The sequence below is a fragment of the Leopardus geoffroyi genome, chromosome D2 (genome assembly GCF_018350155.1).
Source record: "Leopardus geoffroyi isolate Oge1 chromosome D2, O.geoffroyi_Oge1_pat1.0, whole genome shotgun sequence".
Taxonomy (NCBI): domain Eukaryota; kingdom Metazoa; phylum Chordata; class Mammalia; order Carnivora; family Felidae; genus Leopardus; species Leopardus geoffroyi.
In genome coordinates, this window is record NC_059334.1 from 25,732,269 (window position 1) to 25,804,357 (window position 72,089).

The 72,089-nt window shown below is 43.6% G+C and overlaps 1 long non-coding RNA gene across 1 annotated transcript; it reads left to right on the plus strand.

Annotated features, from left to right (window-relative positions):
* Positions 1 to 321: 321 nt before the first annotated feature.
* On the plus strand, positions 322 to 37,663 carry LOC123576577. Its single transcript, XR_006701494.1, has 4 exons — positions 322 to 611; positions 2,838 to 2,976; positions 32,552 to 32,674; positions 36,807 to 37,663. It is a non-coding gene; the product is annotated as an uncharacterized LOC123576577 (long non-coding RNA).
* The last annotated feature ends 34,426 nt before the right edge of the window (positions 37,664 to 72,089 follow it).

Below are 72,089 nucleotides of genomic sequence, written 5' to 3' on the forward strand. Positions count from 1 at the left end.
CTCCGAGCCTTGTTTTAATGCTTTTGAAGATAGAATTTTATTTTATTTATTTATTTTGAGAGAGAGAGCACATGAGCGAGCCGGGGTGGGGGGATGGGGGGAGGGGCAACCGAAGAAAGAATTCCAGGCAGGCCCCCCCACCATCATCATGGAGCTCGTGGCAGGGCTCCATTTCACGACTGTGAGCAGAAATTAAGAGTTGGAATATTTAGTCACCCAGGTGTCCCTGAAGATAGAATTTTAAATAAAGACCATGCCTTTGTGACCTGTCCAATTACATCATAAGCAATTTGAGGGCAAGGGACAGTAGCCTACATTTTTATGTCTAACATCGAGCATACCGTCTTGCACAAACAAAATCCTGGGAACATGTTTATTAAAGATCTAATTGAAAAATTGAATATAAGATTGGCCAAGCTGCAATATGAATAAGCTTTTAGAATATTTATATTCTTTTAAATGTTTCTATTTCTTTTTATTATTTAATAGTGAAGAAGATTTTAGAATCTACTTACCAGGGATTGCAAACTCAAATACCTACCAGGCGGGGCACCTGGGTGGCTCAGTCTGTTAAGCGTCCAACTTCAGCTCAGGTCATGATCTCACAGTTGGTAAGTTCGAGCCCCACTGCTGACAGCTCAGAGCCTGGAGCCTGCTTCTGATTCTGTGTCTCCCTCCCTCTCTGCCCCTCCCCCACCTGTGCTCTGTCTCTGTCTCTCTCTCTCTGAAATATAAATAAATATTAAAATAATAAACTTTCAAATGCCTACCAGGGATCAAGTAAATAATGAGAAATGATCCTGGCTGTGATGAGAGATAATAGTGGGGAGCTTGGAGAGCTGGAGATTATTGGAGAGCACTCTGAATGTCCTCTCTACAGGGGGCAGCTGACGTTCTGTCCTCGCCAACTGTTGGATGAGAGAGTGGCAGCAGTATTGGCAAAACTTCTGGATATATATGTGAAATTTGTATATGTTTATGGCTGGATTAGCCAGTTAGGGAATTCTGCTAGAAACAATATCCATTTTAGACTTCTCGAGGTTAATAATATTTATAGTTCCTAATAATGTATTTATTGAAGATGCTTTGGGAATTATCCTATGATTTTGAAGCTCTAATTTTCCTTGTCTTCCTTTCCAATTTTAACGGGAGTACTTTACCACTGCAACCTTCTGTTTTGCTCAGTTTAGTGGCAGAGATATCTAAAAGGCAGAAAAGACCGCTATTAACTATTGCTGAACTTTCACCTTCTACTGACAAAAGTGCTGACTAGTTATTTGCCTTTTCAGATTATTTGCCATGACAAACAATTTTTTAAAGACACGTGAAAGAGAACAGATTTTCAGTCAACCAATAAATAGATTATCTACAGATGTGCTTACAGAGAGACTACAAAGATTATGCATACTCTTCTATTTAGATGTGGTTTGCTCGGGTGCTGGCTTCGGCAGCACATATACTAAAATTAGATGTGGTCAGCTTGGGGACCTGGGTGGCTCAGTCAGTTAAGCGTCTGACTTCGGCTCAGGTCATGATCTCACAGCTTGTGAGTTCGAGCCCCGTGTCAGGCTCTGTGCTGACGGCTCAGAGCCTGGAGCCTGCTTCGGATTCTGTGTCTCCCTATCTCTCTGCCCCTTCCCCACCCATCCTCTGCGTCTCTCAAAAATGAATAAGTGTTAGGGGCGCCTGGGTGGCGCAGTCGGTTAAGCGTCCGACTTCAGCCAGGTCACGATCTCGCGGTCTGTGAGTTCGAGCCCCGCATCAGGCTCTGGGCTGATGGCTCAGAGCCTGGAGCCTGTTTCCGATTCTGTGTCTCCCTCTCTCTCTGCCCCTCCCCCGTTCATGCTCTGTCTCTCTCTGTCCCAAAAATAAATAAAAAAAACGTTGAAAAAAAAATTAAAAAAAAAAAAATGAATAAGTGTTAAAAAAAAAATTAGATGGGGTCAGCGCAGATCACTGCAATACACTGTTGATCAAACTAGTCTTCTGAGCGCTTGTGGCCAGACAACCGGTGAGTTTCATACACACAAATTGTCTGTGTACCAGAGAGTAATGGCTCAAGCAGAGCCACCTGAGTTTCATAAGACCTGTTCCAATTTGCAGTTGATTCAATGTTGAGGGGACCTAATAAAGGTAGTAAATGAGTCATTTTCCAACATGATATAACTAGAATTGGTTCTTGGCCCAGAAAGATGTGAGTCAGTTTAGTCCTGACTCAGTTCCCAGTCTGATGCACAGTGACTCACTTCCCTATGTGATGTCATGTTTGTTCCTTGTAAGATGTGACCTCCTCGTTGTTTTGTTGTATTGGGGTTGTTTTCTTTTTTTGAAATAGAAGAAGAAAATGAGAATATTGTAGAATAAGATGAAATACTCCAAGGAATACAGAATCAGACTAATAAAAAAAGGCCTTGATTTTCTCATAGTGAGCCTGGAGGAATAATTAAGCTTTAAATGCTTATATTGTTGTTCCCATCTATTAGGATGGTTAATTTCCAAACAGCCTAGCTATTAGCCAACATTTGATTGAAAACATTTTGCATGTAAAAGAAGAAAAATTGGTATAACAACAATCATTTGGTAGATATATTTACAAAAGGCAGCTGCATTTGGGAAAAAGTTAACAATAGATGGTCAGATTAAAGAGGACACATGGATTGATCTTTCTAGAAGGATACATTAATTTATATACAGAAAGTAAACCCAAAATGGAACATTTATTATGAAACCCATGAGCATTTCAGAATACGTATAATTTTAAAAAAATACTGCAAAGATGGCTTTTTATGCTTATGTCAATAACGTATGAAATTCAGCGTGCATGACTTGTATTGCAGGTCAACCGAGGCTGAGGAGAAAAGCAACGTTTGCATCTCAGACACTGTGTTGGTGAAATGGATTAACTTTGGTCTTCCCGGGCCGACCAAACACTCTCATCATCTGTGATGATGACTATACTGAGAAAGTCGAAACAATGTAAGTTAAGACCGTTTCAATGACAAGCAATAAAAGCCCCTTTTGGCTAATTTAAGCTAAAAGGGGGATATTTTAAGGATGGATGAATCAGAGTAGTTGCCAAATAACCAAGTCTCAGAGCACTTTGGGGGTCCTCAGATAAGGTACTTCTGGACCCAATAGGGTTCTATCAACTTGAGACTGCCCCAACAGTCTTCTATACCCATTTCTCCCTATTCGTGTTTCAAATACCTAGAAGAATGAGCCATTAATTGGCCCACCTTGGCAGGTATATCTCCCTTTGGGTGAATCATCCTCTCTGACAGAGGGGCTGACTGCACAGTTCCCATTGGGAGAACTGTCGTGGGCTGGTAGTCATCATGTCCTGTGTCTGCTACAGAGACCTTTTGCTTTGTTCTCCAACTTCTTTCCCTTACAGCCCCAATCATAACATTTTAATCTATCCTGTAAATGAGTGCTTCTCAGCATTTTATGTTCAAATAGATCACCTGGGGATCTTTTTTTTTTAACGTTTATTTTTGAGAGAGAGAGGGAGAGCGTGTGCGCAAGCGGGACAGGGGCACAGATTGGGGGACAGAGGATCCAAAGCAGACTCTGCACTGACAGCAGTGAGTCCAATGTAGGGCTTGAACTCGTGAACTGTGAGATCATGACCCAAGGCAAAGTCAGATGCTGAACTGAATGAACCACCCAGGTGTCCCCCTCCCCACCAGGGATCTTCTTAAAATGTAAATTCTGACCCAGCAGAACTCAGGTAGTACCTGAGATTGTGCCTTTATAACAAGCTCCTAACTGTTGTCAATAATGCCAATCCATTGACCACACTTTTACTTTGGTCACCTAATTAATATCCATTCTCTCCCCCCGACCTCCTAATAGCACAGCAAATTATCCAAGTATTTATTTCTACCCCTATACAATCTCTATGCTTTGGAGGAAATTGAACATACTCCCAGTTCTAGTGGTGGGTACCAACTGGCTTGACCCCATCTGTCATTCAATGTTATTTCAATGGCCCAGAATCTACAACAGTGGCTAACAAGTAGTAGACAACAGATATTTGTTAAATGAATACATGAATTGATGTGAGCACAGATACATGATATGAGCTTATCCAGTTTAGATGGATTTCAGGACACTGGCTTCGAATGCTGGTCTGGAAGCCCTCTTTGCCAATGGATATGAACATTCAAGATTTAATTTTGACTGGCAGCCTTCCTACAACTGTTAGGAAGTCAGCCATAGAATGAGGCTGACACTAGAGAAGGCAGTACGGAGAGACAGAGAGAAATGGGCCACTGATGACATCACTGAAACACTGGATGACCTATGTCCACCCAAAAGTTACAAGAACCAAAAATTGCCTTCAATTTTAAAGCCAGTTTTAGTTGGATTTTTGTTACAACATAGAGTCTTAACTGACAGTGGGAAATGTCTTACTCCATTCCTAGGACATCCCATTATGGTACAATATGGGTACCTTCAGAAGTCAACGTGGTCAGAAAGCATTCTACAACACTCTATGGCATGGATTTAGAAACAGACTTTACTGCGAAACTTACTAAGAAAGTGTTGGCAGGAATGGCACAAGTCTGTGATCTTAACCTCTCATCCATCTAAGGAAAGGCATACTGGAATACGGAAGGTGTATATTCCAGGCAAAGGACCCTATATCCTTGTTGCTTTCCATAAAGGGGAAGTGAGAGAACAACTCGTCCATGGGGGTACAAACAGATACTGGGGCAGGGTGTTTAATAGTGTTAAGTGTTCTCAGGATGTCCAGAAGAGCCAGTTTTGCAGCTTTGGAGATTTGAGGCCTGAGGGAGGAAGCCAACAGTCCTATATAGGAAGCTGAGTTGAGTTTGGAGGAGCCCATCCCACTAGGAGAAGGGGGAGGGCCCTGATCCAGCTGGCCTGTCCAGGCTGCCTAAAGTGACCTCCCAGAGTCATTTCTAGAAAATTTAGCTTGGCACCCACACTAACCTAAACTCTTTTCCTAGCCAGTTGCTTAAAACTGCCTTCACATGCTTCACCACTGCCTTCAGGAGAAAGTCCATAGAGTTTGTTTTCCAATATAGTCATCATCTGAATGAAGCTAACTCTTGAGTCTTTCTTGTGTTGCCCTGACATTGTACCATAAACTTCAGCTCTAGCAGATGATCTTCTGGGCTCCAAACATTTTGTATATCATCACCCCTCAGTGTCTGGAAGACTCGTGCACCATACTTCTTCCTGGAATGCGTCTCATGGAGCACTCTGCCCACTCAATTTCCTCATGATCAAAGCCCGTTGATCCTTTACGTTTCAGCTCAACTGTTACTCTCTCTGGGAAACAGTCCCAGAGCTTTAATCCCCACACCCAGCATAATTAATCATTACTGCCTTTCCGTTCCCATAGCACTTGGTTCACACTGCTAGCTCACACTTATCACCTTGTTAAGCAACATATCCATGGCCTCCCCTAGATTATGAGTTTCCCTAGCATAGAGATCTTGTCTTATTTGTCTTTATAGCTTAAGCCCCACTGGGCTGCTCTCCATGGGACTGATCCTGCTGGCCTCTCTGTAGGATCCTGACCTTAATTCTCATTAGGGAGCATGCCTTAAGGCCAAAGTTTACCAAGAAATTATATAGGGTTTTCCCTGATGAAAGAGAATCTAAAGATGGACTAGGTACAGCCTGTTAAAATGCTGGAATTTGTACCCAAGCTGGAGAGGGCCAAATGAGTTTGGAAGGGAACAAAATTAGGAAAAGAAGCTTGATCTTTTGGAACAAGTTCCCAGCGGGTCAGGAAACTTGGCTTTGGAGAATGGCCACCGATAAATGGAACAGTAGAATAGTTTTTAAAATAACGCCCCTCTCCTTTGGCCTTTTCTCAGTTTGATTGTATTGCTGTTAACTTTGTTACTAAAGCGGCGTGCTCAGGATACCAGGAAGCACGTCTAGAAACAGCTGTGTAGATGGCTGATCATTGATTTGCCCCCACCGTTAGGGCACATGAGGTAGGATTCCTCTTTCCACAGCCGTGGCTCGAGGGTTGCTCTTGTACTAATGACAGGCACCCAGATTAGCCCACATGGAGTTAAGGGAAATAGTTGATTCTTTCATTTTCTTTGGGCCAACACACTTCAGAGATTTGCAACTATACACTTTGACCTCTGCGGATTTTTAGAACAACAGGGTCCAGAGCAGAGCCAGCAGGTCACATGGCTTTTCTGAAAGTTTATTCAGTCACCTCCGGATATACCTGAAAGCAGGCTGATGCCAAAATACATGGGACCTTGGGCGTGAGCCTGCCGGAGAGCACAGCCCTGAAGGCCTAATGGAGCGGTTGGCACCGGTGACAGTCTGCAGGCCCAGTCTGGCCTCCACGGCAGCTGCACATGTTCCTGGGACCAGAGCCAGCTGGTGCTCATGGCAATGGTTTCTGGGTCCTGGCACTATCCCAAGATAGGCCCAAGCTCCTTAGCCCTGATCTGGCAGTGGCTTTGTTCTAGCTCTAAACTGAAGTTCAGCCCCCTGAAGTACAAGGTGAAGGTAGGCCCTCGAACCTTAACCTATGTGCTCCTCCCAGACTGACACGCCCTCTGCTCCAGGTGAGACTAAGGGCCCAGGGGCAGGGCCAGGGCTGGTCCTTTGGGTGTAATGCCCGAAGTTCCTAAACCTCCCACAAAAGACCACCAGAGTCGTGAGTCAAAGCCAAGCGGCAAGGGCGTTTATTGCAGGTTCGAACCTGGACCTCTGCGCACTCGTTGCTGGTGACGCTAAGAGGCCTCGATTAGGGTTGGTACAGCGTTTTTATAGACAGGGACAAACAGCATGGGTGAGGTTTCAAATTATGAGGGTCCTGATTGGTTGATTTTAAAGTAAGGCCATTTGTTGTTTTCTGACTGGACTGGGCGTCCTTTGTCTGTCCTTCGGCGGGAAGGCTCTGTCCGTTGATTGTGGCGGGAGAGAGAAGGGGGAAGGGGAGGAATGTGTTAAGCAAGCAAGATTACAGAAGCGAGAGACGCCAGTTGGTTTAAGTACAATTACTCATTTCATTACATATCAGACTACATTTAGGAAGGTTTACAACCCATTCTACTACACAGCGGGTTACATTCAGGAAAGGTCTCACAATGCTCATAGCAAACAGCAAGCAAAACAGACTTCTCAGCAATTGTATTCCTTATCAAAGATCCATAATAAGCAGAAAAGAGAACCTAGCTTTAAACTAAGACAGGGCTGTCATTTGGATTGCTCCTTTCATTCCCCCCTTTTTCTTGTGCCTAAAGAGCCAATCTTGGATCTTCAGTTTTCTATTTGTAATGTCTCGAGTGGTTGGTACTGAGTTCGTAAGACCATTAATTGTATAGCATTGAACCTGTCTTGGACAAAATTAATAATTTTGTTTATGATGCAGGGTCCGAATGTGAGAGCGAGAAGTAGGATGGCCAAAGGCCCGAGTAAGGCGGAGAGCAGGGTAGTTAACCATGGGGACGCCCTGAACCAGGATTCAAACCATCCAGCCTCCTGTTCTCTTTCCTTTTTTCATTTATTTAGCCCTTCTCGGACCTTGGCCATAGAATCTCTTACTATTCCTGTGTGGTCAGCATAGAAACAACATTCTTCTCCTAGTGCTGCACAGAGACCACCTTGCTGTAGGAACAGCAGGTCTAATCCTCTCCTGTTTTGTAAAACTACTTCCGAGAGGGAGGTTAGGGATTTTTCAAGCGAAGTGATAGCAGTTTCTATTTTTTCTATATCTTTGTCAACCGCTTCTCTAAGGATACTAAATCCTTTGTTTTGTATAGTTAAGGCCGAAATCCCTGTCCCAGTTCCGATGGCCCCGAGTCCAAATATGGTGGCTAAAGTTAGAGTCCCTGCAGTAATGAGTTCTCGTTTAGTCACTTTTTTAGGTGCTATCCACATCTGGTCTACATATTCAGCTGTGTGGTATATGATTTTTGGGAACACAATTACCATTACACAGAATTCTGACTGATTGAACATATCTTTATAGAGGCAAGGGGTTAATCCCGCATGAGAACAAAGCCACCATGCGTTATTTGGTGGAATAATCCAGTTCCCTGAAGTATTGAATATATTTCTGTTACTTATGCATAAGTGGCTATATTTTGTTGGTACTGCTCCTATACATGTCCCGTTTCCCGTAAGCACTGGTAGTGTGAGGCCGGGTCTTTTCTGTCCCCAACTGCAAGCGTCTGAGTTGTTTGCAGTGCTATAATTTCCTATTATTGCTACCGACTCGTAAAATGGAGGTTTTGTGGAATAACACAGCCAACAAGCTTCTGTTTCATTGGGTTTAGTATGGTTTAAGGCCTTATAAGTGGTATTCATTATTACCCATAAGGGGTCATCTTTGAATGGGATTTGAATTTTCAGGGCCTTTTTTGGGGGGCTACTTGCCTGTGATGGTATGGGGCCTAGTAGTGGGTTTTGGAGATGGCTTGTTAGGGCCCTTTCCCATGGGGCTTGGTCCCACTAGTACTGGTGGGACTTTGGGCTGTGCCTTTAATTTTATCTGAATGAGGGTTCCATAGAGAGGATACTGATATAAATAGAGTCCCCAAGTCAGCCCGTGAACCCATCGAGGGTCCTTTTTTCCCTCTTCTGTGAACTGCACACGGATGAGATTACAATTTTCATTATACCTGGTGCGAGTACATGGTTGGACATAGGACATTTCAATGAATTGGGAGGTTACTTTCCACTTCCATTCCCCATCATTAGTTGTGACACAACTCCATGCGGCGCAATAGAGAGATTCTATCCCCCCACAGGTGCGTTTCATCTTTCCTGGTTCCCTAAATCCCGGACATGCATAAAATCCATTTCTACTGATTGACACCCTTCGCTGTTTCTTCCTCCACTCACCCCCTTCCATATCTTCTAACGGACTGACTTTTTCTAGATTAAAATATAAATCTGGCCACCAGGTATTCAGGGGGACATCTGTCTTAGTGGTGACATTATATATTTCATGGGTTTCTAGGTTAGTAATTTCCCAGGTTAAAGTATAGGGTGTATGGGGGTTACTTGCAATGCTTATCAGTCCGTAGGAGGTGAGCAGGAGTACGCTAATGAGGGTTCCTCCGATCATTGTAGGTCCGGAGCTGCTGCAACAGTCCTGGTATGGGACACCCAGGCCTTTGGTCTTAGCTGGTTTTCGGGGTCAGGTTTTCGACGCAGAGTCAATTTTAAAGGATGGGTCTTACTCTGGTCAACCGTCCAGGCGGTGTTGGCTTCCGGCACGAAGTCTTTTTGAACCGCAAAGGTATCAGCTGGTCGGGCGTGGGTGTAATGGATCCAGGTAGCAATTCCGTCGACTTTGAGAGCAGTGGGTGTGGTTAGGATCACAATGTAGGGTCCCTTCCACCGTGGTTGGAGGGTCTCTTGCTGGTGTCTCCGCACGTATACCCAATCTCCGGGTCGGTAGTGATGCGGCTCGGGAGGGGGCCCGTTCTCATAAATGGCTCTCAATCTGGGCCAAACTTCCTGGTGGGTGTGCTGGAGTTCCCTCAGGGAAATAAGAAGTTCATGATCATCAATTTCAGTTAACACATTAGACTGTAGGTTGGGAATTATAGGGGGGGGGCACTCCATACATGATTTCAAAGGGGGTTAATCCAAGTTTGTAAGGGGAATTCCGCACCCTGAACAGAGCGTAGGGGAGTAAGACTACCCAGTTAGCGCCAGTCTCCATGGTCAATTTGGTTAGGGTCTCTTTTAGGGTTCTATTCATTCTTTCTACCTGTCCTGAACTTTGGGGTCTATATGCACAATGTAGTTTCCAATCGGCCCCAATAAACTGCGCTATCCCTTGTATTACCTTTGAAATGAATGCTGGTCCGTTGTCTGATCCTATTAGGGTAGGGAATCCGTACCTGGGCATGATGTCTTCCAATATTTTCTTTGCTACTACCTGCGCAGTCTCATGCTTGGTGGGGAAGGCCTCTGTCCATCCTGAAAAGGTATCTATAAACACTAGCAGATATTTGTATCCATATTTTCCAGGCTTTACCTCGGTGAAGTCTACTTCCCAATAGGCTCCCGGCCTGGTTCCGCGAGTTCTGGAGCCAGGGTTTTTCCCGTGGTTGGTGGCGTTAGTTAGTTGGCAAGCTTTACAGCTAGTAACTATCTGTTCGATTTTTGTCCTAGAGTCTTTGATGGTGATCCTAGCATGTCTTATTAAGTCTTGCATTTTTCTCGTGCCCATATGAGTGGCTCGGTGCATCTTGGATAAGACTTTATTTCCCATTTCCTCTGGGAGGATTATGCTACAGTCCGCTGCTCTCCACCATCCGTTAAGGCACTGAGTCATAGGCAATTTTTGGATCCAGTCTAGGTCTTTTTTAGTGTAGGTGGGACTTTCTGGTAAACTAGCTGGACCGGGGTCTGGTAGGGTGGTCATTAAAACACAGTCCACCTGTAAGGCCACCTCTCGGGCCACCTGGTCAGCCAGATTATTTCCTCTGGCCACCGGTGTGATCGGTTTTTGGTGGCCTGGGCAATGTATGATGGCTAATCGTTTAGGCAGCCAGAGTGCCTTTAAAAGAGCCACTATTTCTTCTTTGTTTTTGATGGTTTTCCCCTCTGCAGTTAACAGTCCCCTCTCTCTGTATATAGCTCCATGTATGTGGGCCGTAGCAAAAGCATATCTGCTATCGGTGTACACATTTAGTCTCTTATCTTTTCCCAAAGTCAGTGCCTTGGTTAAGGCCACAAGTTCAGCTCGTTGGGCAGAGGTGCCAGCTGGCAAAGGCTCTGCCCAAACAGTCTCAGTTTCAGTTGTGACTGCTGCCCCCGCGTACCTTTGACCCTGATGTATAAAGCTGCTGCCGTCAGTGAACCAGGTAACTTCGGCGTCCGGCAGCGGATGATCCTGTAAATCTTCCCGAGTTCCATGAACCTGTGCCAATATCTCAGTGCAGTCATGGAGAGGGGTATCTAAGTCCGGGTCTGGTAACAGGGAGGCAGGGTTTAGTGTTCGGGTGGGAGCATAAATGATTCTGAGGGGATTTAATAATAGTCCCTGGTAGTGAACCAGTCGGGCGTTACTAATCCATCGGTCAGGAGGTTGTTTGAGGACTCCCTCGATGGCATGAGGGGTTGTGATATGTAACTCTTGTCCCATAGTTAACTTATCAGCATCCTTTACCATTAGAGCTGTAGCAGCGATCATACGGAGGCAAGGGGGCCAGCCAGCCGCTACTGGGTCCAGTCTTTTCGAAAGATAGGCAACGGGCCTGGGCCATGGGCCAAGGAGTTGCGTCAGCACTGCTTTGGCTACCCCTTTATTTTCATCTACGAAGAGATGAAAGGGTTTGGAGATATCGGGGAGCCCTAAGGCTGGTGCCGACAACAGGGCGAGTTTAATTTGCTGGAAAGCCCGCTCAGTTTCCTCTGTCCACTCAAAGGGCGCCTGTTCTCGGGTGACCAAGTAAAGAGGTTTAGCCATCTCGGCGAACCGAGGTATCCACAGGCGGCAGAACCCGGCTGATCCCAGAAACTCTCTTACCTGCCTTTGGGTTGTGGGTCGGGGGATGCGGAGAACGGTTTCCTTCCGTGCATCAGTGAGCCATCGTTGGCCTTCCCTTAACAGATAGCCCAAGTAGGTTACCTCGGATCTGCAAATTTGGGCTTTCTTTGCTGAAGCCCGGTACCCCAGGGCACCAAGTGTCCGGAGGAGATTTTTGGTGCCTTGCAAGCAAGCTTCGGCAGTCTCAGCGGCGATTAAAAGATCATCAACGTACTGTAAGAGAGTCACTTCGGGGTTTTGATTCCGGTACTCACCCAGATCCTCGTGGAGTGCCTCATCGAACAAGGTGGGTGAGTTTTTAAATCCTTGGGGGAGCCGGGTCCAGGTGAGTTGCCCATTTATGCCTCTCTCAGGGTCGGACCACTCGAAGGCGAAGAGCTCTTGGCTTTTGGGGGCCAGAGGCAGGCTGAAAAAAGCATCTTTTAAATCAAGGACCGTATACCATTGTTTTTCTGGGCTGAGGGCACTTAGGAGGGTATAGGGGTGGGTACTGTTGGGTGTATGTCCATGACTCGGCGGTTAACTTCTCTCAGGTCCTGTACCGGACGGTAGTCTGCACTGTTAGGTTTTCGTACGGGCAGTAGGGGGGTGTTCCAGGCTGAATGGCAGGGACGCAAGATGCCTAAGTCTAGGAGGCGACGGATATGTGGTGTGATGCCATTTTTGGCCTCCATTGACATCGGGTATTGTCGGACCCGAACTGGATCTGCCCCTGGCTTCAGCTCTATGAATAGAGCTGGGCGATGTTTAGCCAACCCCATACCCCCGGTTTCAGCCCATGCTTCTGGAAACCGCTGGAGCCAGGGCTCTATGTTTTGACTTTGCGAGGGTGGCCCCTGATGGAGTTGATATTCATCTTCTAATCTCAGAGTAAGTATGGTAATGGGTTGGTTGTGAGGGCCAGTCACTTGGGGGCCCCCTGACGTAAAATGAATCTGGGCCCCCATTTTAGTGAGTAAGTCTCTTCCTAATAATGGGCACGGGCTGTCAGGGATGACTAGGAAGGAATGGGTGACCTTTCCATTTCCTAGGTCCACAGTTCTCTGGGTGGTCCAGGGATATTTTCTTATTCCAGTAGCCCCTTGGACCCAGGAAGATTTTTCAGAAATTTTTCCATGGGGTCGGATCAAGACCGAATGTTGTGCCCCTGTGTCGACTAAGAATTGAACTGGGTTCCCCTCCACTTGTAGCGTTACCCTAGGTTCGGGGAGGGGATCCGAACCCCGTCCCCCCTATTCTGCATCTTGAGTGAAGAGGGCGGGTGTAGTTTTTGGTGCCACGGTTTTTGACCATGATGTGGCTTTTTCTTTTTAGGGCATTCTCGGGCCCAGTGGCCTTTTTCTTTGCAATAGGCACATTGGTCCTTATCTAGGGGCTTTTGGACAACAGTAGCCAGGACTTTGGTCATTTTTTCGGTGGCTTTAAGTTGCCTGTCCTCTGGAGTCTCTCTATTATTATAGACACGCTGGGCAATGCGGAGTAAGTCCTGAATCTGTTTTCCCTCCAGGTCCTCTAGCTTCTGGAGTTTCTTTTTAATATCAGTGGCTGCTTGATTTACAAAGGCCATTACAACAGCAGCTTGATTTTCGGGGGCCTCGGGGTTCATGGGGGTATACTGCCTAAAGGTTTCCATTAATCTTTCTAAATAAGAGGCAGGGCTCTCTGTCTTACCTTGTATTATTGAATACACTTTTGCCAAATTAGTGGGCTTGCGTGCAGCAGCCCGGAGACCCGCCATTAGAGTCTGGCGATAAATGCACAGCCGTCCCCTACCCTCTGCCGTGTTGTAGTCCCAGCCATCCTGTGGGGGTCGGGTCAAGGGAAAAGCTGCATTAATGAGATCAAGGTTAGCAGTGGGTTGGCCGTCATCTCCAGGAACCAGCTTTCTTGCCTCCAATTGAATTCGTTCTCAATCCTCGGTGGTGAACAGGATTCGGAGGAGCTGCTGACAATCGTCCCAGGTGGGTTGGTGAGTAAACATAACGCTGTCTAAGAGGCTTATTAAATCTTTAGGGTTGTCAGAAAATCGGGCATTCTGGGTTTTCCAGTTATATAGGTCACTAGTAGAGAAGGGCCAGTATTGAAGTCGGGGATTCCCCGTATCATCGGGAGGCCCTATTTCCCGTAAGGGTAAAGCTACGGTGGAGTCAGGAAGGCGGAGTCCTGGCTCACGTGGGGCCCGCCTACGGGTATGTCCAGCTGGCCCTTGAACTTCGCCCCCACTAGGCATGGGCGCGGGTTGAGCCTCCCTATTCTCCAGTTCTCCTATGGGTAGGGCTATGGGAGGCTCTGCCGGCGCAACAGGGATAGGGGCAGCTTGTGGAGTGCGAGGAGGAACCTGGTAAGGGGGAGGGTCTAGGAAAGGTGAATCTTGGCTGTCAGGGAAAATAGGGGGTGCAGTTGGAGTTGGCGGCTTGGGAGGATTGATAGGTTTTGCTGCTAGGATTTGACATGACTCCGCTATTAAGGAAGAGGTCATCCAAGGAGGAGGGTTTTCTACTAAATCTTGCCACACTAGAATATAGGGAATCTGATCCGAGTGACCTTCTTTCCCTGGTAGGAAAATTTTTGATTTTACTTTAAGGACCACAGGGAGGCAGAAGGTTCCCTCTGTAGGCCAATTAACCCCAAAGGTGGGCCATTCAGAGCGACAATAGGTAATCAACTTCCTTTTGTGAATGTCTAGGCTTAAGCTGTGTCCTCTAGCTCTTACGTCCCTGAAGTTGGCGAGAAGGAGGGAGAGAGGGGTGCTCTGCGTTTGGCCCATATTATGATTCTGAGGAAGAGGAGAGGAGAAGGGGGGGCGCCGTTGGCCAGGGGGCAAGAAGGAAAGCCGCAGGGAGCTGAGAAAGGAGGAGAGAGAAACGAAGGATGGAATAATTAATTCTGATCAGCCGAGAAAACACTTAATTCCAATAAAACATCCGACCCATGAAAGAAAAACAAGAACTAACAAAAATCTTTCGCAGCGGTTCCAACTTTCTGGTGCTGTCTCGGCCAACCCAACAGAAAGGGTTATGGCTAGGACGGCGGTAATTACAAGGGCCCAGGGGTGACAATACATTTAGACTGACAAAGAAGCACTCGCGTACTCACCCGTCCGCGTCCCTCGCGGGAACTTAGGTGCCTCTTAGCATGGGCGGGCAGGTATAAACCCCCTGCTTGGATCAAAAAAATTTTGACCGCCTTAAGCCATATGAGGATCACCGCGGAAATCGGGTTAGAGCCCACTCGAATCCCGTAGCTTATGCTGTGGGACTACACATAGGGTAAGTCAGGCGCGTGCCCCTGACTCCCAACAATCATTCCATTCAACAGACAGACACACAGGCACACATCACATCAAAATACGATTAACAATTGGCATGCCCAGATGGTTTTTCCTTTTTTAGACGCCTAGAGATATTTCTTAGCACTCTAGAGGTTCATAGAGAAAATGAAAGTATTTAGTTCGCAGGCGCGTTGGGCGTAAGCAGCCCACGGAAAAGAATCCAGATGGGCCAAGCAGCCCCCAGATGGACCGAGCAGGTCCCCAGTTGGACTGAACAGGCCCCCAGATGGGCCAGGCAGCCCCAGATGGACCGAACAGGTCCCCAGATGGGCCAAGGAGGCCCCCAGATGTCAGTGGACGTCTCCAACTGACCCCGGCTGAGTGCCCTATAGCGCGTCCGCCAGGGTCACACCAGCTTCCAGACAGAACCGGTTCTCCAGAGAAGAAGCACAGATCAGAGAGAAAAGGAAGAACGTTAGAGCCGGCTTACTTACCGATCGGAATCAGATACGACCCATTGATCAGAAGTCTGGTGGGCTCGGGGGAGATCTCGGTGGGACCTCCAAATGTAATGCCCGAAGTTCCTAAACCTCCCACAAAAGACCACCAGAGTCGTGAGTCAAAGCCAAGCGGCAAGGGCGTTTATTGCAGGTTCGAACCTGGACCTCTGCGAACTCGTTGCTGGTGACGCTAAGAGGCCTCGATTAGGGTTGGTACAGCGTTTTTATAGACAGGGACAAACAGCATGGGTGAGGTTTCAAATTATGAGGGTCCTGATTGGTTGATTTTAAAGTAAGGCCATTTGTTGTTTTCTGACTGGACTGGGCGTCCTTTGTCTGTCCTTCGGCGGGAAGGCTCTGTCCGTTGATTGTGGCGGGAGAGAGAAGGGGGAAGGGGAGGAATGTGTTAAGCAAGCAAGATTACAGAAGCGAGAGACGCCAGTTGGTTTAAGTACAATTACTCATTTCATTACATATCAGACTACATTTAGGAAGGTTTACAACCCATTCTACTACACAGCGGGTTACATTCAGGAAAGGTCTCACAATGCTCATAGCAAACAGCAAGCAAAACAGACTTCTCAGCAATTGTATTCCTTATCAAAGATCCATAATAAGCAGAAAAGAGAACCTAGCTTTAAACTAAGACAGGGCTGTCATTTGGATTGCTCCTTTCATGGGGTTACTCTCAGAACTTCTGCAGTCATTTTGCCCACTCCAGAACTGGGGGCGCTGCCGTGTTGTCGGGGCCCTAGGCTGCCAGTTGGCGTAGAGATCACGAGGGATGGAAAGAAACCTGGCAGGAGATCCCCCTGACCCCAATTCATCCAGGAGCACTCTGAGGCAACCTAAGGACTGGATTTCAAAACTGGCCTTGGTTGCACAAGAAAGGTCATCCCAAATCAGGGTCTCCCTAACCGGGTATCAGGAATACCGCAGAATTCTCAAAATAAAATGGATTTTCCTGTCTATTAGGACACTTCACACATATTTCAAATACAACACCAAGCGTGGCTAAAGCGTCTTTAGAACATTTTCGTAGCTTTATTGGTTGGAATGAGCAATCTAAGTAATAAGTAAAAGCAGAGAGCTCGCTATGCAAATAAAGCTTCCAGACTCGTCTCCCGTCTTCTTCCCCCAGCAGATTGCCTCCGGAGCCCCTCCCAGGTGGAGCTCCGAAATCTGCTTTTAAAATATAGTCTTTATTTGCATGATCCCCCCCCCCCTCATGTTTCAGTCTAATTCTCCCAGATTGAGAGAAACACAATAAAGGGGAAAAAATTTTTGTTTTCAGGGCTTCCCTTTTCACAAACTCTTTTTTTGGAAACCGCAACCTCGGGTCCCAGAAGAGGTTCCTGGGGGCTTTAAGAACATCAATCAGTTTCGCAGCTGGAGGCCGAGGCTTTCCTCGGGGAAGACTTTTTACATAAAACAGATTGTACTTTGTCCTTGCCAGGGCAGACAAAGGTTTAAATTAAATATGCAGTGAGCTGCAGTTGGCTGCTTGCCACAGCCTGGGGGAGGGGGAAGGGAGAACTCGTCCCTACTCTCCTTCCTTTCTCTGTAGTTGTTTCTTTTTCCTGTTTCTTTTTCCAGCCTGGAGTTAAAAGGCCTGTGCTCAGGGCTGGGCTTTTCTGTAAATTCGCGGTGTGATGTGGTGCAAGTCAGTGGGCCCCCTGGGACCTCAGTTTCCTCTTCTGTACAATGAGTCTGAGATGATGTGTGAAGGTCTTTTCCATATTTAACCTTCTAAGTTATCTCCAAATTCAGCTGTGTGCATTTCCAACAAACACCACCAGCCTCTCCTCGGAGCAATGCATCCCCACCTTTCCTGGACTGACGGGGCCTCCTTTTCCCACTGACCCCTGGGGGCCAGGCGGGCCACGTGTAAGCGAGAAGGAGGCCCTGCAAAGCAAGATAAACGGCCACAGATTCTGTTATCGGTCTTGGGGGGGGGGAGGGTAATAAACAGTAGTGGGGATTGGACTGAATTGAAGAGACAGACAGATTCTTCAAAAAGGGGGCAGCCTCTACCCACCTCAGCTGAGGCCACTTGTTGTGGCCTGTGGGACAGAGAGGTTTTTTTGTTTTAAAGATTATGTTTTTGAGTAACTTACAAGCTAGGAGATCAAGAGTCCCACACTCTATGGACTGAGCCAGCTAGACGCCCCAAGTTTAGTTTTCTTTTTTTTAATGTGAAAGTCTGAAACTTCTCAAGATTGGTAACTAATTACAAAAAAGAAATTATGAGTCTCATAAAGTAGATGTGCAGGTCTGTGGACTGAATTCAACTTGAAGAGGGTCAATTCGTGGACCTTAAGAATGTAAGAATTTTCTGTCTTCTCTATCTCACAGAGATGTTCAGAGGGTCTGTGTATTTAAAAGTGTGTTGTAAGCTGCAGCAACGTACTATCGACCTGAAAGGTATTTCAATATAGAAATGCCCTATGAGAGGGTAAATTTCAGGAAAATAATTTTAGTCATATTCAGGTTCCCAATCAATTCTTGGCCTGGAAGTTAATCGACCTGTTCTTTTATTGGTTAAACATACTTTTATTATCTAAATCCACACTGATTTCATGTGAATGATTTCATGTGAATAATAACATGAAATTGATTTCATGTTATTAGCCTTGTAGGAAAAGCAGGTTATAAATGGAATATATATATATAAACTTGAGAATTTTATTTTGCCTTGTAATAATGGTGGCCTTTTATATCATCAGCATATTAAATGAAATATTATCTTAATATATAATTAAATGTTACAGATTTATATAGTACAAGGTAACATACATTTTAATCAAATTTCTATTATTTGGATACATATGTGTTCTATAATACTATAATGATTGCAACATAAGTCCACAAAAGACAAAAGCAACTTGAGAGATCCTTTGTTCTCTGCGTGCTAAAGTGTTAGGCAATCTTTTTATCTTGAGGGAGAACCAAACGAAAATGGGATTTAATCTTTTAAAACATTCATTTTAGTGGTTAGATGACCTCTTTTCCTATTTTACCTGCATAAGAAACATGAATTTTATTTTCAGGAATGTATATGAAATACATTACTCTTGTTCTAAATGTATTCAAGTGATGTGCAATAACAAATAGGCACAGGTAAATTATTAAGAAGCAAGATGAAATGATTTCTCTTCTTGGAATGCCATGATTTCACAGACTAGAATAATTGAAGGGTACCTAATATAAAAGCATTTCCTCCTGCATGGAGAGCCATTTTCTCTTTTCAGTTTTTTTCCCCTTGATCTCACTAACTCAAGACATAAAGATTTTATTCTCCTTTCTTCTGAGTTGGTCTCCTTTTCTTCCCCTGTATTTAAGCTTTTTATCTTTTTGTCTAATGTAAATAGTAAGTCTCAGATTTGATCCATTAATTTAATGTTTCTGACTTACAACTTAAAAATACACATTACATTTTTAACCTTTCACTTAGAGTCTAAATTGGAGGACACAGTAAATAGGATTTCCCCATAAGCAGGGCAATATGTGAAATATTTACCGAAGGAGATGGCAAGGGCATAATCAGAATGGATACCGCCATGGTGAGGACAAACACCAGTTGTGAACAACCGTTCCAGACTTACTGGTTCTTTTTAACAACAAGTTGCAACCATGCAATTATTATCACCAGAATAATTATCATATGGGAAACACTGAAACATTTAGTTACTGTATTAGTCTGGATAACTAGCCATTAGCTGCCACAATAAACCAGCTCTAAAATCTCAGGGACTTGATGCAGCAAAAATGTATTTCTTGCCCACACAAAACGATGTAGTCAGTAGAGATTTTCTTCCGCTCGAAGACCCCGGGCCCCTTCATCTTGTGATGTGGCCATATTAACATGGCTTCCAAAGTCATTGCACAAAGAATGGAAGGACTGGAGGCCTCCCCCTGGGTCTCACAACCTGGAGCTAGAAGTGATACATGACACCTTTCACTTTTCATGGGCTGGAACTAGATACATGTCTCCAACTGGCCTGTGAGAAAAAAGAGAAAATGTAGGGAAGCATATCAATTGCCTTTGAGTTCACAGGCCCAAGTACTGATGACTTCTATCTCACACCTCGAGCTGATTGAACTGATGGTGCCTTGAGACCTTTGCTGCTGACTCATGGCCTGATTCTGTGACTTCTTTGCTTCTCTGATTAGTTCTATCCTACTCTCTGCAATCTATTTCAGGATCAGATGTCCAAGAGGGACAGTCTTATTGTCTTGTTTATCATCATGATCTGTTTAGGCAGAGCTTTTGTTTAAAGCCATCTGAAATGCACTGGCCCGTCTACAGACGGACTGCTCTTGATTATGTGCCCACACCTGTTTTAGCCATCTGCGGAAAGGAGTTTGGGAATAAATTGCATAGGAATTTGGGGATAAAATGGATAAATAAATTTGGCAGAACAGTTTTGAATAGTGAAGATTTAAAAATATATCTAGCAAGGTCTTCATTGTTATTAAATTGTTACTATATCATAATAATCGCGAAATCACAATTTGTTGAGGTTTTGTACAGTGCGACAGCTTTATTTTTTCAAGCATATTTAAGTAGTATGGATTAAGAATAGTTGCTGTAAATGTCAGTCCACAAACTAAGATGTACTAAAATATATCTTTCATCTTTTCAATCGTTGAATTTAATTTCTATTTTATGTTTCCACTCTGTTGAGTGCAGGAGATTTAAATTTGTTAAATTGCAGGCCTCCCCTACCTACCCAGGGTCGCATTTAAGATTCAGAGTATCTATGGATTTACGAAGATAGAGACATTTGATCAGCACGGGAGTTTTGACCTGCTCCGTTTCCGACCTGGGCCGGTTCACCCCTCCTTCAGCAACCTGGTGGTCCCCCGCTCCCCGGAGGTCACCATATTGATGCCGAACTTAGTGCGGACACCCGATCGACGTAGCGCACTACAGCCCGGAACTCCTGGGCTCAAGCGATCCCCCTGCCTCAGCCTCCCGAGTGGCTGGGACCACAGGCGCGCGCCACCGCGCCCGGCCACCGCGCCCGGCCAGAGGCATTTGAAAGTGGACAATATTGTCCTTTGTCTGTAGCCCCCCAGGCTTTCATGAGATATGGACAGCGGCAGAGATCACCACCTATCTCTACAGGTATCCGTTTTCTCTTTCTTTAGTCAAAAACCATCTTATTCTTATCTGAGTACATGACTGCCTACGCAGTGACTACATTTCCCAGGCTCCCCTAAAGCTAGGTAAGGACATGTGTCTAAGGGCCAGTCAATGGGAGGTGAATGGGAATGATGTGTTAACCTCTGGGTCATGCCCTTAAGTGACATCTGCTGGCCCTCAGCTTTCCGTGGTCCTTTTTCCTCTTCTCCAAGGCTGGAATGAAGACATGGTGGTGATGAGCCAGGTTTGTTTCTGTGAGGGCAGGAGGGCAATATTCCAGCAGGGTGGAGAGCAGTAAGAGAAAAGGAACGCTGGGCTCCTGGATGACCTGGTAGAGTGGGGCAGCTCCAGCTCTCTGGTCTACTGCTGCTTTGACCTTGTATGTGATAGAAATGAGTGTTCTCTCTCCTTAAGGCTCTGTTATTTTGGTCTCTGTGAAAGCAGCTGAGCCAGTATCTTAAAGGACACACCCACTTTCCGGGGTGCTTCCTGCTGTGTCCCCTTTGTTTCTGATGGCCGAGCCTCTTCCTGTCTGTTGCTTCTCAGCAGCTGCAGCTCTGTGTTAGTGATATTCTAATGCTTCCTTACCAGCTGCACTATGGGAAACTGCTTCTGCACTTCTCTTGCATTTCTGGCATCATTCTGCTGCCACCATGCCACTCTGTGGCTTTGAGAACTCTGGGGGACTCACAGGACCATCTGCCTAGATAGAGCATACAGATTTTCTGCCTACTCCTATACATGGTGGAATAGAGTCCTAGTTTCTGGATTCCACCTAAAGAGGGGGCAGAATATTTTGCTCTAGAATCCCCAAACATATCTGGGAGTTTTATCATTCCTCTCCCAACCTCAATCAGAGGACTCAGTTTAGGATAAGAGTGAGATCAGCCTAGGGGCCCTTCTTAGGAGCCCACTGGTGTCTTTGCTTTTCTTTCGAATCTCCCTATTCCTCCTTATCAGAATCTTTTTGAGTATTAACAGTATGAGGAGCTCTGTTCTAACATGTCAGGTTTCCTTCTAAATATTTTGCCTTAATACCTGGGCCAAGCTTTACAAATATTTTGTTTTTCCTGTTGGTTACCAGAGGGGACGGTGGGGGGGGGGGGGCGGGGGAGGGGGCAAGGATGGGTGAAATAGGTGATCGGTATTAAGGAGCGTGCTTGTCGTGATGAGCACCTGTGTTGTGTGGAATTGTTGAATCACTATATTGTACACCTGAAACTGATGCAACCCTGTGTGTTAACTGGAATTCAAATAAAAACTTAAAAAGAAAAAAAATGTTTTCTTTTTCTGGGTTCTGAGGTATCATTCCTTCTCTGAGGCAGCTAAGGCAGAACATCCCATGAGGTAGAGGGTGGTGATAACTAAAATAACGCAGATAGACGGAAGTGTTTGTTAATATTTCAAGATTTCATCTGTCACTTAACTTGCAGCCAATATTGCCAAGGACGTGTCTTTTTAGGAGTTTCTTCAGCCAATAAATAAGAATTATCTGTTGTGGGGCAGTGGGAAGGTTCATTGGCTCAGATTTACAGGTTTGTGTTCCAGTCCTAGTTTATGCCTGTGCTTTGGAAGCACACTTTCTATGTCAACAGTAAAGTGCAGTTCCAAATGTTTGTCTCTTTTATCTGTGGACTTTGACTCCATTGATTGTGTAACATTGGGAAATTGACCTAGATTTCAAGTTTCAGTTTTTGCTATATATTTCCATAGCACTTTCTACCTCAGACAGAGGGAACTTCTGTGGAATAATAATAATAGTTTATGTTTAAATAGCATTTCTAAATTGTAAGTATTATTCTTAGTGCTTTACATATACTATTTCACTTGTGACTCATTTATGAGGTGGATACTGAGATACAACCCAAAATAGAGGTAGGATTTAAACCTTTACAGTCTGGTTCCAGGGTCCGTGCTCTTAATTATTAAGTTAGACAACCTCTTATCACAGGAAATATTTTGAAGGAAAGGAATGAAAAGGTATTGTAATTATTATTGGAGTGCTCTCCTGGTTTGATTTATAAGTACTAATCTTTCAAAAGCAAACTATGACTCAACTCTATGTAAATTATCCCAAAATTCAGGTATGCTAAGGAATAACTGAATGCATGCTAAGAGTACAGTTATTAAAATTACTATTTATTTTTATAAAGTGAACAACAGATACATTTACTTCATTTAAACTGCCTCCTTTCAGGGCACCTGAGCAGCTCAGTCAGTTAAGCATCAGACTCTTGATTTTGGCTCAGGTCATGATCTCACGGTTTGTGAGCTCCAGCCCCCGCATCTGGCTCTGCGCTGACAGCCCAGAGCCTCCTTGGGATTCTCTGTCTTCCCTCCTCCCTCTCTCAAAATAAATAAATAAACATAAAAAAAATTAATTTTCCTCCTTTAAAAAATGTATTTAGGTCAGGAATCAATACAAGCAATCCAGTTTTAATTCCCACTTAGAAATAATTCTAAAATAGTATTTACTAAGTCATAATTAAGTAAATGTTTCCTTTGCTTTCTTTGAGGTATGCTCATTAAAGGACTTTCACCCCAGCCAAATGAGGTCAGTGAAATTCAATTGCATGATAAAACTTTGTCACCATCTAGTGTCAGTAAGGAGCATTGCAGTCATGTTGCTTATTTTCTCTCTTCAGTAGCTTCCTTCTAGATCTATGTTAGTATTAACTAGCACTCCCAGTGGTACCAGCGACCCACTGATTCTGTAGACTTTTATTTATTTTTAAAAATGCTTATTTAATTAAAAACATTTTTTAATGTTTATTTATTTTTGACAGAAGAGAGAGACAGAGCTTGAGTGGGGGAGGGGCAGAGAGAGAGGGAGACACAGAATCAGAAGCAGGCTCCAGACTCTGAGTTGTCAGCACAGAGCCTGATGTGGGGCTTGAACCTACGAACTGTGAGATCATGACCTGATCCAAAGTCGGACACTCAACTGACTGAGCCACCTAGGTGTCCCAATGTTTATTTAATTTTGAGAGAGACACAGAGAGAGAGAGAATGGGGAGGGGCAGAAGGAGGGAGGACAGAGGATCCGAAGCAAGCTCTGAGCTGACAGCAGAGAGCTGGATGTGGGGCCTGAACCCACAAACCATGAGATCGTGACCTGAGCCGAAGTTGGACACTTAACCAACTGAGCCACCCTGGTGCCACTGCAGACTATTTTAGTAATTGGATTTCAGAGTAACTCATTTCAGGTCATTTCTTACTTCCAAAGCATGGTTTATTTTATGAGAGTGTTCTCAGGGGACCATAAAAACTTTGATCCAAGTTAGAGACAGCGTGCTCACCCCTTAAAAATCCCTTTACTTTAGCTTCAGGATGACGAACATGGGAAAAATCTTCATGATATATATTAAATTATTATGAAATAGTTGAGGCTTTCAGAAGAACATAAAGTCAGTATATCAAACATTTATGCACTTGCTGTAATAGTTATCTACTGCTGTATAACAAATTGCCCCAGTGCAGCAGCTGAAACAGCAAACATTTATTATCTCACACAGTTTCTGAGGGTCAGGAGTCAGCGAGTGGCTCAGCTGGGTGGTTCTGGCTCAGCGGCTCTCTCCCTCGGGGCTGTTGGCAAGCCTAAGCTGGGCAGGGATCTCAAAGCCTAACCGGGGAGGGAAAGACAGATTCTGAGCTCACGCCTGTTTGTCGGCAGGTTTCAGCTTCCTGCAGGCTGTCTGCCAGAGGCTCGGTTTCTGAAAGTGTGGGCCTCTTTATAGGACTGGCTTCCCCCAGAGCAAGAGAGGGGGAGGGAGCCGGAGGGAGAAAGAGAGGGCGGGAGGGAGAGAGGGGGAAGCTATAGTCTTTTTTAGAATCTAATTTCACAAGGAATGGTTTACTTCTACCGTACGTTATTGGTCACTCCTGAACCTGGTACCATGTGGCAGGGGACTATAGACGGGGTGAAAAACAGGAGGCAGCCATCATTGGGACCATCTTGAAGGCTGGCTGAAACACTCACCGGCTAGCTTTACTAAATAGTACCATTTTGCCCCATTTGTGTAACTACTACTAGCCCTGGGCTAAACTCAGGGAGCTACCAAAGAGAAAGAATGTTTTCTTCCCATGGGCTTTCCACCCCACTGCTGAATCTCCTTTCCTCCCTCTGTGACTGAGCTCTGCCAGATCCCAGAGCTCACATTTGGCTGTAGGAGACATGAAAAAGCTCAGTCCAATCTCATATGCAGCTCGAATGCCATCTTTTTACCTCCTCATACTGCTGACTCTGTGAGGAAGGAGATCATGGTTGTTCTTTCAGGATTTTTTTCTGACTTTTCTTGCTTCTTTTTTGCTTTCTAATTTGCTCTAGCATGGGGTCCAGCATGTGGGTTAAAGAGGAGCAAAAAATATCTTTGTATTTAGCTGATACTGTATATAGTCCTCCCTCGGTTAATGCTAGCTGATACTCATTCCCTCCATTAACCTAAACATCCAAGTACAGGTTCTTCAGGTGAGGATGTGGGTTATTTGGAGAACCCTTGAATGCTTCACACTCTTCAAGTACTCTCCAGTTGGCTTCTTGAAATCCACACTCGGCCTTTGCTCTCTTTGAGGCTTAACCCTACGCTGCCTCTTCCCGCCGGGGACCTTGGCCTCAGGAAGCAGTGTTCTTGGGTGGCAGGGTCTCTTCAGGATGGCTTATGCCTGCTGCCTGCAGGTCCTTTTGGTCAACAGGAAAACATCATGTGTCTTTTTCCTGCCAAATGCCTTCCCGTCCAGTCGGCCCTCCCTCTCCACCCTGTAACCGCACTGCTCCAGCCAGTCTTCTGCGTTTGGAATTCTCCAGATGGGCGCAAGAGCCCAGGTGCAGATGCCGACAAATGCTTGCAGATGCTGGTTGGCTTTCCTTAGAACTCTCTCTGCTTTCCTCTTTGGTCTCCAAGCAGCACCAGCACCTGCGATGTGAGGGCTCTGTAAACATCCAGCCAGAAGGCGAGACGCCGATTTACTCCCTTATAGGCACTCCTGGTCCCTGTGACTGGTTTACGTGGAGCCTTTCTCTTGGCCTGGGCGTGAGTGAGAAGCACCTGATTCTGGGAGGGGGAAAAAAAACCAAGAAATCCCATTCAATGAATGTATGGCCTTCTCGTAAAATGGCTGGAGATAACGGACAGGGACTGATATTTAAAGGACCAGCTTGGTCATTTTCTATAAAATTCTGCAGAAATGTGTCTAGCAAGTCTCTGGCTTCAGGGCCTCATTTGAATTTCAAAGATAAAGAGAACCCCCCTTTTTAACATAATAAATTTTGCTCAGATTAAAACATGTGGAAATGTACAGATTTAGTTGAAATCCCCTGTGTACTTGTCCTCAATTCCACTCCCCTCCTTGCCTGCCTAGAGGGTGTTTGTCAATAACATATATAGTTACTACATGCCCTAGTGCCTTTGGGCCGCCATGATGGAACAGCACGGGGCGGGGGAGAGGGGCGGTTTATAAACAATAGAAATTTATTACTCACAGTTCTGGAGGCAGAAAGTCTGAGAACAGAGTGCCAGCCTGGTCATGTGAGGGCCCTGGTCCAGGTCACAGACTTCTCATTGTATCCACACGTGGTGGAAGGGGACAAAGGAGCCCTCTTGAGCCTCTTTTATAAAGGCATTAATTCTCATTCATGAAGGCTCTGCCCTCAGGAACTAATTACCTCCCAAAGGAGCTTTTTTTCTTTTCCCCTTAAAGTTTATTTATTTATTTATTTTGAGAGAGAGGGAGAGCGCATCCATGCACCAGAGAGAGACAGAGAGAGACAGAGAGAGACAGAGACAGAGCGCTTGCATGCAGGAGCAGGGGAGAGAGGGAGACAGAGAATCCCAAGCAGGTTCCCTGTTGTCAGTGCGGAGCCTGGAGCCAGAGCCTGGAGACTGTTGTGGGGCTGGATCTCAGGAACCATGACATCACCACCTGAGCTGAAATCAAGAGTCGGCTGCTTAACAGACTGAGCCACCCAGGTGCCCTGAGATAATTTTTAAAATTTTCTTTTCTTTCTTTTTCTTTTTTGCTATTGCAGATGACGGAACAATCATCATCCTGGTACTTGTCTAGTTATATATTATAGAACATATACCTAAAAGAAGTATAGAGGAATTGCTAGCTTGAAGGATATGCTAATTTACATATCTCCTAGACGTCAGATTGCTCACTCATGTTATTTTCCACCACCGCCAGCAAATTCAAATCCTCAGCAACATTTGGTATCGTTGGATTAAATAATTTTTGCCAATTATCTTGTTTTAAATTGTATATTGTACTTTAAAAAAATGTTTACTTTTTATTTTGAGAAGAGAAGTGAGGGTGAGTGGGGAGGGATAGAGATGCAGGGAGAGAGAGAGAATCCCAAGCAGGCTTCATGCTGTCAGTGCAGAGCCTGATGGGGATGGGGGGCTCAATGTCACAAACGGTGAGATCATGACCTGAGTTGAAATCAAGAGTTGGACGCTTAACTGACTGAGCCACCTAGATTCCCCTAAATTGTATACTGTACTATTTTGGCTGTTAGTATTTTTGAGCATCTTTTCATATATTCTTTACTCTGGTCTTCCTTTATATCTTTTGGGATAGATCATCACAAGGCCATGAGAAAACCTCTCTGCCTTGTGATGAAGTCCTTATGTTAATTTGAAATTCTCAGGTTCTATGCATAGCTAGAAATTATAAATATAGAATTCAGACATTAGGAATGCATATGGGGGAGTTTTTTAAATTAAAATTTATTTTTCTTTTTTTATTTTAGAGAGAGAGAGTGCAAGCATGGGAGAGGGGGGGAGAAAGAGAGAGAGAGAGAGAGAGAGAGAGAGAGAGAGAGAGAGAGAGAATGTTGAACATGCTCCACACTCAGCGTGGAGTCCGACGCTGGGCTCGATTCCACAACGCTGGGATCTGAGCTGAGCTTAAATCAAGAGTTGGACGCTCAACCAACTGAGCCACCCAGGAGCCCCTGGAATTATTTCTAACATCTTATTTTGTGTTTTCTGTGCATTACCTCTTTTATAGCTTCTTTCCCCTTCTTTCCTCAACTACAATGTCTGGCACTTGGTAAGAACTCTATGTGTTTGCTATTGTTATTATTACATTGAATTGATAAAGCTTTTTATATTCCTCTTATTTTCCCTCTTTGATGTTTTATAAACTACAGATTTTGTTTCTAATTTAGTACCAATACTTAATTTAAAAACATAGATTTAATTATCTCTTTCTCTAAATAGATAGTTATTCACTAGTTCTGTTTCCCTCCCAAATATTTACCACATTTTGACCACACATTATTCAACCTCACTCCCATCTTGTTATGGTTGTGCTTTATTTGTTCTTTTGTTGTTTTTGTTCTTTTTTAACATGTAAATGAGATATTATTATTTGTCATACTCATTAATTAAAATTACTAACACATTTTGTCATTTTTTCCCGCTTTTGCTTTTTCTTAATTCTATACTTCCTTCTTCTTCACTTTTATTCTTACTGAAATGTATTCTCTGATTATTGTCTTCATGAGATTCTGTGGATATTAAACCGTTAGTGTCTTCTTTTCTCTTTTAACGACTGATAATCAGGGGCACCTGGGTGGCTCAGTCAGTTAAGCATCCAACTTTGGCTCAGGTCATGATTTTGTGGTCCATGAGTTCGAGCCACGTGTCAGGTTCTGTGCTGTCAGCCTGGAGCCTGCTTTGGATTTTGTGTCTTTCCTCTCTCTCTGCCCCTCCCCTCTTGTGCTCTTTCTCTGAAAAATAAATAAACATTAAAAAAAATGAACAGCGGATAATCAATTTTGTAAAAAAGGTTGATTTAAACATCAGCAGTGATGACTTCATCCTCAACTCCTGAATCAATACTGGTGGAAATAATCTGCTTACCAATCTTGGAAGGACTTTGTAAATCAATGAGCTGCTTGTGAATCCTCACCTGAAAATGACCCATGTCTGAGAACCTTCACCACGAGGAATTTTTCTTGTAGTGATTCTTGGAGTCTTGGTGGGCATCTGGACTGTTCCTTTTACTTTGAGATTCTTTCTCTTTGTGCCTCTGATCAAATCCGCAGGCACCACCTCCAAAGATTTTACAGTTTGGCTGGTTAGAGTAATTCTAACTCACCATCTCTGCTTCCTTGAGTGTCCTTCTCTATCTTTTAAAAGCCATGGCTTTGGGGCTTCCTGACCCACCTGTTTCTCTGCAAGAGTAAACACCAAGGAGTCAGGAGCTGCAGGAGGAGCCTCTGGGCAGAACTAGCTCCATTTCATCTGGACCAATCTTCCTCAAAGAGCTAAGTGGTGTTTTTTGTTTTTTGTTTTTTTTTAAACAAGAGAGATTTTTTGTTGTTGGTGAGAGAGAGAGCGTGCAAGTGAGCGAAGGGCAGAGAGAGAGAGAGAGAGAGAGAGAGGCAGGGAGAGAGAGAATCCCACATTGACAGCGTGAAGCCCCAAGCTGGGCTCCAGAGAAGGGGGGCTCGAGCTCCTCTCATGCAGGGCTCGAACTCACTAATGGTGAGATCATGACCTGACCCAAAGTTGGATGTTTAACTGACTGAACCACCTGGCACCCTCAAGCTTAGTGTTCTTCTAAAACTCTTTATTTTGCTCTTAATCTTTTTTTTTTTTTTTTTTAATTTTTTTTTTCCAACGTTTATTTATTTTTGGGACAGAGAGAGACAGAGCATGAACAGGGGAGGGGCAGAGAGAGAGAGGGAGACACAGAATCGGAAACAGGCTCCAGACTCTGAGCCATCAGCCCAGAGCCCGACGCGGGGCTCGAACTCACGGACTGCGAGATCGTGACCTGGCTGAAGTCGGACGCTTAACCGACTGCGCCACCCAGGCGCCCCTATTTTGCTCTTATTCTTATGTGATATATTGGCTGGGTATACATTTCTAGGGCAATGCTTATTGCTGATGAGAAATCTACTGTCAGTCTAATTATCATTCCTTTATGGAAAATGTGTCTGCTCTTCTGAATCTTTTAATATGTTTTTCTTTACCTTGATGGCTTGTAAATTATAATATGTCTAGGCATGGCTTTATTTTTTGTATCTCCTGGTTGATAATTTGGATCGAAGTTATGCTCCGACGACTGATACCCTTTTGCAAGTTTGGAAAAATTTCAATTATTATCTATTTAAATATTGCTTCTCTTACGTTACCTTCAGTTTGTCTTTGTGAAGTAGGCATCATTGCATACATCAAAGTTCTTCAGTTTGTCCCTCACTTCTTTCTCTCTTTCTCTTTTGAAAAACTTTTTATTTAGTTTGAGAGAGAGAAAGAGAGAGACTATGAATGGGAGAGGGGCAGAGAGAGAGAGGAAGAGAGAGAATCCCAAGCAGGCTGTGTGTCATCAGTGCAGAGCTGGACTCAGGGCTTGAACTCATGAACTGTGAGATCACCACCTGAGCTGAAATCAAGAGTTGGAAGCTTAACTGACTGAGCCACGCAGGCACCACCCCACCCCTGCTCTCTTTTTTAAAGTAATCTCTACACTAAATGTGGGGCTCTAACTCACAACCCTGAGATCAAGAGTCAGATACTCTACTGACTGAACCAGCCAGGTGCCTAAACCCTCATTTCTCTTAGCTACTTTTTTTTTTTTAATGTCTTTATTTATTTTTGGGAGAGAGAGAGAGAGAGAGAGAGAGTGTGAACAGGTGAGGGGCAGAGAGAGAAGGAGGTAGAGGATCCGAAGTGGGCTCTGTGCTGACAGCAGAGAGCCAGATATGGAGCTGGAACTCATGAACTGTGAGATCATGACCGGAGCCGAAGTTGAATGCTTATAGGCACCCCTCTTAACTACTTTTTCATCATTCATATTTTTATGCCTGTATCTCTGTATTGTGTTCTGGATAAGTTTTTTACTACTATCTCCTAATTCACTAAATTTCTTGTTTTGTGTGTCTGGGCTGGAATTTTCCTGGTTATTGAATTCCTAAATTCAGTGACTCCGTTTTTGCTTCTAAGATTGAAAATTCATTCTTTCTCATATAGCTTTTTCTTATTTTTTTGTTTGCTTCACAAATTCTTGGTTTACAAAGATGAAACACTCTTCACTTAAGTTAATAAATATACTTATTTTCAAATTTTGTCAGATTCTTTCAAAAAATTAATTTGTTTTGGAATCCATTTACAGTTGGAATGTTGAAGTTTTGGCTGACTTTCTTAGCATTAGATACTAGTTCTCATGGTTCTGGAATTTTGGTTTATAGGTACATTTTGAGGTATGTGTAAATTTCTGAATAAAACATCTATTTTCTGTCTACTTTCATGAGGATTGGATAGGGGTCTACAATTTACAGAGGAAGGTTTTTTTTATAAGCCAATTATTAATTATTATTATAATAAGTTTCATTATAAGTTTCTTTCTTTCTTTCTTTCTTTCTTTCTTTCTTTCTTTCTTTCTTTTGAGGGAGGGGAAGGGCAGAGGAAGAGGGTCAGAGACCATCTTGAGCAGGCTATATGCCCAGCATAGAGTCCAAGGTTGGCCTCAGTTCCATGACTATAGGATCATGACCTGAGCCAAAATCAAGAGTTGGATACTCAACCAACTGAGTCACTCAGGTGCCCCTCATTATAAGCTTTAATTAAGCTCCATTCATAATTCCCTTTTGTTACCCTTTCATCATTCGTAGTTTTGTTTTGATGGCTCAAGCTTGTTGATGCCCATGTATGTGAGATGTGACCATTTTGGGGCCTGAATGTTAAACATGAAATTTGTAAGGGGAGGGGAGACATAATTCAGTACATAACAACATGTCTTCAATAAATATTTGTTAAATTAACATCATTTCTTTCCATAGGTCCCTCTACTTCTGATGGCTGTTTTCCTTTAACGTAGAGTTGATCTTTTAAGTTTTCTTGTATTCATATGAATTTGATATTTTCCTTTCTCTTGTGGATCCCTTCTGAAGAAATTAATATCCCTGGTCTTCTAGGTACTTGCCTGTATTTTATAAGTTTGGATATATACAACACACTTTCCAGAATGGCCGAAATGAAAAGACAGAAATGCCAAGTGGTGGCAAGGGTGTGGGACAGCAGGTGTGCTCATACGTTGTTGGTAGAAGGGTAAATTGGTACAACCATTTGGCGAGCTCATCAAAGTTAAACATACACCCACCCTATGACCCAGGAGTAGACATGTACCCCTAGGTGTTTATCCAGCAGAAATACCCCCGTATGTTCACCAGAGGACACACAAAAATGTTTAGAGTTACACTGTTCATAATAGTTGCATGTAGAAATTACCTTAAATGCCCATCAAAAATAAATGAATAATGGGGCACCTGGGTGGCTCAGTCAGTAAGTGTCTGACTCTTGATTTCTGCTCAGGTCATGATTTCATGGTTCGTGAGATCAAGCCCTGCGTTGGGCTCTGTGCTGACAGTGTGGAGCCTGCTTGGGATTCCCTCTCTCTCCCTCTCTCTCTGCCCCTCCCCACTTGCACGCACTTGTACACATGTGCTCTTTCTCTCAAAATTAACTTTAAAAATAAAATGGAATAATGAATAAGGAAGCCCACCTGCTAGAAATGACTCTCAGAGAGGCCCTGTGTATCCCATGAGCACAGGGGGCAAGGGGTCTATCTCAAACAACCTTTCCCTATAGGCGTGAGTAGTGCAGGGGTATAACCCTTAACTCCAGGAAGATGACCTGGGCTGGAGCGTGCCCTAGGCACACAGGTCAAGAAGGTCTAAGAGGCCCGAGGGCAGGAAGTGCTCTGTGATAACTGCATGCATGGGTCCCTCAGGGGGGAAATAAAAAGATGAATAAGTCAGTATTGTAGTCACCCGATCAAATCTTATGTAACAATGAAAAGGAATGATCTACATTTACACACAACCACATAAATACATCTTCTAAAGGTAATGGTAGGGGCGCCTGGCTACGTCAGTGGAGTGACTCTTGATCTCGGGGTGGTGAGTTCTAGCCCCACATTGGGGGTAGAGAGTCCAGAGAAATAAATCAATAAAAGTAATGGTAAGTGAAACAGTGGTGTACCGGTACAAGTGGTGGTGGACGTAGTTCACTCCCGATGTAGACAATAAGGGTGTGCATTGTCTGTAGAGAATTTAAAAACAATAATAACACTAAAAATCTGTTTTTCTTTTTCATTGTCAGCATGTGTTATTGGTGATACTACACTCCTTCCAGTGGGGGCAGACCATCTTTTCCCCCACCCGCCTCCCCATCACTGCAGTGAAGGAAGCCTGCCGCAAAAGAGAGTATCCTGCGTGATTCCATGTACGTAAAGTACAAAAACAGGAAAAACTTATCTATGCTGTTGGCAGTCAGGATACTTTTTTAATCCTTTGGGGTGGTGGATGCAATGGAGCACACAGAGGGATGCTAGGGGCTGGAAATGTCCTGGGAATTAGTTACAAGAGTGTTGTTCAGTTTGGGAAAACTCATTGAGCTGTACTCTTATGGTCTGTGCATTTCTCCGTATATTACTCTGATAGAAAATTGTTTTTTTTTTTAAAAGCTACAACATGTTTTTTTAAAAGATTACATGTACTTAAGAATTATCATTTTGCCTAGGAATGTATATCTGGCTTGATCTGGGGAGGCAATCTTTCTGTCTGCTTTGACAGAAACTTCCATCAGGATCACTCAACAGCCTAAAATGGATACTTTTAGAATCAACTCCTAAAAACTCAGCACAGACATTCATTAAGCGCCTGCCACATGGGAGAGGTAGGGAGCTCCATGCTCTGATGATAAGATACAGAAGCTGCTTCTTTTGCTGAGCTGAGAGGAAAAACTGGCTTATAAAGCAGTTGAACTGCTCGGGACTTAATCATATGAAACTAGACACTTACCTTTCAACAAAGATGGCAGATAACCTGGAACATCTCTCCTTTGCTATTTCTGTGGAGTGTGAGTTTTTTTTGAGGTCACTAACCTTGAGGAAGATGGGCAGTGTGGGACCTGGGAAGAAGGAGAAAGGGGGGGTGGAATAGACAGATGCCAAAAAAAGAAGCGGAGGGAAAGGCAAGAGAGGGGAGAGAAGACATTGCTTCTTCCATCTGCGTCAACCAGGGTAGATGAAGAGATTAAACGGATCCAAACTGTCACTCACTATCACTGAATAACAGAAAGAACATCTTTCTGCTCCAATAAAAAGTAGGAAGGATGGCATCTTAGGATAAAGGGGTTCTTCTTTAAATTAAGTTTAGGGGCACCTGGGTGGCTCAGTAGGTTAAGCGTCTGACTTCAGCTCAGGTCATGATCTCACACTCCGTGAGTTCGAGCCCTGCGTCAGGCTCTGTGCTGACAGCTCAGAGCCTGGAGCCTGCTTCGGATTCCGTGTCTCCCTCTCTCTCTGCCCCTCCCCTGCTAATGCTCTGTCTCTCTCTGTCTCAAAAAACAAAACAAAACAAAACAAAACAAAACAACCCCCAAAAAACCAGACATTAAACAATTTTAAATTAAGTTTAACTTTATGAAAAATCTACTTTTTTATACTTATTTTTTATATTCTTCTGTGAACTGGTAAAATTTCATCTCTGTCTGCTGTTAGAGAGGGACCTCTGCTCTGACCCAGAGGTTGGCCAATTTATTCCCTAAAGGATGAGATAATAAATACCTTATGTTTTGGGGCCAGATTCTCTGTTGCTGCTACTCTACTCTGCCATTTACCTGGGACGATATGTTAATGAATGGATGTGTCAATGTGCCATAAAGCTTTTGGACACTAAGAGTTTTGGATACTAAAATTTGAATTTTGTGATTTCTTGGGTACAAAATATGATTCTCATTTTGATTTTTTCCCTTCACCTCAACCATTAAAAAAGACAAAAGCCATGGGGCACCTGGGTGGCTTGGTTAAGTGTCTGACTCTTGATGTCTGATCAGGTCATGATCTCACGATTTGTGAGTTTGAGTCCCGAGTTGGGCTCTGCCCTGCCAGCATGGAGCCTGCTTGGGATTCTCTCTCTTTCTCTCTCTCTCCTTCTGCCCCTCCCCACTCATGCATTGTCTCTCTCAAAATAAATAAATAAACTTAAAAAAAAAAACCCAACACCTTAGTGTAGCTTAGTAGCTTGCAAAACTAAGCTACACTGAAACAGGTGGTAGGCTGGATTGTCCTGTAGGCCAAAGTTCCACTCTGGGGCTTTCTTCTGACATTTCCACCATTATGCAAGCTGTTTCTGCTACGTGCCTTGCTCTCCTGGCCCTCTCTCACTCTTCTGACCCTTCTTCAATAGCTCTCCTACTCTCATCCCCTGTATTCAGTTCTGCCCAAATATTCTTGGTAGATTTCCTTTACAGGTTGACTCACAGTGGCTCTGCCATTTGTTAGTTGGAGGACCTTGGGCAAATTATTTAATATCTCTACACCTCAGGTCTCTTACCTGTTAGGTGGAGATAAATATTGAAAGTAATAAAAAAAAAAAGCTAAGTTTAGGAAAATTAAAAATTTCTATAAAGAGTTATATGGAAGGTAGGAATGACAGCAGCAGCCCAGGCCGTACCTACTGCTGGAAACTATAGGGCAGGCTTGTGTGGCATTCCCAGGCTCTCAGTTTGGTGTCTTCAAACTCCCGTTCTTTTTTTTTTTTATTAAAAAAATTTTTTTTTAACCTGTATTTATTTTTGAGACAGAGAGAGACAGAGCATGAACAGGGGAGGGGCAGAGAGAGAGGGAGACACAGAATTGGAAGCAGGCTCCAGGCTCTGAGCCATCAGCCCAGAGCCCGACGCGGGGCTCGAACTCACGGACCGCGAGATGGTGACCTGAGCTGAAGTCGGACGCTTAACGGACTGAGCCACCCAGGTGCCCCTCAAACTCCCATGCTTTAAGTATTTGTTCAGATCCCTTCATTTGGGAAAACCTTAAACACTCTGTGGGGGGGGGGGGAGACAGCGCCCCTCAGCCTCTTCCCTGTTATCAAGAGCACTTCCATGCTAGCCCAAAACTTGCTCACCTTCCAGAAGTCACACTCGGAGGCTAACTAGACCCCATGTTCCTTAACAGGCAACTTAGCCACTATCTTTCCACACTGTGGGATCTCACTGTCCCCAAGTTACTCATTAATGTATCCCCTCCAACCACATGCCACCCTTCACAGAGAGAATTTGGGTAAATCCAGAATTCTCTATCTGGTTACATTTCCTGTGATATCGTGATGCTTGTTTGCCTCTTAACCCTTGGAGTGCAGCAGTCAGGTGATTAGTGGGTTCTGGCTAAAGGAGGATAGAGACCTTGGCTCCCTGGGGAGGGGGATACAGGGCGTGTGTCTCAGATTTAGTCCTCTGGTCTGGTGTTGCGAGAGGTGGGGTTTCAGAAGATATTGAGATTTCAATATCTCTGTGAGATATTGGGATAAGCTGCCATTTGGGTGGTAAAGAGGGGCGCTGGACTGGGTGAGAAAGGCATGCTCTGCACTCGTGCAGTAGTTCTGTGCCAGAGAGCTTGGAGGCCTGGCACGAATGTGCCACTCTGCCTGCAGGGAGGGGACAGGCAGGGGGCTTCAGGGGTGTGGCAAGGTGCCTTTGTGCAACTTTGCAGGTGAAGACAGTCTGGATGATAAATGTCACCCAGGAACGTGTCCGCTGCAAATGCAACCTGGTAGGGGATGCCCCAAAACCACTGGCACGTACAGGGTGTGGCTGTTAGGAACATGGGCTTTGGCGTCAGCTGCTCTACCACTTACTAATAACCTTGGCCTGTTATTCATTTAGAAGTAGAGATGATAATACCTACCACAGAGGATTGTTGGCCAGATTAAGATAATATGCGTAAAGCACATATTGAAATACCAGAGTCAGGGGTCAGCAACATAGGAGATATTCCTGGCAATGTGACCCCATTTGAATCCATCACACGTGGTCTGGCATTCAGACACATGAGTCACATATGCTTCCATGTGCCTTGGGTGGCCGTGAGATTAAGTAAATTTTTTTCCTCTTTCAGAAAACCACATCCTTTTAGTAGAAAACTACAGCAAACACCGTGCAATATGGAAAAGGACCACTTATTTATGATCACTACATGTCAAAAACCATCTGGACCATTTTCTTGTAACAGATGTTTGCCAAATTAACTTTGGAAACAGAAAATTCATGTAGGGTATTTCTCTCAGCACAATGAACGCAACTAGGGCAGATACAGATACATTTTTCAAAACAATATTAAGCCATATTACGGTCAGGTAAAAAACCATGGTGACTGCACACATTAGAATTTGCAGAGTGCTCAGGAAATGTCAATAAACTATGTCTTAATTTAGAAGAAATTCATTTAGAAATGATCTGAAATTCAGAACAGCTTTAAAAACTTGGCCATGAAGACTTAAAAACATTTAATTTATGTGGTTCATGGTAATGATAATTATAATGCGAAATATTATTTGGTTTTCCTCTCTTCCAGGCACAGACCTCCTAAAAGCTGTTGGAATTTCCTGTGATGGAAGGAATAAAGGTGTCTTCTGTTACATTAATGAGGTGACCTTTGGAAAACCCGGAAGGACTGAGGCCGTGGTCAGAGGAGCCTACCCAGTGGTGGAGGGTTGGAGGCTTCAGCCTCCAGCCAGAGCCCCTCCCCACCAGGGGAGTGGGGCTAGAGATTGAGTTCAATGCCCGATAGCCAATCATTTAATTAGTGGTGCCTACAGAATGAAGCCTCCGTAAGAACCCAAAAGGATGGGGGTTTGGAGAGCTTTCGGTTTGGTGAACATACAGACAGTGGCGTGTTTGGAGACAGCATGCAAACTCTGCATCTTTTTCACACACCTCGCCTTATGCACCTTCTTCATCTGGCTATTCCTGAATCATATGCTCTTATAATAAATCAGTCATCTAGTAAGTAGAATGCTTCTCTGAGTTCCGTAAGCCACTCTAGCAAATTAAGCCCAAGGGAGGGGGTCATTAGAATGTCCAGTCTATAGGCAGTTCACTCAAAGCACAGGTGACAACCTAGACTTGCAACTGGCATCTGAAGTCGGGGAGGAGGCCTGAACCTGTGGGAGCTGATGCTCTCTCCGGGTAGGTAGTGTCAGAATGGAGTTGAATTGTAGGACACCTAGCTGGTGTTTGAAGAACTGGCTGGTGTGAGCGGAAGAGACCCACACGATGGAATGCGGTGAAGAATCTTATTAAGAAATAGTTACCTGCTGCTGGTTCTTAAGAAGTGTCTCTTTCATTCATAAACATACTATGCTGGGATCTAAGAATAAAAAGTCTATTAAGAATTAGCCTTGGGGCACCTGGGTAGCTCATTTGGTTAAGGGTAGGACTCTTGACTTCGGCTCAGGTCATGACCTCGCGGTTCATGAGCTTGAGCCCCACATCGGGCTCTGTGCTGGCAGTGCGGAGCCTGCTTGAGATTCTGTCTCCTTCTCTCTCTGCCCCTCCCCCGCTTGCTCTCTAGCTCTGTCTCAAAAATAAATAAATAAACAAACAAACTTAAAAAAAAAAGAATTAGCTTTTACCTTCAGAGATCTTTTAGTCTAATTAGAAAGCAGGTGAAACAACACATTCAGTGTGGTTAAAGGGCTTAGATTCAGGTGTACCTTGGAGCCTATGGAGGTCCAAAAGATAGCCATAAAAATCAGACTCATGGATCAGGGAGCATTTCTTGAAGGGGGTGAAACTTGAGAGATGAGGAAAAGTTTGCAAAGCAAAAAGTAGTCAGGATAGGGTGGGACATCATTAGTGACTTGTCTTCATTGTAAGCAATGCAGGACAGTAAGATAATAATAACTATAATATCCAATAGCTTTCAAAATGTCTATCTCTAATATTTTCAACAAGCTTGTATTAGCTTGAGATTTAATACAACCTAAAATCCAATATTTGCCTTCTGTAGAGTCATAGAATGATAGAACATGAAAGAATAGTTAGTAATACTTAAGTCCATTTCCAATATTAACAACCTCTTTTTAAAATTCTAAAGTAATACATGCTTTCATAGAGCATGTAGATAAGCAAGAGAAGAGAAAAATTCCTGTTTAATCCTACTTCTAGGCTGTCATGAATATCTTATAGCTAAAATCTTGAAAATGCCCATGATTGTTTCCTTGAAGTAAATTTAGGATTAAGTCCAATGAGAATTGCAAATTAAAAAAAATTCCCATTTTTGGGCCTTTCACTGATGTTAACAGATATAGAAAGATTGTATTTATGTTTGGAGTCTGAGTCTGGAGTAGGCAGTGAGTTTTTACTGCTATTCACCATTACTAACTGTGAGATCATGGCACATTAGGGATTTTTCTAAACTTCGGCTTCTTTGTTGGCCACTGGGGAACCGCAGCCAAAGCCAGGTGATTAAGGGGCATCCTTTGTGCTGTGGCCACAAACACCAGGACACCAGAAGTAAGATGGGAGTGCCAGATATCTGTAAATATACCCTTGGGGACAGGCTGGTGCTCTGGGTCTCCAAGATGGCACCTGCTGGCTGAAGAGAGGCAGAGGGCTGGAGGTAGGCAGAGGATGCCAGCCTAGAGATTGCCCCGCCAATCTCCCACCACAGTGAGTGCAGTGGCAAACCCTCGAATGTGTGTCCAATCAGGTTCCTGGCCTCAGGAGGAAGGTCCAAGGCAAGCAAATGAGCCTCTCCCACACAAGGTCTGGCAACCCTCAGTCACCTTCAGCGCTGGGCCCTTGGCAAGAGAGTCCTGCCTTCAAGACGTGTCTCTGTGCCTCACGGCTTGTGGGTCTGTGGACAGGAGCCTTGTTGGTTTTCAAAGCTATGTGTTTTAGGACTCCTGTCTCAGGTGCAGGTCTTAAAAGTGGGGGGCCTGGTATGGGGTTCAACCTGTTGGCTTCTCGGGGAAAAGCTCTGGTTTTGAGTTCCCTCCTGACTGTGGTTTGCTGGGCCTAGGATGCGGTCTATGGTGAGATTGTGTCCCAGCCTTTCCTGCCCGCTTGGATGCAGAGTGGTTGCTCAGACATGTTTAGGTTTTTAGGTGGTTTTTCCCCCCCCCAGAGGAAATTCATACTTATGCAGATGTAGATTTGGTGTGTTTGTGGGGGGAGATGAGTTCTGGATCCTGTAACATTGCCATTTTGAGCCGCAACCAGATTTAAAAAATGCTATTACTTAATCATGTGTGTGTGCGTGTGTGTATATATAATATATAATATATATAATATATATTATATATATTGTATAATATATATGTTATATATATTATGTAATATATAAACAATATATATATGTAATATATATATTAATACATGTAATGTAATATACATATATATATGTAATATATATAAACTATATATATATATATATATGTTTGTTTATTTATTTATTTGAGTGTGAGTATGGGAGGGGCAGAGATCGAGGTAGAGAGAGAGAAAATCGCAAGTAGGCTCCATGCTATCAGCACAGAGCCTGACACAGGGCTCAATCCCAGGAACTGTGAGATCACGGCCTGAGCCAAAATCAAGAATCGGATGCTCAGCCATCTGAGCCACGCACGTGCCCCAACTTAATCCTATTTTCAAAGTCTAAAGGAAATCACTATTTCTATCTTCCTCTTGAACAAACCCAGTGTTTTTAGAATGCTTTAACTTCCTTCAAATATTCCTCCCATTGTCTTTTTTTTTTTTTTTTTTTCAACGTTTATTTATTTTTGGGACAGAGAGAGACAGAGCATGAACAGGGGAGGGGCAGAGAGAGAGGGAGACACAGAATCGGAAACAGGCTCCAGGCTCTGAGCCATCAGCCCACAGCCCGACGCGGGGCTCGAACTCACGGACCGCGAGATCGTGACCTGGCTGAAGTCGGATGCTTAACCGACTGCGCCACCCAGGCGCCCCCCATTGTCTGTCTTTGAGCCGCTTTTCCATCTTCTGTGCTATTTTTATCTAGCATTTTACTTCCATGTTGTTTTTCAGTGCAGAAAAATCATCATTATTTATTAAAAAAATAAACTTTATTTATTTTTTAGAGCAGTTTTAGTTTCACAGCACAATTGAGCAGAAAGGGCTGAGAGTTCCCATATACTCCTCGCCCCCATCCTCGTTATTTTTATAGTCAATTCTTATTTGAATTTACCAGCCCGTGTTGTGCATTTTTGTTTCCCCCTGCTCTATGCATCTTCTACCTTCCTTCTGGATTTATTTTTACTCATGCGAAGTGAACCTTATTAAGATTTCTAGAAATTAAAAATAAACATTTATAGTTTTTCAGGTGTGAAAACTTCTACTTGGGTCTGTGGAATGATTTGGTCACTAGAATTTTCATTTTTTTTTTTTTTTCATATTTTTCGTGAGTGAGCTCATGTTCATGGGCATTGTCTCTTTTGAGAGTCCCATACATGGGATAGGAGGTCTCCCATGGGGTGGTTTTTTTTTTGTTTGTTTGTTTGTTTGCCTCTGTTGACGTTCAACAGTACTCATGAGTCCTGAACTGGTTTTGTTTTAAATAATTTTAGATTTGGAGAAGAGTTGCAAAGATAGTACGAGAAGTTCCCATATACCCTTCACCCAGCTTCCCCTATTACTGCAGCCCTTAGCCAGGCTTTTAGCAATTTGTTCAAAATTTCTAGCTAAGTTCTTCCTAATGGCTTATATGGTGTCTGAAAAGTCTATCCCAGCTGAGCAAAGGTCTGGGTCCTATATCTCCCTGTGGATGCCCATCTTTCTTGAGATTTGGGGTCAGATATTGGCTCTGTGAACTCAGTTTCTGAAGGATTTGTGAAAGCTGGTTTGTCCAGCTTTTTTTTTTTTTTTTTAATGTTTATTTATTTTGAGAGAGAGAGGGATAGAGAGCAAGCGGGGGGGGGGGGGTGGGCAGAGAGAGAGAGAGGTAGGGAGAGAGAATCCCAAGCAGGTTTCATGCTATCAGCATAGAGCCCAACATGGGGGTTAATCCCCAAACCATGAGGTTCATGACCTGAGCTGAAACCAAGAGTCAGATGGTTAACTGAGCCTCCCAGATGTCCCAAGTCCTGCTTGTTTCTTATTATAAATGGAGGAGTGATGCTTTCCCACTCATTTTATCTCCAAGTGGGACCAGTTTGGGGGTTAGTTTCTTCTCCCAGATTTCTGCACTGCTCAGGTGGCGCAGATTAAAATTTTTTTTTAATGTTTATTTATTTTTGAGAGAAAGAGAGACAGAGTGTAAGTTGGGGAAGAGGCAGAGAGAGGGAGACACAAAAGCTCAGAGCCTGACGCAGGGCTCGAACTCACGAGCTGTAAGATCATGACCTGAGCGAAGTCGGATGCTCAACCAACTGAGCCACCCAGGTGCCCCAGGTGGTGCAGATTTTAAAGCTGCACTTGCAGCCAGCCCAGCTTCAGTGCCACTGGGGCAGGTGGCTCTGTTGGTTGCAATCCTGGGTTAGTGAGCAGAGATTCTTCCCTGACAGGTAGAGGGGTTTTGTTAATCTGTTTCTTTTTGTTTTTCCCCATTGTTGGTTCTCTCTTGTAGAGAACTGTGATTATCAAGGACTCCAGGGTGATTCCCCTGAAGATGGAAATGATGTAAAAAGAATACCTTTTCTTTATTTAGTATTTCTGTCTTGTAAATTATACTGACTGCCTGTGCACCACTTATGGACTTACCAAATAATCTGTTCTGTATGTGAATGTCAACTATTCTCCTTCCTTTTCTTTTGTGTCTATTAGATTGGAAGCACTCTGAAGAAGGAGGACCTGATTTCTATTTTTGTATGCCATGTACTCGTTCAGTGTGTATTTCCTGATCCCCCACTGGGTGCCAGGAGCTGTGCTACGAGATGGGTGTACTCTAGGGAGCAAGCAGAAAAGTTTTCTACTCCTTAGTATTGTGGGGAGTCAGATAGCAAATAAACACAGAATAAATATATAATTACCTAGTAGGATAAAGAAAAGTGTCTGGTTCTCTGAGACCTAATTTATGTTGGGAGTTCAGAAAGACTTTTCTTAGGAGGTGACTTTTACATTGAGACTTGATAGCTAAATGAGAGTTAGGTGAGGAATCAGAGGGAACAGCAGAACACAGAACAGCCTATGCTGAAATCTTTTGGTGGTAAAGAGTGTGGGGCATTTACAGACCTGAGTGAAGGTTGGTGAGGTTCGAGTATGCTGAATGAGGTGGAGAGTGGAAAGAAATGAACCTGGAGGAGTGCTCAGAGGCCTGAAGATATGAGTTCTTGGGGGAGTTAATATGTCACTTTAGTCTCAGCAGCTGCAGAAGTGCTTTGATTTAGTCTGCATTTATGTACGTGTGTAGGCTCCACACCCAGCACGGAGCCCAGTGTGGGGCTTGAACTCATGACGGTGAGATCAAGACCTGAGCTGAGATCAAGAGTCGGATGCTTAACCCACTAAGCCACCCAGGTACCCCTGGTTTGCATTTTACAACATTACTCTGGGTGCTGGGTGGGGGACTGATTGTAAGGGAGAGAGGATGGATAAGCAGGTCATGTGGGTAGTCCAGGCAAGAGATGACAGTGGCCTAACGAGGGTGGTAGCCATGGGGATGGCAGGAAGAAGCGTGACTCGAGGGACAGTCTGTGGGCAGAAGTGGCAGGGTGTGGTGATGCTGTGTTTGGGGGAGGGGGTGGCGTGAAGGGAGAAGGCATGAACAGATCCTTCCTGATCGACTTGCTCACGTCCTCTGTCCACGTAAATAAGGCAGGAAAACTCGAGTGAGTCTGTCCTTTGTGAGGAGCAGACACCGGCTCGGGAGCCACCTAAGCCTGGTTTGTGCCATCTGCAGTGATCCATGCAGCATTCCCTCCTCTGCTGGGATGTTCCTTCCCAGCTGGACTGTTAGCTGTGCGGGGGAAAGACCGTGTGGCTTTCATCTCCGGTGCGACGCAGCACTTAGCACGGTCCTTTGCTCAGAGCAGATGCTGAAAATCACTTTTTGAAATGCATTTCTTTTGAGCACTTTGTAAGAAATGGATTTTTTCTTCAGTTGGACAAGAAAGATTTTATTTTCCTTTAGACTTTACCAAACCCTCCCTCCGGTTTTTAGCCCGTTGGTAAACTATAGTGCATTTGTCATGTTGATTATGAATTCAAGTCAATTTTTCCTTTGCCCTTTGATTTTAGTCTATGGTAGGATCGAGTTACTGGACTAGCAAAGAGCCAAGTGCCTCATCCAAGCCTGGTATTGGTATCTGTGAGGCGTGGAGAACTGACGAGCACATTGAAGCATTTGCACATATGTTTTTCTCTTTTGCCTCTGTGGTAAGACATTTTCCTAGCTGTGCTTTGGATTTTTCCCATTCCAGTTTTGAAATTTCCCCATGGGCTTTAGCCACTCGGCCAAGCGCTCTCAGATTCCCTGCTTACCAATCGGGGTCTGCTTCATCTGTGAGATCCTTGGTATCTTCTGTTTTTCCCGCCTGGGTTTACTGCCCCATTTGCTGGCCTTTTTGCCTTTATACTTTTCCGGTATTTCATGGTTGTAACTTACGGGCTTTTCCTTTCAACAGTTCTCTGTCCTCAGGGAGCGCTCCGAGGGTTTTGATTTTGACTCCTTTGTTACCCGGCGGTGACCATTGCCGCTTGAACCACAGCGCCCGGAAGCAGGGGCCAGTTTTCGTTAGTTTTGCCTGAGTCTCATCTTCCTGTCCCGACATTGTTTCAGGCATGGTTTTCAATTCAGCAGAATTTTTCTCATTCTGTTTCTTAGTTGCTGATTACAGTCTGTCTCTAAAGTAAAGCCAATTTTGTCAATTCCTTTTTTTCTTTTTCTTTTTTTCTCTCTGGCAATGTTGAGATCGCGACTGCTCTTGACAGCTGCTATGCAGTATGTCATTACTCAGCTTTGGAAGTAATTTTAGAATACTGTGTGCCCCTGACTATGGAACAGTGTGTTACCAATGTCCCGAGGGTGGTACATCTGAAGGTGGGAATGACCTGAAGAAGCATCTGTGACATTTATACAATGCCTTACAGTTTACCGAGGACCTTTAGATATGTGATCTTGGTTAGTGCTCACGGTCAGCCTGGGAGGGCATCATAATTTCCTGTCTTAAAGTCAAGGGACTCGAGGATCGTAAAATTAAGTATTTTTTCCTAAGTTGTCCAGCTACAAGGTGATGCCTCACCATTGCTCTTTATGCTTCAGGATTGTATCTTTTCAATATGATCTAGATTTCAGGTTGGGACCGGCAGCCCAGATTTCAGGCACAGTTGGATCCAGGAACATGAACAATGTTCTCAGGGTCTAGTCTTTCCCTCGGCTCTGTTTTCCTCTGAATTGACTTTCCTTTTGTTCAGCCCCTTCCCTTGGAGGGCAATATGGCTTCCCATAGCTCCAGGCTCATATCCTCCTATCCCAGGAAAGGAGAACAGGCCTCTTCTGCAGAAGTACAGCCGTGCTTCTTCTTGTCTCTAAATTGAGTTATATGTTTATCTCTGAGCCAATCACTGTGGTCGGAGGGTTGTGATGTTGATCGGGCAGGCCGAATCCTGAGTCACATGAGTTTTCCTGGAGTCAGAAGCTACAATCAGCTGGGCTTAAATCACATGGTGGGAGAGTGGGGGGCAGGGAAAAAAATGTGAGGTACTGTTACTAGAATAAAAGTGAATGTATGCTAGGCAGGCAAGACATGACATGTCCTCTGTGCTGTTTTCCATTTGCCCTTCAGATCCATTCAGCTTCCTGCTCTGTGTCCCCAGGAGTCTAAACTTGTATAAATTACATCGATGAGCAAGCTTTCCCTCAAGCTTCCCATTGCACTTGGCTAATGGAACCCTCTGGCAGGAGATAGGAGTCACAAAGTGTGAGAAAGTGTTATTTATTCCACGAGCTCCTTTCCCACGAAGGTACCATCTATAACTGAAGGTCACCACTCCCTCCAGCCGACTGTCTTCACATAGCTTGCCCTGTCTCCACATTATGCTGACTGCTTTCCTTATTCCTTCAAGCCTAAAGTGATAACACCCCTGGAGTATTACAGAATCCCTTTTAGTTTCCCTACACTCTGTTCTTACTTTTGTAAATGGGCCGTTTATTAAAGTGTCCTCAAGGTACTAACTTTGAGTGTGTTCATCTCTTTCCTGCTGGGACCTAATTGCGTCCTACAGGCAGGGGAGTAAAAATCAAATCCATGCCACATGAAAAATGATTTGGAGCATCTGCAATGTTAGGTCAGGTGATTGAGAAGATTGAAGTGGGATATGTGAACGGTGATCAATATAGATGTGAAGGATCGCCACAGGGAAGAGAGGGCAGCATGGTTTTGTGTGGCTTTATTTATTTATTTATTTATTTATTTATTTATTTATTGTTTATTTATTTTTGAGAGAGAGAGAGAAGAGCATGAGCAGGGCAGAGGCAGAAAGAGAGGGAGACGCAGAATTCCAAGCAGGCTCCAGGCTCTGAGCGGTCAGCAGAGAGCCCATTGTGGGGCTTGAACCTATGAACCGTGAGATCAGGACCTGCATCAAAGTCAGATGCTTAACTGACTGAGCCACCCAGGTGCCCCTGTGTGGCTTCATTTAAATTAGAGTTGTCACAGGTTTCTAACAATTAGTGCTGTCTGAAAATGAAACAAGCTGTCTGAAAGGTGATGAGTTCACCATCACTGATCATATTCAACTAGATATCTCTAGTGACATCATTTTTCAGGGTGTTTCCTGAAGGGGATTCCTTTATCAGACAGTCGGTGGACTAAATGACCTTGAAACTCCTTTCCTACAGTTCTTTTCATGCAGGAATAGTTTTCGTGTCCTTTGTCCTTTGGGCATCCTGTGCTTTCTCACTGCCTGGCAGAGACAGGTGTTGCAATCGGAGGCTGTGGGTGCACCTGCTGAAGCCTGGAGTCTTCGTGCAGGTTTGCACTGATCTCCTGGGTCGTTCTGGTTCTTATGCTTCTCCAACAACCACTGGTGTGAGTGTCAGGAGTCAGAAGTGGCCAGCTGTGCTTTGCTGTCTTGTCAACTGGAGGCATTAAAAGACCTCACCTGTGCCTTTGCTATCACAAACTGACAAATGTCTTTACGATGGAAGCCATGGGGATGTAATCTAACACCCAGTACTAGAGGTACCATGTTGTTACAGAGAAATCGGCTGCTTGTCCTAGAGAAGTAAAATTATATCAGTGCCAGGAATTCACTGTACCTTAACCCGTGGGACTACTTAAAATACAAATCTGTGAAATGATGTTGCTATTCTCTTCATTTTATATGTTTCTGCATTAAAAAATTGAATTAAGAAAAAACTGCGGGGTACCTGGGTGGCTTAGTCGGTTGAGTGTCTGACTTGGGCTCAGGTCATGATCTTGTGGTTCATGGGTTTGAGCCCTGCATTGGGCTATGTGCTCACATTGCAGAGCCTGTTCAGATCCTCTGTCTCCCTCTCTCTCTGCCCCTACCCTGTCTCTCTCTCTCTCTTTCTCTTGCTCTCTCAAAAATGAATAAACGTTAAAAAAAATTTTTTTTTAACGTTTATTCATTTTTGAGACAGAGAGAGACAGAGCATGAATGGGGGAGGGGCAGAGAGAGAGGGAGACACAGAATCAGAAGCAGGCTCCAGGCTCTGAGCCATCAGCCCAGAGCCCGACACGGGGCTCGAACTCACGGACCGTGAGATCATGACCTGAGCTGAAGTCGGACCCTCAACCGACTGAGCCACCCAGGCGCCCCAACTTTTTTTTTTTTTTTTTACAAAAGAAAAACTTCTAGGGTTTTATAAATTCAATCAAGAACTTACTTTCCTAATCCTAATTTGTTCAGAAGGAATCAAAGACCTTAGAGACAAATTCTCCTACCCTGAAGGTTTTACTGATTCAGCTGGCTCTGCTTATAAGTGATAGAAACTGATCTGGCTAACTTAATTTAAAAAGAAATTTATGGGGACTGAAGGAAAAGGACAATTTGCAGAGCAACAGGAATTGACAGTCTTAGAAGGGCTCTGCTACAGGTACAAAGAAGCTCTCACTGAATTTCTATCCATGAATCATTGTACTCAAGATATGACATTGTGAGGGGTGCCTGGGTGGCACAGTCGGTTGAGCGTCCGACTTCAGCCAGGTCACGATCTCGCGGTCCGTGAGTTCGAGCCCCGCGTCGGGCTCTGGGCTGATGGCTCAGAGCCTGGAGCCTGTTTCCGATTCTGTGCCTCCCTCTCTCTCTGCCCCTCCCCCGTTCATGCTCTGTCTCTCTCTGTCCCAAAAATAAATAAACGTTGAAAAAAAAAAAAAAGATATGACATTGTGGAGTAAGGGGTCCTCGTGGGTTGTTTGGATCTCAAGCCCATCTTTGGTTGGAGGAGGGTGGGACACCTTGACTGAAAGTCCTACCAAAGGTGCACACGATGGGAGAGGGGACACCACTGGATGCTGGAAAAATGAGACCCACTGTCCACACACTGACTCCTATGGTGGCCAAGGAATTACTAAGTGAAAATGGAAATTGAAACACATGTTACAGTAATTCTGAGGTGGTATAACTTATCCTGGCAAAGTAGATTATGGTTAAATACTGGAATCTGTAGACATGTATTTAAGAAAGAACTCTTGAGAGAAATATTTCAAAGGATTATGATTCTACTGTTCCTTTCACATAGTGGTTTTAGAATTGTCCATGGGATAATGAGATATTTGTCAGCACAGTGTAGATCTAGGGACAAAGTAATAAACTTTGTTTTGGTAAAGGGCTACCTAGTAAATATTTTAGATTTTTCAGACCATAAAATCTCTGTAGCACCTACTCACCTCTGCCATTTTAGTGTGTAAACAGCCATAGATAATATGAAAAACAACGGGTGTGGCTGTGTTCCAATAAAGCTTGATTTACAAAAACAGTCAATAGGGAGATTTGGCCGATAGACTCTAACTCTACTTTGCTGAATCCTCACCTGGGGGTATTTCATTACTATGGTGGTTTGGTGGATTGCAGGCTCAGTGTGAGCAAAGAGCTTGCACAGTAGCTGAGTCCTTGAACACACTGTGATGGACCCTGGAAGATGTGTCTGGTACAGAGGAAAGCACAAGGAACTTTATGTGGGATGGCCTGAGCTCATATCCTGGCTCAACCACTCCATGAGTGAGGGCAAGCTGTAGATCCTTCAATCTTTAAAATAGGTAATATAATTAGAATGTCCCTTATGCTTGTTGTAATGTACGAAAAATAGCGTGGGGCTTGACACCATACTCACTGACCACTTTCCTCTCTGTCCTCCTTTTCTAAAATTATGTGGAAAGCATATATTACTTAATTAGGGCACCATTGAAAGATCACTGGCATTTTGTTCAGCTCAGGAAATGTGTGAAAAAAGTCAATGCCATGTCTCTGAAGATTCTCAAAAGTGGAGTGATGGGGATGGGAATTAGCAGGTGGAAGAATGAAGAAAAGACCTGGTCCCCTTGTCTTCTTTACATTCCCCCCTCCAGCCTGGCCTCCCAGAGCTGGGAAGGTCCCCTTGAAGGCAATGGGTGATTTAACAAGCAGGAATTCTTGTCCAGAGAACCTTAAATCAGGACCCTGGAATAACAGTTCAGGAACATAGAAATATTCAGCCTGGAAACTCGATTGTCTTTACATGCCTGAAAGGCCACACATGCAGAAGGAAGGGGGGCCTTCTGTTGGGTGACCTCACAGGACAGAGGTAGGACCAGTGGCTATGGAAGCCATGGGTCATCCAAAAATGACATGGTCAGCCTGGGGAAGGGGTGTTTCTTCTCGTTAGGGATATTCAAGCCGAGGGTTTCTGGGATTTTGGAGGAGGAATAAGGTCTGGATAGGGCTGTAGACCAGGCCCTTCCAACTCATGAATCCTTCTTGACCCTGTGAAAGTTCAAAGCAGACAGGTCAGGACATGAACTGTTCCTGAAGATCAGTTGCCCAAAAATATTAACAGTGGTCCGCTCCTGACTGGGGACAAATTCTTCTCCATGATTAAAGAGTGATTAATGTGCCCCTTTTGGGGAAGGATAACAATAGATAACATTTGCTGAGCTCTTAGAATGTGCCAGGAACTCATATATGTGCTTAAATGTTTTATTTCATTTTTTTCTCATAATGGCTTGAGAGGAAGGTGCTTCTAACATTTTATATTTATATTCATTTTATAGAGGAGCAAACTGAGGATAAGAGAGGTTAAACACAGCGCCGAAGACCACAAGGTAATAACTGATGCCCAAACCTGAACATGAATTTTCTAACTCCAGAGCCTATGCTCTTAATCCCAATTTGATTCGAAATTAAATAATTAGGGAGAGAGGACTTTCTGACATGACACTGTGCTGTATTAGGTGCTCCTAAAACACTATCACAAATCCACATTTAATAAGAAAATTGTCTTTCAGGGACTAAAAGTTTGAAAATGTGATGAAGACAAATGGCCCCTGTTGGCAAAATTAAATAGTGATGTATTAGGTGCTGGCCTTTAGTTCTCTGCACTGTAACCGGGAGCTGAAATATCCATTGGGTGTCTGCTGCACACTCTGCTTTTTGAGAAGGCCCCACAAGGAAGTAACCCGTCTTGGTAACTGGTGTAGGGGGAGGGAGGGAAGGGAATGCACGAGCAAGTTCAAAAGAAGTTTCTAGACATACATGCAGTTGGGTAGAGGGAAAAAAAAAAGGTATTTACGCAGCTGGCCTTAGGAGAGAATGGTCTTTGGGAAAATTGCTTAATCAGCCCTCTGCTGTGGAAGGTGAGGGTTGGAAGGAATGATCTGGAAGACGGCACCTGGATAGGAATTCAGGCTCTTCGGTCTGACTCTCGTGGGATGTGGTGACCCTCGTTGACATGTAGACCACACATGCCTGCAGCCTTTTAATTACCCATTCCTTTCCCCAGGAGCAAAGCCGAGTTTGTTGGCTCCCTCAGCTGACTTCTTACACAGGCTAGGTTGCACATTCGGGGCTTTTCCATTTAAGGCTGCTCTAGAGATGTTAATTTTAACCTGATTTTCGTTGGGTGTGAATGCTGAAAAGCCGAGGAGGGGGTGGCTGACACTGATTTGCTGTAGGCCTGGAAACATTTTAGATATGCGATTCAAGAGAAAAAAATAAAACCACAGAGAACACAGTTGGAGCTTCTATCATGGAAAGCACAGTCCCCAACCACCCCCATCCGCTGCTAGCCCAGCTCTGCCGTGTGCCTTGGGAGAGGCATTTAGTCTCTCTGATTACCCATCTGAAAAATTAGGGTGGTTGGATGGAATGATCTCTCGGGTCAACCTTTCATGCTGTAAATTCTGTGAGTCTGCAGTATTTCTTTCTTGGTATTGAATAATTTATTTTTTATTCTCTTCTGCATTTAGAAGAGATAATAATTCATTCAAGGAGAAGAGTGGTGACATGATCCTGGGGGGAAAATCAGTGTGTTCTCTGAATCTTTTTCCTGTGAATTCTGTATGTCTGTGTGTTTCTTGCTCCCTCTTCTGTCCAAACTCTAGTTTACTCTGCATATTTTCACATTTTGAATACCATTGTATAAACTTGGGTTTTGCTGTTTGAAACTTAATACTATTATTGTAACTGTTGATATTTGTCTCTTCTTTTTTTCATTTATTGAGATGAAACTCAAATAACATAAAATTAGCTATTTTTGAGCATACAGTTCAGCAGTATTTAGTACATTCATAATGTTGTGAAAATACCACCTTTATCTAGTTCCGAAATATATTCATTGCCTCCAGATAAAACCCCATATCCACTAACTGGTTATTCCCCATCCCCCCTTCCCCTCAGCCCCTGATGACCACCAGTCTGCTCTCTGTTTCTATGCATTGACCTTTCCTTGATATTTCATATAAATGAAATCATACAGTGTGACCTTCTGTGTGTGGCTTTTGTTTACTTAGCATGATGTTTTCGGGTTTGCCCATGTTGTGACATATATCAACATTTCATTCCTTTCTGTGGCTGAATGAAATTCCATTCCATTGTATGTGTATACCACAATTTGTCGATCTGTTCACCTGTTGATGACTATTTGGTTTGTTTCCATGTTTTGGCTATTGTGAATAGTGCTGCTGTGAACACACCTGCACAAGTATTTATTTTAGTACCTGTTTTCAGCTCTTTTGGGTATATGCCTATGAGTGGAATTGCTATGATAATTCTTTGTTTAACTTTAACAGAGAGCGCTTGGGTGACTCAGTCAGTTAAGCATCTGGCTCTTGGTTTTGGCTCAGGTCATAATCTCATAGTCTGTGGGTGTAAGCCCCGCATCAAGCTCTGTGTTGACAGGGCGGAACCTGCTTGGCATCTCTCTCTCGCTCTTTTTCTCAATAAATAAATAAATAAACATTAAAAAAAAACCTTTTCGAGAAACTGCACGGTGGCTGCACCATTTTATATTCCCACCAGCAATATATAAGGGTTCCAATCTTTCCACATCCTCCTCCACACTTGCTACTGTTTTCCACTTTTTTTTCTTTTGATTACAGCCATCTTAGTGGATGTGAGATGGTATCTCATTGCAGTTTAGGAGGTCACAAAGTACCTTTCATTCCCCCACCATCCCAACCTCGCACAGATACGAGACAACTACTTCAGTAAAGCTCATTTGAAACACCGATTTGATTTTATTCTCCAGTTTTATGTACCTGACCACTGACTCTCATGCCCGTGCCAGCCCTGGACCTAGGGTACAACTCTGTGCCTTTGTGTGAAAATGTTTATCACTGATCCTTTGCTCATCCTTAATGGAAAATAGTTAAAAAAAAAAAATCCTGTGCAAAAAGAGGGTATGAAGACCAAGAGCAAAGGAGGGAAGTGTTTCCGTTTTGGTGAACAGTCACGGTAACACACTGGGTTCTTCTCTCCAGGGTGGGTTCCAGGCACGGTAACTACGCCTGGCTCTATGTGGAGCTAGTTGCAAAAACCACATCTTGGAAAGTCATCTCCTGCAGGGCCCACCCCAAGTGTTGTAGCCACTTGCTCTCTCCAAGAGGACCTTGAAGCTGGCTTTTGTGTGACCCTCGCAGGGTGGTCTTGACCTCCATTCACCCGAGGAGCTGCTGCTTCTGCAGGGGATGCATTTGGATTTCCAACGCTGGAGGTTCCATCTCGAGGGAACTACATGTAGGTGGTTCATCTGGCTCAGAGACAGGTGAGCATGATTTCTGAACTCCAGATTTCCGTGTGACACAGTCAGTGAGGTCTGGCAGGCCAGCAGATGGCCAAGGTTAGCAGGGGTTAGCTGTTTCCCATTGCCATGTGAATTTCTTCTCTTCACATACCATCTTTTTTTTTTGCTAATCAGTCGAGGCCAAGGTCAACATTCTGTATAGACAGTCTGGTTTTTAAAAACTTGAGAGCAGGGAGGGGTGCCTGGGTGGCTCAGTCGGTTAAGCGTCACGATCTCATGGTTTATGAGTTCAAGCCCCATGTTGGGCTCTGCACTGACAGCATGGAGCGTCGTCAGGATTCTTTCCCTCTCTCTCTGTCCCTCCCCTGCTTGCACCCTTTCTCAAAAAATAAAAAAACAAAAAACCCAAAAACTTGAGGTGGGGGAAGTTCTTCAGCTCTTCTGTGATTAATGAAATTTGCCCACCCTCGATTACAAAATTAAGCATCAGGGAGTTAAGAAAAAATCATTTAAGAGTTGGAAATAAGATAAAAAGTTGGGTAATATGTCCTTTTTAAAAAAAAAAAATTTAATGTTTATTTTTGACAGAGAGAGAGACAGAGCATGAGCGGGGGAGAGGCAGAGAGAGAGGGAGACACAGAATCCGAAGCAGGCTCCAGGCTCTGAGCTGTCAGCACAGAGCCCCACGCGGGGCTCAAACTCACAGACCGTGAGATCATGACCTGAGCCGAAGTCAGACGCTCAACCAACTGAGCCACCCAGGCGCCCCAGGTAATATGTCCTTTTAACATCATGTGGTGGGGGCATAGTTTAGCAGGCCCACCCAAGGAGAATTTAGGTAGAAGAACATATACTTTGTTCAACTCACTTATTACTTTATTTATTTATTTATTTATTTGAGAGAGAGCACGAGTGGGGGAAAGAGGCAAAGGAAGAGAGAGTGAGAGAGGAAGACAGAGAATCCCAAGCAGGCTCCACCCTCAGTACAGAGCCTGTCGTGGGGCTCGATCCCACAACACTTGGATTATGACCTGAGTTGAAATCAAGAGTTGGCTACTTAACCAACTGAGGCACCCAGGTGACCCTAGTTTTTTTTTTTTTTTTTTTTTTTTTTTTTTTAATTTATACTTCACAGGGTTTCAGATGATTTTCCTGGAAACCCAGGGAAGGATACAATCAGGTCAAAGCTAGCATCAGTGAAAGACATATTCTGTGGGGTCTGTCGTTAGATGCCTTCTTAGACGACATGGGGACAGATCCATTTGCTGGCTCCAGGTGGGCACTGCAGATTCTGGGGGGCAGCTGGCTCCTCGAACTAAGTCTATGACTTTGGGGCATTTGGAAGCCTGGCCTTTCATCGCCAGTGTGAGTGCTGCCCAGTGGCTAGTGGCCCCAGGACCTCTGCTTCCGGCTTCTCTGTGCTCTGCTAACTCCTTAGCTTCTTTCTGTTCATGACCTAACAGCCAGGCGGTGAGTCCTTTCACTCCCTACTTTTTCTCTTCTTCTCTCAAGTGTGCGACTTCTCCACTTGGAAGTTCTAGGGGCCGGATACTGAGCCACTCACTCCTCAGTGTCTGTTGAAACTCCTTTCCCCTGATGGCTGCCTGTGAGGTACACCTCTGATCTGGCCAGAGAAGAAACTCTGGGGCAGAGTCTTTTTACAAGAGCAACTTGTGAATTCTAAATTAACAACTTGGCTTCGGAACGAGTGGAGTCCTTTCTCATCTTTGCAGATGAGTGAGCCTCATTAGAGGCTCCATTAGATCACTGCCGCACTTGGAAATCTACCCCTGTCATCCGTTCCTCAGGCTGTTTAATTTCTTGGTCACGCATCAGCAACTTGAACTGTTCTATTTCCCCCTCCTATGTGCATTCCTTCTCATGGTTCAAAACAGAATTTTCTGGAATGTGGGCTCACTTTGATACTCTTTCCCCTTCTCCCACCACTCTGAGAGTCTATTCCTCTCTCTTTCAGTTCAGATTTTGTGTTTTACTGTCTCCATGGTTCTTGGATGGAATGAGCTCCTGTGAGCCAGATCCTCCTGTCCTGATTCAGGCTGAGGAAAGATTAATTTCATCTGTAGGGCTTCTTTCTTGCGTTTCTATTCTTCTCCATTCTAGTAATGGTCTCTCTGGGGTGTGTCATTTCTCCTAACTTCTGGATTCCATGGTAGGTCAGGGTCAAACCGCTGGACTGGCTCCACCTCTGGAAGTCCTGTCTGTCCTGAGGTAAGCTCTGCTTACCCCCACCCAGCTATATATCCATGTTGGCATCCTTCTGGGAGGATGCCAGTGCCCTCAGCTGTCTGTCTTTGGGTCAAAAGTGTCATAACAAGCTCTGGCCCGGGCTTGTTAGAGGCTGAAGAAGTTATGACCCCACCTCTATTTTTCATGCCATCAGAATCTTTGATGCTTCTCAGGGTAACAGGGCACTGTTTTTATGCCTCTCCGGTAGCACTTTACTGCCATGGGGTGTGATGATGTAATATCCCCCACAGTGCCTAGAATAGTTGAAAAGAGATATCGCTCAAGCTGTGTTTGATGAATAACTGAATAACTGAATCAAATTAGTGGTATTGATGTTGGCATTTGGGTTCTGCTCTGGTTCGGGGCCTGACTGGTTCACCTAGATCTAGCTTTGTAGTCTCCATTATTTAAAATGTAATTTATTGTAGAATAAATGCAAGAAACTTCATACAGACTATAGATGTCTGTATAAATATAGATGCCTGTATAATTAAAACTTGGGGTCTTCCTATTTTTTTTTAAGTTCTACAAAACACAAATCTCATCTATTTTGAGAAAATCCCAGATAATACATAGTAGGTCTATTAGGGACATGTCAGACCAGACCTGGCCTGACAACTCATCCAGGATTTGATGTGCTAGTGACAAGAGGTCAACTGTGGAGTTTTGATGTAGTTGGCACTCCTCACTAAAGACTAATGCATGTTGTTCAACTGTTTGGCTAACTTAATAATAATAAAAAAAAAAGAATAGAATCTTCCTCGCATAGAACGACAGCCAGCGCTTCCTTTCTGGACTTAGACTGAAGGAAGATTATTTTAATTTTTAAGACTCCCTTCTTGCCTCTCTACTCTCGATTCTATTCTCAAGCTGTTGTTGATGGGATCTAGGTTTTCCCAGATGGGACAACTTGAAGCAGAAATTAATTCATTCTCAAGTGAAATATATGAGGAGAGAGAACAGCTCTGGAATGTATTTTGGTGATTAGCCATCAAGCTAGGAGAGCAAGGGCGGTAGTTGGCTGGAAGTCATCAGTACCAAATCTATATTCATTTAGCATCCTTCTTTATACATATGTCACTTTCCTGTTTTAATGGAGAAAAAGCCCAAGTCAACATTTTTAAGCGTGATTTTTTTGGGGGTGGGGGAAAGGATTTAGTCTTAAAATAAGATTATGCACAGTATTTGTGCAAGAGAATTTTGAAATTTTAAGAAGCTAATGAAATTAGACGGGCTCAAATCCTTTATGGATTGAAGTGATATATACATAAATAAATATAATGGAGAGAGGTTTCCCTAATCATCTTTATGTGTGGGCAGGTGGGAGGTAAGAAGAAAATATGTTTGGAGGGACCGAATAACATTTTTATGAAAGGTTTATGAAACTCTGCACGTTTCAATTTGGACACTGATGTATTTGGAAAAGAAATGCAAAAAGATGTCACTCCCCCTCACCCCCCAAAGGAACAAAATGTGACTCCCAGTGTGTTAAAGAGACTTCAGAAATTATTTTATCTAATCTCTACTTCACACGAAGGAAACTGGTGCTTGGAGAGGCTGGGTGACTTGCCCAGCATCACCCAGTGACTTATTGGCACACCCTGGGGTTGAATCTAGTCTTCTCTTAAATAAGCCAATATTCCTGTAGTGTTATGAGTCCCCAGCACCTAACTTGATGTGGGTCAAGTTAAAGGTTTGGGAGAATCCAAAAGGCTCCACTTAAAGAGATAGAGAACTGCAGAATAATTTACAATCCCATGACCTTGCTTTGCAACTGTGGAGTTCACAGCTCATCTTATTTCAAATATGTCAGCCTCTAATGGATAATTTGATGGCAGACTTATACAGAAGTCCCTCCTTATCCATGGTTTCACTGTCTGTGGTTTCAGCTACTGTGGCCAACCGTGGTCTGGAAGCAGATGATCCTCCTTCTGACAGATGGTCAGAAGGTCGATAGTAGCCTAATGCTATGTCATACTGCCTACATCATTCACCTTGCTTCATCTCATCATAAATCATCACATATCATATGTCATCACAGAAGAAGGGTGAGTACAGCATAATAAGGTATTTTGGGAGAGAGAGAGAGAGAGAGAGACCACATTCACATAACTTTGATTACAGTATATTGTTACAATTGTTCTATTTTATTATTAAAAAAATTTTTTTAGGTTTATTTTTGGGAGAGAGAGAGACAGAGTGTGAACAGGGGATGGGCAGAGAGAGAGGGAGACACAGAATCCAAAGCAGCCTCCAGGCTCTGAGCTGTTCATGCAGAGCCTGACGCGCGGCTCCAACTCACAAACCGTGAGATCATGACCTGAGCCGAAGTTGGATGCTCAACCAACTGAGCCACCCAGGCGCCCCTACAATTGTTCTATTTTATTATTGTTGTTAACTTCTTACTGTGCCTAATGTATAAATTAAACCTTATCATAGGTATGTATATATTGGAAGAAAAACATAGTATGCATAGGGTCTGCTACTATCTGCTGTTTCAGGTATCTACTGGTGGTCTTCAAATATATCCCTTGCAGATGAGGGGGGATGACTGTAGTTTTAAAATTTTATGTTAGTCATTTGGAAAGAAGTGAAAGTCCCAAGGACGTTGTTTGTACCCTGGATTGGCTTTTGCTGTAATGAAAAATTGTGGGCTTTATTCTGCATTCAGATCCATGCGCAACAAGGACATTTTAACTTTACCACTCTGCTGTTATGGTAGTTGAGAATTTGAATGTTTATTTTATTATGCACATGTCTCTGTGAACAAATGCTGGCTTGGATGTGGAGAAATGGGAACCCTCTTGCACTGAGTATTATTACACTTAATTCTTTTTTTTTTTTTATTAACATGGTGCATTATTTATTTATTTATTATTTTTTAAAACATAATTTATTGTCAAATTGGCCGACATACAGTGTGTAAAGTGTGTTCTTGGTTTTTGGGGTAGACTCCTGTGGTTCATCACCTGCACACAGTACCCAGTGCTCGTTCCAACAAGTGCCCTCCTCAATGCCCCTCACCCATTTCCCCCTCTCTGCTACCACCCCCATCTGCCCTCAGTTTGTTCTCTGTATTTAAGAGTCCCTTATGGTTTGCCTCCCTCCCTCTATGTTTGTAACTATTTATTCCCCCTTCCCTTTCCCCTTTGTCTTCTGTTAAGTTTCTCAAGATCCACATGTGAGGGAAAACATACGATATCCGTCTTTCTCTGACTGACTTATTTCACTCAGCATAATACCTTCCAGTTCTATCCATGTTGCTGCAAATGACATGATTTAATTCTTTCTCATTGCCAAGTAGTATTTCATTGTATATACAAACCACATCTTCTTTATTCATTCATCACTTGATGGACATTTAGGCCCTTTCCATAATTTGGCTATTGTTGAAAGTGTTGCTATAAACATTAGTGTACATGTGCTCCTATGCATCAGCACTCCTGTATCCCTTGGATAAATTCCTAGCAGTGCTATTGCTGGGTTGTAGGGCAGTTCTATTTTTAATTTTTTGAGGAACCTCCACACTGTTTTTCACAGTGGCTGTACCATTTTGCATTCCTACCAGCAGTGCAAGAGAGTTCCCATTTCTCCACATCTGAGCCAGCATTTGTAGTTTCCTGAGTTGTTCATTTTAGCCACTCTGACTGGTGTGAGTTGGTATCTCATAGTGGTTTTGATTTGTATTTCTCTGATGATGAGTGACATTGAGCATCTTTTCATGTGTCTGTTGGCCATCTGGATGTCTTCTTTGGAAAAGTGTCTATTCATGTCTTTTGCCCATTTCTTCACTGGATTATTTGTTTTTCAGGTGTTGAGTTTGTTAAGTTCTTTATAGATTTGGGATACTAACCTTTTGTCTGATATGTCCTTTGCAAATATCTTTTCTCATTCTGTCAGTTGCCTTTTAGTTTTGTTCATTGTTTCCTTTGCAGTATTGCACTTAATTCTTTCTGAAACTATTTTTTTAAAGTTTTCTGCCTTTTTAATTTTAATTTAATTTTATTTAAAAAATTTTAAGTTTATTTATTTATTTTGAAACAGAGAGAAAAAGCAAGCAGGGGAGGGGAGAGAGAGAGAGAGAGAGAGAGAATCCCAAGCAGGCTCTGCACTGTCGGCACAGAGCCCAATGCAGGGCTTGAACCCACAAACTGTGAGGTCATGACCTGAGCTGAAGCCAAGAGTCAGACAGATGCTTGACTGACTGGGCCACCCAGGCACCTCTGCCTTTTTAAAATTTTTTTTTTTCAACGTTTATTTATTTTTGGGACAGAGAGAGACAGAGCATGAATGGGGGAGGGGCAGAGAGAGAGGGAGACACAGAATTGGAAACAGGCTCCAGGCTCTGAGCCATCAGTCCAGAGCCTGATGCGGGGCTCGAACTCACGGACCGCGAGATCGTGACCTGGCTGAAGTCGGACGCTTAACCGACTGCGCCACCCAGGCGCCCCACCTCTGCCTTTTTTTTTAAAAAAAGCTTTGTTCATGTCTTCTGAGGATTTGCTAATTTTTGCTGACTGTTACTAAATGTTTTTTTTTTTTTTCCTATGCTTTTGGCTAACTGGATAGATTCTCTTCTGTTTGTTCCCCTCTTTTCAGACCTTCCTATTTGATGTCAAGTGGGCAGAGAGACTTTCTGTATAACTTTATCACCTCTTTGAGGCTTAACACATTTTTTTATTGTGATAAAATATATATAGCATAAAATTTACCATTTTTACTATTTTTAAATATACAATCTGGTGGTATTAAGTATAGTCACAATCCATACAATATTGTGCAACCATCACCGCTAATCATTTCCAGAACTTTTTCATTATTCCAAGCAGAAACCTTGTACCCACTAAACAACAGCTCGCTGTTCCTCCCTCCCCTCGGTCTGGTTTGTTCTCTTTCCTGTCTCTATGAATTTGATTACTCTAGGTACCTCATTGTTAGTGGAATCATACAGTGTTTGTCCTTTTGTGTCTAGCTTATTTCACTTAGTATGATGTTTTTAAGGCTCATCCATGTTGTCGCATGCTTCAGTATTTTAGTACTCTTTAAGGCTGAATAATACTCAGTTTTATGTATATACCACGTTTTGTTTATCCCTTCCTATGTTATGGGACACTTGGCTTGTTTCCATCTTTTGGCTATTGTGAATAATGCTGCTAGAACACTGACTACAAGGGTCTATGTAGTCTCTGTTGGGTTCTGTTTAGTCTCTGTTCTTTTGGGTACATACATACCCAGAAGTGAAATTGCTGAGTCATATGATAATTCTATTTCAACTTTTTGAGGAATTGCCAGAAGGCTTTCTGCCACTGCACCATTTTACATTTCCAACACCAATGCAAAGGGGCTCCAATTTCTCCACACCCTCACCTGTACTTGTTTTCTAGTGTTTTTTTTTTTTTTCTCTAGTGTTTTGATACAAGCCATTCTAATGGGTGTGAAGTGGTATCTCCTTGTGGTTTTATTCATTTACCATTTTTACTATTTTTAAATATAGAATCTGGTGGTATTAAGTATTTATTTTTTATTTTATTTTTTATTTTATTTTATTTCATTTTTATTTTATTTTTTATTTTATTTTATTTTATTTATTTTATTTTTTATTTTATTTTATTTGTAAATAGGCTTCACGCCCAATGTGGAGCCCAATGTGGGGCTTGAACTCATGACCCTGAGATCAAGACCTGAGCTGAGATCAAGAGTCGGATGCTTACCAACTGAGCCACCCAGGTTCCCCTCTCACTGTGGTTTTAACTGCCATTTCTCTAATGACTAATGATGATGAGCATCTTTTTATGTGCTTGTTGGCCGTTTATGTATTTTCTTTGAGGAAATGGCCATTCAAATCCTTTGCTCATTTTTTTTTTTTTAATTTAGGATCAGTGTGCTTGCTTTTTGTTGTTGAGTTACAGGAGCTCTTTATGCATTTTTGATATTAATTCCTTCTTTGATGTAATGATTTGCAAATATTTTCTCTCATTCTATGGATTGCTTTTCATTCTCTGGCTAGTGTCCTTTGCTGTACCAATGTTTTTATTTTTGATGAAGCCCAGGTATATTTTCTTTTGTGGCCTGGATGAGGTTTACTGTGTTTTGAACATCATGGAGGCTGGTACCTGTGTCAGCTCTGAGGGGCCCGTGTTTGGTGACGGAGGTACCTCTGCCCCAGGCTGCTGATGCTCTGGGTTCTGCTCCATTTTGGCAGTGCTCTTACCTGCTCCCTAGAAGGCTGCGTCAAAACTGGCAGGAGACAGATAGGCTATTTTCAGATCAATGACCCAGTTGCACCACTGTGCAGACCTAGGTCAAATACACAATACTGACAAGGGCCAAACAGAAAATATGAGGGAGGGTTTAGCTGAGTATAAGACCGCAGCGTTGTGGCTAATACCCTCATCTGAATCCTGGCTCTGCTATTTACAAGCTGAGTAACCTCAGGCAAATCATTCAATTCTCTGCGCCTCTGTTTTCTCATAGGTAATATGGGGATAGGATTGCTAAAAGCATCCAGGAGGCAATACATGTAAAGTGCTTGGAATAGTGCTTGGCGTATCGTGAGCACTCAACAAATGTTCTTATGAGGATTAAATGGATTCGAATATGCAGAGCACTTAGAACAGTACCTGCTGCAGCCAGTATTATTCCCAGCTCATGGCATTCAGATGCAAAGGTCTAAAAAGTTTTAAACAAAGAGAGTGCAGACCAAACAACATCGTTCTTTTTTTCTTTTTTTAACTGTTTATTTATTTTTGAGAGAGAGAGAGAGAGAGAGAGAGAGAGAGAGAAGGAGGTAGAGAGAGGGAGACAAAGAATCCGAAGCAGGCTGCAGGCTCCAGGCTGTCAGCACAGAGCCCTACGTGGGGCCTGAAACCACGAACCATGAGATCATGACCTGAGCCGAAGTCAGATGCTCAACCGACTGAGCCACCCAGGCGCCCCTAAACAACATCTTTCTACGGGCATAATTCAATGTGAGGACTGTCAACCTGCAATCCCTGAACTGACCCCGGACAACTTTGTCAAACCTCCCGGTCAGAATTCGCTTCTGAGTGTGCTTTCTCCGGCCTTATCGAAACCCGGGATCCTGATCTACCCCCTCACCCCAGCCTGCGTCTCTCCTGACTACGGCTTCTGCCTCTCATTCAAACTGTGCTTCCGGCTCCTTTAAAGTGAGGTCCTTCCAACTTTTCCCCTCCACCTTGGCCTGTTAACCCAAACCCTGTTCTGATCTCCTCTCCACGTTCCTGGGTCTGGCAGACATGGCTGTGCCCACATTATCCACTAGCTCCATGGTATCTTTCAGGCTGACCACAGGCTGTCCTAAGAACAGACATCCATTTCCATAGACCCAGCTGATCCAAATGCCGTGATCATTCTTCCAGATGCCTGGTGTTTACCCTGTGTGTTTTGAATATAAGCATAGACATGTCCGAATAGGTCCAGGAAGACATGCAGGCCCCAAATGAAAACTCTAGAAAACCAAGATTCCGGAGATCTACTCACTCCACTGCTTCTGCTCATTAGTTTAACAAAATGTTTCATTTCTTTACCTATGCTGTATCTTGAAGCAATTATCACGATCGCTTAAGTAAGGCACACTTTGTTGGTCATTTGCCCAAATACAGTTTTTTAAAAGGGTATTTGTGTTGGGGTGCCTGGATGGCCCAGTCGGTTAAGCGTCCAACTCTTGATTTTGGCTTAGGTCATGATCGCACGGTTATGTGAGTTCGAGCCCCACTTTGGAGCTGACTGTATGGAACCACTGGGCACTCCTGAACTTGTTTTATATAAAAGTAAAAGTGATCATTAGGCGTTGTCTTAGGTGCTAGCATGGTGACATGAAGGTGAAGGTGCGCCACGAGCCCCAGTAGCCCAGCCCCCTAGGTGAGGTTCACCTTTGGCTCGGATGTCTCATACCGCTGGACTCATTTACTCATTGGGATCCTGCTGCCGTCCGCGTGCTGGGGGCATAGTCCCTCAGGAGGGTCGTGGGTAATTCTGTGAGATCTCTGTTTTCACGACTCACCGTGATACAAAGTGCGAGGCTTATTTTGTCACAAAGCAAATGTGACCGTGATTTGTTTCACATTTTATGTGGCTTCTTCCGTGTATTATATTTCACACTGAATCATGTTTGGGACAGTTAAAAAAATGAGAGTGGCTTGAGAATTTTTATTCTCACTATAAAAATGATAAATGCTCACTGTAAACAATTCAAGTATAGGGAAATATAAAGGAGGAAGAAAAATTGCTCCAAATTCTGTCACCCAGAGATAAATACTGTTAACATTTTGACGAATATCCTTCTAGACATTTCTCTATGCATATATATTATGATTGAAAACAGGCAAAAATGAATGCTGCATTTTCTCAAGTGCCTTTTGGAGTCCCATGAAATGCTGATACGACCTACAGAGTGTTTTCTATATTGCCTCATTGAAACAATGAGAAAGTATTCGTCCACATTTTTATCCATCTGTAAATTTTTTCGCTATAGAAGCTATAGCTGTACTTAGTTATTAATCTCGTTTTCAAATTCCTTAATTTCTGCATTTTTCTATATTAAGTCCTTCTTACTTTTCTTAGGCTTTTTTTTTTTTTTGTTTTCTTCTTACTTCTTGGTTAAATTCTTAGGCATATATTAAGGCAGCCTAAATTGAGTCCTAGTTTTGTTTTTGTGTTTCTCCTATTTTTGGACCCTCCTCTTGCCACCCGAAGAAACTTGAGAGTTCGTCCGAAATAAACATCTTTCTGTTTTGTTAACTCTTAACTGGGGAGTAAAGAGACAATGCGAGAGGCTGGTGACCTTTTCACATAGCTGGCTGTAACAGATGGTATTGCCATTTACTTTTGTTTTGGAAGCTAGAAGCAAATGACCGTAGCATCTGGGATGAGATCAGTTAAATTTTAGGATGGAAGAAAAGAATTTGAGTTTTTGTGCTAGATGAAGATGTAACAGCCTACTCTAAATGTCACCACCGAAGGAAATGTTACCCTCTGCATAAACTTAGTGGTGCTGGCTCACCCAGCAGGCTTATTATTTAGTATGGATTGTGGCTAAGGAGCTTGATGTTTTTAACAGAGTCCGGTGGTTTCTCTGACCTATTAAAACAGGAAGTTTCTTGAAATCATATTTTGCCTGTTGATTTACTTCGTTTGACCATTCTGTTCAGCCTTATGTTCTGCAGTCTCCGGTGCAAAACTTCCCCCTTCCGGGGGGACCAGGAGCTCAGAATAGAGTCAGATAGACTCTGTGCTTGATCACTTACGAGCTGTGGCCCTGGGCAAGTCTCCTGCCTTTTTGAACCCTAGTATCACCTTCCAGAATTAAAGAACAATGTAAGAGTTAAGTTGGTTAATCCATGGAACGTGGGGATGATTTTCAAAATATTCAGTGGGGTCATTGGCCAATCTGCAGAGGCACAGACTGTAATGTTGGACAGGGGTCCTTGAGGCCTCCTTTTGTGCTTTTAGTTCCTGGGAGCAGGGGACCCAGAGGATCCTGGGGGAAGCTCAGATGATCAGAACAGTGGGGGCTCCCTGAAGGTGCAGAGTGTAATGGCTGTTTGGTAATGTGCACGATAGCGTTTTTTCTATCTTTTCATAGCTAGCATTTCAGCCTCGAGGAAAGCATTTGGCACGATATCTCACACACTGGAAGCATTCAATAAATGTAATTATTGTTCCTGTTATTATTTTTAAATTACGAACATGATGACGGACGATGATAATGATGGCTATACATATTCCTGCCCACAAATTTTTGCTCTGTTACCTGCCTGAAGAATGGTGCTGAGTAATGTCGTAAGGAATGTGGCCCAGAACAGCTCTTCTCTGTCCACAGCATTTCCTACACAGCCTTCTTTTCCTATCGTGATCCTCCTCATCACCATCTTAGCTCTTGCCCTGAGGATCACTTTCCTCATTGACAAGTATCGTATCAGTCAGTCCATGAACATTGAGTACCTTTGATGTGCTCAGTGCTGTGTTAGCATGTTGGGTCTGGTCCTTGGCCTCAGGGCGCTGAAATACCTCTTAGGTGGCCTCCCTCAGATGTTCAGAGCCTTCAAAGCCTCCCGTGAAATCTGGATTCCCCGCCAAAATTTCCAACCCGACCTTCTGGCACTCTACACCACAGAATGTCTTCATAACAGACGGTGCTGAAGGTTCACTATATGCCAGGCACTGTAGTAAGCACTTTACGTAAATGATCTCATTCAGTACTTTCAATAACTCCCTATAAAATATGTGCCACTGTTATTAGTCCCATTTACTCATGAGAAAACGAAGGCACAGGAAGGTTAAGTGATTTGCCTACTGTGACACAAAGTAACATCAGCCCCTGGCCTTGAACACATGAGGTCTGGACTCTGGGGTTTACACCCAAGCTTTACTATGCCAGATGATGAGGTGGGTGTCAGTTTTGCATCTCATTCCTGAAGACTGAGGTCTGGGGCTGGAATCACATGAGAGCCCGGTGTCGGGCACCCCTTGACCTCCAGCAGGTTCACTGCAGGACAGTGTGGGTGGCGGGGCACAACCAGGGTTTGGTTCCTTTCCCTGTCTGTCCCCTCTCTGACAATCCCTCCTCTCACTGCTGCATCAGCTCCACTGATTTTCTCTCTTTCCTTGACAGTCTACTCCGCCAGCTCCTCTTGGAAGAGTCAAATAATGGAAGCAGGATAATCACAGAAGTGTTTCTGAGTGTCAAAATTAAAAATAGACTAAAATGGGTTATACACCATCCTCTGAGTTAGAGTGAGGACCTGGTAAGTGGTAATGACCTTACCGTGGAGGGCGTTTTAGTGAGCTTGGGCCGCTATAGCAAAATGCCGTAGAAGGGGTGGTTTAAACAACACATGCTTATTTTTCACAGTTCTGGAGGCTGGAAAACCAAGATCAAGGTGCTATCGGATTTGGTTCTTGGTGAGGGCCCTCTTCCTGGCTTGCGGGTGACCACCTTCTCTCCGCATCCTCACACTGGGGAGAGAGGAAGTGAGGTCGTCTTTTCCTCTTCTTTTAAGGACACTAATCTTATCATGGGGTGCTGCCCTCGTGACTTTATCTAAACCAAATCACTTCCCAAAGTTTCCACCTCCAAATACCATCACATTGGGGCTTAGGGGCTTCAACATATGAATTTTGGGAGGAGGATACAAACATTCAATCCACAACCAAGGTGTAGTTAATAATTGGGAATGAGCTCTTATAATCTAAGTGGTTTCAGAGTTGAACTTGTCTAACAATCATAGGATGTGCTCTCAGAAGAACTTGTCTAACAATCATAGGATGTGCTCTCAGAAGACCGCCATGGCTCTTCAAGTTTAGTAAACTCAGCAGTGTGGAAACCAGATGAGGGCAGTTGAAAGGATTTCCAGGCCATTTTTTAAAGTTGTTTTTTTAAATTTATTTTGAGAGAGAGAGGGAGCTCAAGTGAGTGGGGGAGGGGCAGAGAGCGAGAAGGAGAGAGAGAATCTCAAGTGGGCTCCACACTGTTAACACAGTGCTCATCACAGAGCTTGAGCTCAGGAACCATGAGATCATAACCTGAGCCAAAATCAAGAGTCTGACGCTTAACCAGCTGAGCCACCCAGGCGCCCCAACCAGGCCATTTTTTGATGCTATTTCAATTCTCTGTTCTTAAAACCCTCACAGAGAAGGTCATTTGGACTTTAAAAGTCAAGAACTTGATAGTCATTGACCACAAATAAAACCCAGACACTCTGATGCATTATGCATGCTGAGTAAAGTAATACTGAGTTGTACTCTGCAAATAAGTACATAGTCACATTGTATTCTGGAAGCAATGCTAGGCCCTGTAGGGAGTGGAGAGAATGAACATGACTTCATTGGTTTCAAGGAGTCCTTTTAGTAGAAGCTTCTGGTTTAGAATCAAAGAGGGCTAAGATTAAACATTTAGTGATGTTTTGAGAACTCTGAGAGACAGATCTTTGGACAGAGAGCATGATCCCAGCAACATAAGCATAGAGCAGATGAGTTTGCATTAGCAAGATTGGCATGGTCTGGGGTCGCTAGATTTAGCAAAATACAGGGCACTCTGCAAAACTATAGGACACCCAGGGTCCTGAGTTTGAATTTCAGAAAAGCAATGGATACTACTTGTATAAGTATGCTCGAAATATTGCAGGGGACATAATGATACCAAACATTATTTGTTGTTTATCTGAAATTCAAATGCATCTGTGCATCCTGTATTTTATTGGACAATCATGGTAGCCTAGTAGCTGTGTGATCTTAGGCACGCTGTGCCTCAGTTTCCTCATCTGGTAAATGGGTTATTGCGTGTGAAGCATTTAGAACAGTGACTGGCTCATAGTAAGTGCTCTGTATATTATAAAAATTGTTACCATTCAGACAGAAGTTATATCTGGTTAAAGCCAGGTTGTTGTTGGCAGGACCATCATATTGAGGATTTAAGAGACATTTTAAAAATTGCATGAGTGGCTCAGTCAGTTAAGTGTCTGACTCTTGATTTCAGCTCAGGTCATGCATGATCTCTTGGTTTGTGAGTTTGAGCCCTGCATCGGATTCTGTGCTGACTTCACAGAACCTGTTTGGGATTCTCTCTCTCTCCCTCTCTCTATCCTTCTGCTCGTGCTCTCTTTCTCTCAAAAATAAATAAATAAACTTAAAAAAATTAAAAAAATTTACATGTTCACTGTGATTGCATTTAGCATTCCATTTGGTATTGTCTTTATTTATTTATTATTTATTTTTATTTTCAAGTTAGTTAACATACAGTGTAGTCTTGACTTCAGGAGTAGAACCCAGTGATTCATCTCTTACGTATAACACCCAGTGCTCATCCCAAAGAGTCCTTAATGCCCATCACCCATTTAACTCACTCTCACCCTTCCCCAGCAACCCTTAGTTTGTTCTCTGTATTTAAGATCTCTTATGGTTTGCCTCCCGCTCTGTTTTTATCTTATTTTTCCTCCCCTTCCCTTATATTCATCCCATGAGTTTCTCAAATTCCACCTATGCATGAAATCATATGATATCTGTCTTTTTTCTGACAGACTTATTTTGCTTAGCATAATACCCTCTGGTTCCATCCACAATGTTGTAAATGGCAAGATTTCTTTAAAATGTAACCTCAAGGGGCCCATGGGTGGCTCATTTGGTTGAATGTCTGACTCTTGATTTTGGCTCAAGCCATGATCTCACGGTTCCTGCGACAGAACCAGTGTTGGGGCTCTGTGCTGGGCGTGGAGCCTGCTGAAGAATCTCTCTCCCTCCCTTTGTTCCTTCCCTTGTTGCGTGCACACACACACACACACACACACACACCCTGTCTCTCAAAACAAACAAACAAATAAATAAAATGTAACCTCAAAATGAAACCAAAGGAGACTCTAATCTCATAATAGCTACCTTCAGCTTTAATGATTTTCACTCTCCCATAAATTCTTATGATGGGATTGACAACCATCAAGGAAAATTCAGTTTTCACTTTCCATTTTTCCAGTTTTGCTCTCTGGAGCAGTGTTGAGCTGGGGGTTGAACCTGAAATGAAATTGTCCAGTTTCTACTTTTTGCTCAAGTTGCAAAAGGCTTATCTGAAGAGTTTTTGGAGGTTTCAAACCTATTCCAAACTGTTTCTCCAATACAAGCCTTTGGCACTGAAAATGTTTTGTTTTATTTTATTTTATAATTTTTTTAGTTTTAAAGTTGATTTAATTTGAGAGCATGCACAAGTGTGAGTGGGGGAGGGGCAGAGAGAGGGAGAGAGAGAATCCTAAGTAGGGTCTGCCCGGTCAACGTGAGGCCTGGCACGGGCCTCGATCTCATGAACCGTGAGATCATGACCTGTGCCAAAACCAAGAGTTGGACATTCAATTGACCGAGCTGCCCAGGCGCCCTGGCAGTGAACGTGTTTCAGATGAGAGGCTTGGACTCTGGGATGTAATTGTGGTTCTGCTGGTGGAGATGTTTATTTATTAATTTAATTCAGATATTACACTTCAAATTTGTCAGAGGCCAGCGTTTGCCATCATTTCTTTTTCCTACCAGAGTCTTTACTAGCTGAAGTCAATGACTGTACAAGTCTTTGGTCTAAGAAAGTAGCTCAACTGAAAGGATTTCTCCTTCACTTGAAGTGTCCTGCCAATTTCCCATTCCCCCCAAACTCCACTGGTCAACTTTTATCACTGTCCATCTTCAGATGCTGGTGTAACCTCCCTGGGAAGGAGGGTTGGGGACCACCTGTAATTCATCTTTGAATTCCCTATGATGCTTTGCACGTAGTAGACTGCTCAATAAATGTTTGTGGTGTTGAGCTGAAGACATTCCAACACTTGATAGGACTTCATTGTCACTGCAAATGACTCATCTTTTAACATATATTCACCTTTGCGAACCAATCTGAAAGAGTTGCTTTCACTAGAACAGGTGAAATTCAAATATGGAAAAAAAAAAAAAAAAGAAATTTTTTAGAAGTCCAAAGCATGATAGTACTTATACTCTCAGGCTCCAGAGATGAAATAGATTGGAGCATGAATAATTCACAGTGAGCATAGGAAATATATGGTTGGATGGAAATTGTCTGAGTTGGTAGAAAAAGGATCCTGTTTCTTTTCCACAGAGGAGAAGGATGTTATCTACAGCATGGACTGGGGCTGGTTGTTTTTAAGGATCCAAACTGATGAAGGATTGGCCCTGTCATCTGAGTGGGTTGATTTCCATTTGCCACCCACCTCCCCACTCTCCCCCCACCCCCTCTGACTCTCCCCACCTCACTCTTCCCTGCTCTGTGCCCAGGACCCTTTTAGACTAGGTCTCCATTGTTCACCTGCTGGCTGCCTTCCAGGTGGGATTGGTTACCAGAAGGCAGCAGTGGGGCAGGGGAATGAGGTTGGGGTTATTTTCCCATTTCTTCCCTGGTTTTACATCACATCCCTGGCAGCAGTTGGGTTCCCGCACAGTGACAACTCCTATTGGGTCCATTCCCCTGAGCTGGGTTAGCTGTCCCAGGTTCTGTGGGAGGTAACAGTTTCTCACTATTGCTGGTATCTGGATGCCTTACCACCCTTGTTGTTTAAACCCTGCCTTCCCCTTCATCACATGTTCTTACATTGATCTTTTTTTTTTTTTAATGTTTATTCATTTTTAAGAGAGAGCCTGAGTGGGGGTGGGGGGGGGGGGTGGGGGGCAAGAGAGGGGAACAGAGGATCTGAAGCAGGCTCTGTGCTGATAGCAGAGAGCCTGATGTAGGGCTTGAACTCACAAACTGTGAGATCATGACCTGAGCAGAAGTCAGATGCTTAACTGACTGAGCCACCCAGGCCATAAAAACAACACCTTTAAACATAATGAAATAAAAAATTTAGAATTAAAACCAATCTTGAATACATTAGGCATTTTTCTTTCATAAAACAGACAAAACAGACAAGTGCTCAAAATTTGCTTTTTCCCCCTTTTTTGGTGAAGATAAGTGGCTATCAGGTATACTCTATTTAGGATATTTAAACAAATTGAACATGCTTAATCTGTCCCCTCAAGTTAAAAGTTGTTTTAAAATAATGAGAACATATATGCTTTGCAAATGCAACAGGCTACAGAGAGCATTTGGAAGAGATGCTTGAGTTTGTATCCATCGTAAAGTAATTTTGTGGCCAAAATTAAGGTAGCAATTTTTACCTATTAGAAATTCTCACATCGGGGAGGAGCCAGAATGGTGGGACAGCATGGAGGTTTTTTGTGCGTCTCCCGTCCAAGGAATTCTCACGTCTGCACACGCTTCAAACTGGAAACAGAGTTTTCTAACCCTAGTCCTAATGTTTCAGATGAAGAAGTTCAGAAAGCGTTGAACTCATTTGTTGAAAATATGTATTGTACCGTTTCCTAATTTGTTTGGAGATGACTGAGACTTGAAGAGAGTAAAAATTTACTAGGCAAATCTAAAAAAAGGGAGTTCTCAAGTTGGATACATGGAATTGAAAACTGAGTATGATGACTCAGAAAGCACTGCTAATGACACACTTCTTTCATTTGACTTGATGAATTTTGGTGGAGTATTTTTTCCAGCTCTGACAGATATTAAAACAAAATACTGGGGGGCATCTGGGTGTTCTGTTGGTTAAGCGTCTGACTTTGGCTCAGGTCATGGTCTCATAGTTGGTAAGTTTGAGCCCGTCATTGGGCTCTGTGCTGTCAGTGCAGATCCTGCTTGGGATTCTCTCTTTCCCTCTCTTTCTCTCTCTCTCTGCCCCTCCCCCACTTGTGTGCGCTCTCCATCAAAATAAATAAATAAACATTTAAAAAACCAACAAAAACCCACCAAATATTGAAACTAACTTAACCTAGCACCAGAGTGTGTACTTCGTCCATCATTAAGAATTTTACCAAGAATTCCAATCATGAAGCATATATAGTTTCATTGCTGCCATGAAATAATAAATAATATTAAGCCTTTTTTGGTTAATTTGATTATGTAATTATTTTAGTAATTACTAATTTAAAAGAAATTACTAACGGTAAAAGAATCTTGCCAATGTTAAATAAAATAAAACTTATTTGAATTATTTATGGCATCTTTTATCTTGAACACTTTTTTTCTGCATATTAGAGCTGGAAAAAGCTTTGGAGTTCATGGAGTTAGAATATATGTTCTAGAACTAGAACTCAGACCTCCTGGTTCCCAGCACAGAGTCCTTTTCTCTATTTCACACTTCTTCTGGTCTGTAGTATTACAGGAACAGTAAAATACAGACTGCACTTTCTGTGTCAGAAGTGGGAGGCTACTTTTGGTGCACAGTAATGAGTCCACTGACGGGGAAAATAAGAATTTTCCAGACCTCCAGAAAGTGTGGCTTTATGATGGTGGCCTACTAACCATTGTCCTTAGAAATACAACAAAGTCCGGGCTGAGGCTGTGCGCTGGCCGTGGGACTCAGGGTTTGTGTCACACGGTCTGTGTACTCCTCACTCAATGCCGATCATTCATTCCTCCCATTCTTTTTTTTTTTTTTTTTTTTTTAATTTTTTTTTTCAACGTTTATTTATTTTTGGGACAGAGAGAGACAGAGCATGAACGGGGGAGGGGCAGAGAGAGAGGGAGACACAGAATCGGAAACAGGCTCCAGGCTCTGAGCCATCAGCCCAGAGCCCGACGCGGGGCTTGAACTCACGGACCGCGAGATCGTGACCTGGCTGAAGTCGGACGCCCAACCGACTGCGCCACCCAGGCGCCCCTCATTCCTCCCATTCTGACAACAAAAAGTGGAACCACACACAGGGAACAATGTGGAAAAAGTCTTTCCTGAGAAGTGAGGAGCCATGACTGTCATGCACAAGTATTCACGTCCTGAAGGGAGACCCAGCGGTCATGTGCATTCTTTGCGGGAGAGGCCCTGTGTGGGCTGATGGGAGATTGGGTGTGAAAGGGTAGCTGTGGCATGTGTCTTCAAAGAGAAGACAAGCATTTATTAACTGAGGAAAGCAGCCACAACTCCT